Raw genomic sequence first — 72,089 nt, forward strand, 5'->3', positions numbered from 1 at the left:
AAACATTTATTATTATTATTATGCTAAAAAACAGCTGAGTAGACTTTTTCAGGTTTCTTTATTGAATGGAAAGTTCAGAAGAACAGCGTTTATCTGAAATAGAAATCTTTTGTAACATTATAAATGTCTTAATCATCACTTTTGATCAATTTAAAACATCCTTGCTAAATAAAAGTATTAATTTCTAAAATAAAGCTTTTGAATATATATATTTTTAGATAAATGCTGATCTTTTAATATTTCTATTCATAAAAGAATCCAGAAAAAATGCACTCAACTGTCTTTAGAATGATTTCTGAAGGATTATGTGACACTGATGACTGAAGTATGATGCTGAAAATGTAGCTTTGTTCACAGGAATAAATTTTGTTTAAAAATATATATCCAAACAGAAAGCGGTTAGTAAAAATATTTCACAATATTACTGCTTTTGCTGTATTTTGGATCAAATAAATGCAGGCTTGGTAAGCAGAAGAGCATTATTTTAACATTAAAACATAAAAATCTTCCTGTTCAAAAACTTTTGACTAGCAGTGTATGAAGTCTTGTTTTCACAGAAGTTGAAGAAAATTAAGCAAAGCAATAAGAAAAATTGTTTGTACTGTAGTAGTGTAGTGTTTAAAAACTTGTTTTCTCTTAGAATTAGGATTGGGAGACATTTGTACATGTTTTAATCATAAATTCACTTTGATTAAAACATAAAAAAGACTTATTTTATGTAATTTTGCTTCGGAAGAAAATGTATCTTATTTAAGAATCTTTACATGTTTGCACTGGAAAACAAGACGAAAATAATGATAGATCACGTTTTTGCCATGTGATCGTAAGGTACAGTAAAAGTTATTTACACTTTAAAAAGTGATTTTGAAATATTACAAAGAATATTGGAGTATGTTTTACAAGAAAAACATATTCCAATCTTTGGACTTCAAAATTTCACAGATTAGTGTGTTACTTGCCATTTCTTTGTAATTAATTGTTAAATTCACAAGTGATTTCTGAGTGAATTTTTTTTAATTATTATTTCTTTTTTATTTATTTATTAATTAATTTATTTATTTATTTATTGCAAAATTAATTAAAACGTAATGGAGATCCATTGGAAAATGTATTTTCAAACCTTAAAGTTGTTAATACAAAAAATTAATCTTAAAAATTTTACATTTACTTTCATATACTCTTCATAAACTCTGAAACTATTATAGGGCTGTTTAATAATAACAATAATAATAAAAAAATAATAATAATAACAACAATATTTTATATATATATATATATATATATATATATATATATATATATATATATATATATATATATTACACTATATATTATATATATTTTTTATTATTATTATTAACAGCCCTATTATAGTATCATTTTACCTTTATATACTATTATAGGGCTGTTAATAATAATAATAAATAAATAAATATTATATATATATATATATATATATATATATATATATATATATAATTTATATATTTTTTTTTTTTTTTTTCAAAATTCTCCAAAATATTGTTTTTTATTACATTAATATCATGAAAAATCTACATTTTTCTTTATAATTTTTTATCAGTGTGTCTTGAATTTTGACACCTACCTAATTTGGCAAGTTTCAATCGATTGGTAGTTGAATTTGCATCTAATTACATTTTATTTTCCCTTTTTATCAAAGTTTATTAGCCTTTTTATTGTGCCTATCTAACCATGCATGATTACATAGTTACATTTTGTTAGCATTGATTATTCCCCTGCTGTCTGTGACCCTATCACACCCTTTGAAATCATATCCAGGTCACGATCAACCAGTCTAGAACTGCAATTTATCATATAGTGATAGTAAAAGGGGCGGTCCTAGGTTTTGGACAAACGATGATGAAGATACTATATTTGTATTACCTGCGCAGTTAAAAAGATAAACAAGAAATCATCAGTCTTATTTTGGCCTGCTATACAGCAGCTCATTCCCCTCTGCATTGAATGACAAGCCTTTTTTCTGTCCTTATTCATATTCATGCAACCCGCAGCAAGTTTGATGCATTAATTGCACCATATTGAGCTATTTATGCATGGCATATTGCCAAATGAAACCATGTCAAACGAAGCCACCATAGGATGTGCTATAAGATGATATTGATGGCACTATTGGAGAGTAAATGTTGCTAAGCTGTGAGTTTGGGCTATTCGTATTCAGATCTGAGCCCTGGCGGCTTTGTGCAGTGCATTCTTAATGCACCACCGTTATTGACCGACAAGTATTTAGATTAGCAATTTCATTTTGGCATCTATTTGCTATGCGCAGAGCAGCCAATAGGGCCTAAATGTAGGTGGCTATAACATCTCTAGATGGCAGTATTACACCATGTTTTAAAAGCTGTGAGTGGAAAATTCAGGCTCTTTTAAAGAAACTATAAAGTACTTAAATTGTTTAAACTTCATTTACATTTGTTGATTTTTATTTATAGCTTTTAAAGGCACATTTTAAATAGCCTAACTGTATGTTTACTGTACCTCGCTGTATTTGATTTATTTTTAATTGCACATTCTTTGTGTATTGATTATTATTTTATCCTCTTCTTCTCTTTATTCAGATCCTCACTGGACATACACCTGCATTTACTAAGTAAGACTGACAACTTGCAATTTAACCACTTATATCAGAACTTCTGGTTCTTAGCTCAACATTACCCAACACATGATAATTAGTAATAATGTGCGTTCCTCACTCACCAACTGATCCTTCCATTGACATCAAACTGTGGTAAATATACCGTTGATTAGTCATTGCATTCAATTTGTGTGCAGTGGTGTAGAAAGGTCAGAAACAGCAGCTTTCCCTGTAGACCGATAGTGCTGCATGTGAAGATGCACTTGAATGTTGAACCTACAGGAAGTGGTTAGCACACGGAAATAGTACGTTTCTGCACTGCCTTCTGCAAATGCCCTCTTTTTAAATATGAGAAATTACATTGAATTAAATACTAACTAAACAAATAAAAAAAAACTTTGAATTTTCTTATTTATGGATTTTATCATTTTAAATAAAAATTCAAAAGTCAAAAGTGTGCAGAATTTATCCAAAATAAAAGGGATCATACAAAATGCATGCTATTTTGTATTTAGTACTGACCTGAAAAAAAGATATTTCACACAAAATACATTTACATATTGTCAACAAGAGCAAATAATATTTGAATTTATAAAAATGACCCCATTCAAAAGTTTACATACGCTTGATTTTTAATACTTTGTTGTTACCTGAATGATCCACAGCTGTATTATTTTGTTTAGTGATAGTTGTTCATGAGTCCCTTGTTTGTCCCGAACAATTAAACTGTACAATGTTCTTCAGAAAAATCCCTCTGGTCCCACAAATTCTTTGTTTTGTTTTTTTTTCATCATTTTTGTGTATTTGAACCCTTATCAGCAATGACTGTATGAATTGAGATCCATTTTTTCACACTGAGGAAAACTGAGGGACTCATATATATATGCTCACTGATGCTTCAGAAAGAAAAATGTTGGGGTTAAAACTTTTTGAATTTGAAGATCCGGTTAAATTTAACTTATTTTGTCAAAATCGTATCTTCTGTAGCTTCTGAAGGGCAGTACTAAATGAAAAAAAGAAGATATTTAGGGGGGGAAAAGAAAAATGTACACAATTTCATTTTGTTCAAAAGTTTTCACCCCCATGAGTCTTTTTTCTTTCTGAAGCATCAGTGACTGTTTGAACCTTCTGTAATAGTTGCATATGTGTCCCTCAGTTGTCCTCCGTGTGAAAAGATTGTTGTAAAAGTCATACAATCATTGTTTTAAAGGGTTCAAATACACAGAAATGCTAAAAAAAAACAAAGGATTTGTGGGACCTAAAGGATTTTTCTGAGGAACAAATATAGAATAAATATGAATAAAAATAAAAATATAATAATTAATAAGACATTCAAAATACTTAGTTCTGCCATGAAATGCTAGATGACGCAGACTGACGAGTTGTTAACGTAACTAATGATATCACGGAGTGATATACGACTTGGCACAAGCTGATTGGTTCATGTTGCATACGCAACCAATGAGCTTTCAGCTTGCAGCTATTTAAATGGCTGGTAGCATTCACTCGGGCATTTCACAGCGCGCTTTCAGAGTTCCTCTGAAACCCTTCACCTTCCCCAGCTCCACCTGTATAGATCTGCTATGGGTTATTTTATGCTATTTGTGCAGCAGCAGTATGTCTTAAATACTCACAGCACCATATCGCCATATGCTTTGGCAGTAGCAAGTTCTATATTTGCTTGCAGCAGCAATCTACAACTACAGCAATAACCAAAAGCAGTAGCAGCATAGCAGATCTATTCCACCAAGACCAAGTACATTAACATTGTCATATCCATTACCATGCTAAACTTTTAGTTTTGACATGACAGAAATACAATTAATAATGCATAATCTTAGATATGAACATGCAAATTCTTGTTAATTCCATAAAGTGGACACATCATTAATAAAAATGGTTCTTTTTATTTTTTTAATACAAAGCTCTGCTGTATTTCCTGTCAGAAGATCAGAGATCCTTCAAATATAGAGGTAAAATTGCAATAAAATTTCTCAATTTTGCTGTTTTACTGCATTTTCAATCAAATAAAATACAGCCTTTGTGAGCATGAAAGACTTTTCAAAAACATTTTAACTAATAAAGCTTACAATGTTGATGCCCGTCTGTTTTGTTTTTTAATTTTCTTCCAGAGAATAATAGGTTGCTGCTACTTGTCTCCAAAATGTTTGATGCGTTTTAGCCGATTCTTGAAGATGTCTAAGGACTCAACTGCTCGAATTGAATTAGGTAGGTTATTCCACAAAGAGGGAACATTTAAGGTAAAAGTCAGTGGAAGTGATTTTGTGCCACTTTGGGATGGCACAATAATGCACCGTTCAATTGCAAAATGTAAGCTTCTAGAGGGCACATAAGTCTGAAGTAATGAATTTAGGTAAAAGGGTGCAGAGCCAGCGGTGGCTTTGTAAGCAAACATTAATCCCTTGAATTTTATGCGAGCAGCTATTGGTAGCCAGTGCAAACTGATGAAGAGAGGTGTGTCGTGCGTTGTTATCAGCTTGTTGAAAATTAATCTTGCAGCTGCATTCTTGATCAATTGTAAAGGTTTGATAGAATTGGCTGGAAGACCTGCCAAAAGAGCATTGCAATAGTCCAGCCTGGAATAATAATCATGATTTATTTTTTATCAGATCTGTTTGAAGGAAGGTGTAGTAACTCTGACGGCCACATGGAAAAAAAGCCACCTGCTTGTTGCATGGCTAGCAATCTCATTACCTCACCTTTGACTGCAAGACCTCTGCAGAAAAAGAAGCAGAGTGAGTTAAAAATGTTGCACGCTGCAATACAAGCAAGTGCATGCTTGGAGGACACCTTATCGTTAAATCTGTACATTCTGAATTGGTTTTAGTGATGTGTGCTGCTGTCCTCTTGAGCTCTGCATTATGCTTCATTCACCACGTGCTTCGCCGTGCTTGATCTGCAAATGGGGGTGAGATGTACAGTAATGTTCAGTCCATTGTTCCTCTGGCCTCATGGGAGTACGTTGTCAATGAACAGAAACCACAGTGAACTAATATGTTAACTGTCTGTTTCCCCTCCTTCAGTCTGTATTCATTGTGAGCTTTTTTGTTAATCTCTCTGTCTCTTATCGTAAATCTCTGCCGTGACAGCTCTGGGAATATCTTTTCACACGGGATCTAACTGGGCAGGAAGTTTCATGGTTACAATATTGACGTAGCCGCTTGTCTGCTCTGATAATAGCATTTGTAAGGTTTGAGGCCTTTCTGCTGCTCAAAACCCAGGTGGGTTGTCTTTTTCCCAGACTTTATGACAGGGTGTAGGAACCTGTTGCATATGGCTAGACTAACTTTTTAGTCTTGTTTTGGGGAAAACAAATTAGATTGCTAATTTAACTTTTTTGCACTGTGCATGGTTTAAATAAAAAGCTAAAATTTAGAAAATTAAATTTTATGCTTGTTTTATCAGATCAATTATAATTTTGCAATACTATCTTTTTTATTAAAGTGTTTTTTTTTGTTGTTTTTTTTTTGTTTTTTGTGACCCAGGACCACAAAACTAGTCAGCCAACAAACATTGTGTGGGTCAAAGTTAGATATTTTTATGCCAAAAATCATTGGGATATTTAGATGTTCCATTTTTTCAATTTCCTATTGTAAATATATCACAACTTAATTTTTGATATGCTTTGCTTAAAACTTCATTTGAACAACTTTAAAGGCGATTTTCTCAATATTTTAATTTTTGCACCATCAGATTTCAGATTTTCAAATAGTTGTATCCCAGCCAAATATTGGCTATCCTACCAAACCACAAATCAATGGAAATCTCATTAATTGAGCTTGCAGATGATGTATAAATCACAATTTAAAAAAAAATGATCCTTATGACTGGTTTTGTGGTTCGGGGACTAGTGTTTCGTTTGCATGGTTTGAAAAGCATTCTCAGGTTTTGTATTTTTGCTTATTTGCACAATTGCAGTAATTGTTGGATGAGTGTTGCAACACATATTATTTTGATAATTTTTAATAATTTGTTGTGTGATCAGAAATCAAGCAGATTTAAATGTTTTGTGAAGATTGCACGTTCGCGGAAGTGATATTGCTATTTAATACTATTCATTCATGCCTTGAGGGAGAAAATGGATCCTTTTATGTATAAAAATAGGCCACGTCCCCAGTTCCAGGATTCAAACTTGGCAGTGCTCTGATTGGTTTTTAAGATTGGTATAGGTATTTAAAAGGCTCCATAAGATAATCTGTATAATTCTTGATTCTCATGAAGGTAAGCAGCATTAAATAGTTTTTCAAAGGACCCATGTGAATATGTATGCAAATATTGATATTACATAAACGATATCATAAATATAAATATATAATTTAGTGGATAATGCTATTTCTGTATGCTGCATTTAAAAAAATGAATGCATGTTGAAATTTGCTGGTGTTTTATCAGTTTGACTAACATTCGTTTGCAGCTAATCATGGGAGCAAAACTTTTACCGGTTTGTTTTGTGATATTTCTGTTTTGGGGTAAGGCTCTTTATTTTTTGGTCATTATTTTATGAAATTCACATTTTTAATATAAAACTAGATTTATGTAAACTAATTTCTTGAGGTAAAATTATATTTTTTTAAATATTTAATTATTATTTTACAAGTTAAATTCTGAGGATTTGATGCATTGCCATTTAATGGTAAATTTTGTTGCATCAGTTCTCTCAATCTTTCTCTCTTGACCTCTTAAAGATGGCGGTCAGGCTCGATCTGCAGGACAAGAGTTTGCCACCGCGTTCATGCAAAACTATGTATCCCCTTTTGACCTGCCGATCTTTCAGCTTTATATCACCTCTCTGAATTCTGAATGCCTGGTGAATGTCAGCGTTCCCAGTCTCAGTTTTACCCAGGTTGTTCATCTGGCTGCGGGTCAGAACTTCACCGTGACATTCCCGAAAACAATTGAGCTCTCTGGGACCAGAAGATCCCGCAAAACTGTCTTCATTCAGGCATCCAACGACATAACGGTTTCCTCACTAAACTCCAAGCAGTTTACAGGGGATACATCTCTGGTCTACCCCATGAGCGAATGGGGTACAGAATATTTTGTGTTCACTCCTACCAACTCCCCTCCATCCATGCTAAAGGAGTTTGTGCTTGTCAATGGTAAAGAGCAGAACACGGTGGAGGTGTTTCTTCGAGCGGCGGTGCGGTTTGAAGGACGCTTGTACGGTGTTGGCAGTAAACTAGTTGCAGTGATGGGTCCTTTCGAAAACTTGCAAATTCAAAGTCAAGGAGACCTCACAGGAACCCGCATATCTTCACAACTTCCCATCGCCGTGTACTCAGGCCACATGTGCACGTGGCGCTTTTCAAAGTGCAATCACGTTTATGAGCAACTCCTGCCATCGCGAAACTGGGGAACTCACTTCCTGGTGGCTCCGTTGAGCATCCAGAGTCAGTTCGACAGCATCTATATTCAAGCATCACAGTCAACGAATATAACTGTTCAATTTGGCCAAACTACACTAACTAGTGTTCTTCAGCGTGGACTTATCGTAGAGTACAAAATCCAGTTTCCGAATGGACTCAATATCATTGCTGACAATGGAATCCAGGTGTTTTTTCTGTTTAACGGTGTGCGAACATCCCGTGGTGTCATATATGATCCATTTCTTATAAATCTTCTATCTAACGACCGGTTTGGTTCTTCGTACGCACTCGATGGGATAGCTGGTTTTAACAACCAAGCTCTTCTGATCGTTCCTACCAATGAACTAGCAGGGATTCGTTTTGATAGCTTACCTTTGCCTGGAAACCTTCAGTGGAGGGTCATTAAAAACAGCGAGTACTCCTGGACTGAGTTGGTTTACCAATCTGGGGCAGGTGGGCACAAATTAACCCATCCAAATGCTTCTTATGGGGTCTATAGTGTGGGACTACAGCAAGGGAATGGATACGGAGCCCCAGCTGCATGCATTGATGCAGGTATGTCATTTAAACATATTCTTCTTTCAGTTTACAAACATTTGTGTTGTTATAGCATATATATAGCAATAGTATGGGACAAAATGATTAATTCTTCTTTTATTCCAAATATCATTAGGATATTAAGGAAATATCATGTTCCATGAAGATATTTTGTAAATTTCCTACCATAAATATATCAAAATGTAATTTTTGATTAGTAATATGCATTGCTAAGAACTTCATTTGGACAACTTTAAAGGCGATTTTCTCAATATTCAGATTTTTTGGCATCCTCAGATAACAGATTTTCAAACAGATTTTTCATATATATATATATATATATATATATGTGTGTGTGTGTGTGTGTGTGTGTGTGTGTGTGTGTGTCAGTGGTGTGTTTATTTGAATACATTTTTTTTTTTTTCAAATAAAAATTTCTTTCCCATTTTTTGGTTAAATAAATATTATGTGTGTGTGTGTGTGTGTGTGTGTGTGTGTGTGTGTGTGTCAGTGGTGTGTTTATTTGAATACATTTTTTTTTTTTCAAATAAAAATTTCTTTCCCATTTTTTGGTTAAATAAATATTACTTATACTATCACAGTCATCAATATTATATTTATTAAAGCCAAGTATAAATCTCATCAAATTGGTGTTTTTAGGTATTTTACATTTTCTCCAGAATAATAACTCAAAATATATTGTTTAATTTGTTACTGCTTTATTTGTGAATTTATGTTCAGCTATTCACTTTAATAGTTAACTTTTAACTATTTTTGAATTTTTGGATCATCAGTCATCAAAGCTCTGTAAATATTGTTCACAGAAACAAAAATTTACTTTAAATTTGACCAAGCTGATAACTCACTAAAAACTCCACAGATCAGTTTTCTTGTCATTTAAGTCTTATTTTGTCATAACACATTGATTATATCTAAGTGTGTGAGTTGTTTACTTACTTTTTGTACTTTTTGTAATTAATCTTCCCATTAACACTATTATATTGTTCATTCATACTGATTTGCGAATGCAGAACATGCATGAACACAAGAGATGGGATTTATCACATGAACCAATCACAGCTGATCAAAACCAGTCATATCCAATCATATTACGATAGAGATATTGCCTCTTCTGACATGACTTCCCCCCATTCATTCTCAATTACCCCCCACCAAACCCACACTTTAGGGTTGTCTGTTAAAACCATAGACTGTAAAAAAAGATGGACGACGCGTCTCTGCTTCATTCCACTATAGAAAAGCCAAAACATCTCAATATGGCCACTGCCATCTTGGGGGAAATTACATCATTTGGAGACAGAGTTTGTGTTAGGCGGAGCCGTGGTATCAAAGTCCCGCCCAAACTCCCACAGACCCAATCGCAAGATCACAATCATGATACCACACCCCGTTTTTATAGCATCAAATAACTACCTAAAAACGAACTTATTAGACAAATGAACACCTGAACATGAATCAGCATTATAAGAACTACCTCACACGATGGAAACCAATATCAAGAATGTTTGAAGTGTTTATTTAGTTTGGCTCACAGCCCATTAGATTACATGAAGAGGGCGGGAGGGGGGGGGGGGGTGGATTCACTTTTCAGGACTTATAAGGCACACTTAAAACTCAATGGGCTCAGGGGAGGTGAGAAAGACGGAGACTCTTGCTGTTTGGACAGTGTTTTTTTAGAAAAACAAGTGGTTTATACACTTATATTTTGTAATATTGCCATTGTTTTATTTTTGTACTAAACATTTTTTTTATCATCCAATATTTTGAGGAGGCGCTGCCTCCCTTGCCTCCATGGAGGAAACACCCCTGATGTATATATAAAGTTATAAAGTTTTAAGCTATGTTAATGCATTTTCGTTAAGTAAGACCGTGGTCTTAATTACAGTGCAAGAATTAAATGTTCAGGTTTTTGCAATTTCTTATTAACTGACTAATAATGTTCATGCTGCTTAAATGTCATGTATATTGTCTTCATTTGTAGCAGATTTGCCAACACCTCGGTCCTGCTTCAGCATCATCTGTAGTGAGGATGAGGAGTGCCAGATGATGGGTTCCTTCCCCACCTGTGTGAAGAAACCACTTGGAATCTGTTGGGCACTGGGCGACCCTCACTACGGCACATTTGACCGCCGTTATTTTGACTTCATGGGCACTTGCACCTATGTTGTAACCAGGACCTGCCGGCAAAATGACAGTCTTCCTGCTTTTGAGGTCCTGGCTAAAAATGAAAACCGGGGCGATGTTAGTGTGTCCTATGTGTCACGCGTAACTGTGAATATTGGGGATATCACCATCAGCGCTGAAAGTTCAGAGCCCGGGAAAGTCATGGTAAACCTTTTCATTGCTGTCTTATAAAAATGAAAAGTAATTGCATTGATTTAGTAAATAATTTTAATTCTAAATTGATAATGTCAGAATATTTCTACAATATAATAGAGGGTTTGCACTTCCACTCACTTGGATGCGTGGCCATATCGGCGATACTTGGATGTACACAGCAGCATGATTGCACGGTTAATGTTGTACTGAATACACTGTTCTGCTAATTTATGCTGTCTAACCGTGGAAAAAATGTGTGGAAGCTGCTAAATCATATAGAGAAGGACTTTGTAAGCAGGAAAGGGTGCAATATTTTGACAGACTAAAGTTAATGGGTAGTAAAGTTATATACAATACAAGCCGTATTAATTAAGATATTAGCCTAATATTTCACCTACCTATCAGAAACAAGAACGAACATGAATGTTGTCAGGTTTGCCTTGGAAATCCTGGTTCAGTTCGGCCAACCACAAATGCATTTTGTTCCTCAGATAGTTTTTGCACTCTTCTCCTTGATTTATAACTTTTGGTAGTATATAGTATTACAAATGTTTTTGCCAGTCTGACTGATAAGTACAGCCCAAAACATGACAAAATATGCAGGTTCTTTTGGTTCAGTGGCATTGTTTGCATTCAGTGCCACCAATATGGCAAATTGATGTTGCGTCATGAAAACACTCTATATAAAAGACAAAAGCTTTATATTAAGCCATTCGTTATAAGAAATATCAGTATTTCATCTTTATTTTTTCAGCTAAATTCTAAATATCTATATAATGATCAATTAACGCAAGAATGCTCTAAAATGCATAATGGATCAATATTTGTTTTTTAGAAACTTATATCTTAAAGTTTATTTCTTACCCTTAGGAAATAGCATAGATCAGCATAAATAAATAAAAAAGTGAGGTTTATGCTTAAAACAAGAAAAAGAAATGTATCATTACTGTAAAATATATAGTAATGTTATAATAAAGTATTATCTTTTAAATAAACCTAATTTATACATATAATCTAAATGATTAGAAAAGCATTAAATCTTTTTTCTTTGTGATTCGAAGACGAAAAAAGGGTTTAAGCATAAAAACAATTTATTAATACTGTTTATTAATCCTTAATAGTATGCTTAATTCTTAATACTGGTTTAATACAAATTTAATATTGCTTTAAATTGTTATTTTCCCCAAAAAATATAAAACAAGTTTTCTGTTTAATTTGATTCCATTTTTGTTTTTCTGAGCAAAAAAAATAAATATCATACATTTTTTCCTTAATTTACAGAAGACACCCACAAAAATGTCATTCAGTGTTACAGTCTTGCCGGGCATGTTTACAGCAGAAATTATTCTATGACATTTGTCAGTAATATTTTTTGCTATTTTTTTTAAAAACACAATTACGTTTAATATGCTCCCTCATTCTTTTATACATTTTAACATGTGCAAGTCAGAATAAGCATGCTGTTTGAATTTTTACATAAATATTGTGTTACATTGAATGACAATGTAGCATTATTTCAACCAAATGTTGACATTTTATTCTCCAAAAACATATTTGAAACCTTAAAAGTAGACACTTTAGTTACATTTAATGTGCTTTATATTGACATAAAATCACTTTTATAAATTTCTTTTGACGTGGACATGTTAACATCTTAGACTTATATCCAAGTAAATGATAATTTGAAAAAAAAAAAAAAATCTCTTCTGAAAAAAAAAAAAAGATAAAAATAGGCTTGGATTAAAGGAACACTCCACTTTTTATGCTTTTTATGGAAATATGCTCATTCTCCAACTCCCCCCGAGTTAATAAGTTGAGTTTTATCGTTTTGAAATCCATTCAACCGTTCTACTGTTCTGGCGATATCACTTTTAGCATAGCTTAGCATAGATCACTGAATCCATATTAGACCGATAGCATTGCAATTAAAAATGACTAACGAGTTTCGATATTTGTCCTATTTAAAACTTGACTCTTCTGTAGTTATATCGTGTACTAATACCAGCGGAAAATGTAAAGCTGCTATTTTCTAGGCCGATAAGATTAGGAACTAGACTCCCATTCCGGCGTAATAGTCAAGGAAGTTTGCTGCCGTAATATGGACGCAGCAGACGCAGTAATATCACGCAGCACATGTGCAAATGCTGACCAAGCTGGGAACTCATTTCAGGCGCTGTGTGATAATACTCCGCCTGCTTTGGCCATATTACGGCAGCAAACTTTCTTGACTATTACGCCGGAATGAGAGTCTAGTTCCTAATCTTATCAGCTTAGAAAATCACAGCTTTACATTTTCCGCCGGTATTAGTACATGGCATAACTACAGAAGAGTCAAGTTAAATAGGAAAAATATCGAAACTTGTTGGCATTTTTGAGCGCAGTACTATTGGTCTAATAGGATTCAATGATCTATGCTAACCTATGCTAAAAGAGATATCGCCAGAACAGGAAAACGGCTGAATGGATTTAATGGAAACTTATTAACTCGGGGGGACTTGGAGAATGAGCCTATTTCCAAAAAAAGTGGAGTGTTCCTTTAATATTCCATGATGACTTGAAAAAAAACATATTTTCAAACTTATTTTGAAATTAAGAGAAAAATATTGAGTAAGAAGCTGTTTAATATGCATTATTATGTTTTGATTTTTGCAGATCAACCAGATTTTATGGAGCCTTCCTGTGGTTCTTGATGATGTTGGAGTGTCCATGTTCCAGTCTGGCAGCTTCATCACCATCCTTTTTAATTTTGGACTTAATGTGCAATATGACTGGAACCACTATCTCATGGTCTCCCTTCCCATTGCCTTCATGAACAAAGTCTGTGGTCTCTGTGGCAACTTCAATGGTGATCCCAGTGATGATTTCACCATGCCTTCAAGCACCCAAGCTCCCAGTGTGACAACATTTGGTCAGAGCTGGAGAGTTCACAACTTAACTTTGGATGAGGGCTGTAGAGATGATGTTGTGGGCTATAGATGTGATGCTCAAGCACAGCGACAATGGCTGGGTGAAAAATACTGTGGGCTCCTAATGATGGAACCATTCAGTCAGTGTCATTCTGCTATTGACCCAAGTATTTACATTCAGAATTGCATGTATGATGTCTGTATGACAGATGGCCACAGATACTACGCATGTAAGATCTTTGAAGCCTATGCAATTGCATGTCAGCGCGTTGGGATACAGCTAAGGACCTGGAGAGCAGCAGCCAATTGTTGTGAGTAATAGTTTTAAAAAGCATTTGCAAAGCATACTTGGATATTCTTCTGCAATATGTCTTTCTATGTCTTCAGCTTACAGATGCCCAGAGAACAGCCATTATGAATTTTGTGGTAGCGCTTGCCCTTTGACCTGCATGGGCCTTGGGTCTCCTGTGAACTGCACTTTACCCTGTGTCGAAACATGCGCTTGTGACAATGGTTTTGTTCTGAGTGGATCCAAATGTGTTCCTACAGCCCAATGTGGCTGTTCCTACAATGGACATTACATTCCTGCTGGGGAAGCTTTCTGGGCAGATGATGCTTGTCAGCGACTTTGTAGTTGCTCCATGGAGGGTGGACATCTAGAGTGCCAAGTTGGAGGCTGTGGGAAAGGAGAGCACTGCCAGGTGGAGAACGGCATTAGGGGCTGTTATCCTGTTTCCCAACGCACCTGTGTGGCACAGACTGACCCGCACTACTACACCTTTGACGGGAATCATTTCAACTTCCAGGTACTAGACGCAAAGGAACATTGTGCATTTTTTTCTGCATTACATGTTTCATTACATGCTGTATGTAACAATCAAAACTGAAGGGGAAAAAGAAAAAAAAATGGGATTCTACAGGGATGAAATGGTAAAAAATGTTAGAAGTAGGCTATTTCTATGCCTTTCTTTTTATGGATTCCAAACTGTAGGTATTCAGACATTCTTTTCTGCTTCATGAGTATTTAATGCAAAATCAAAGTGTGCTGGAAATATAAAACAACAACCTTAGCATGTAGTGTTTATTTAGGAAATTTGGGGATTTAAATAGGAAAAATCAAGAAAAAAATAGAAATAGCTATTTTTGCTATTTTAAAGCTATTAAAATTAACTGAAGCTAAAATATACATTTTAGAACAAAAACTTAAACTCAAAAATGAAAACTACCCCATGATTATGTGGATATGACTTTCTTCTTTACGACAAATATAATCGGTTATATTAAAAAATGTCTTGGCTCTTCCAAGCTTTAAAATAACATTAAATGGGTGTTGATATTGAGTAGTCCAATTAAGTGCATCCTTTATCTCTGAGGGGTTGATAAAGGCCTTCTGAAGCAAATCAATGTGTTTTTGTAAGAAAAATATCCATATATAAAATTTGATAAATTGTAATATCTAGCTTCCGCTAGCTGTCGTACACATGTTCACGTAAGAGTGGCATTTAAGTGAATGGCATGGGATGTTGGCATAGCGTAAGCTCAGATGAGAGTATGATAGTCTCTAGGAAACCAATTTTTGTGTACAGCAAAGGAAAACCCTCTTGGAAATCTCCTCTTGGCTTATATTGAAATCCTTCATCATTTTTGTTTACAAATTCTACATCATCCGCTGGAATGCCACTCTCTTGAACACACGTACAACAGTTAGCGGAAGCTAGAGATTACGGTTTCTAAAGTTTTAAATATGGATTGATTATGCATCGATTCACTTCAGAAGTCTTTATTAACCCCCTGTTGCTGTGTGGAGTACTTTTTTGATGGATGGATGCACTTTTTTGGGCTTCAAAATCTCAACAGCCATTCACTGCCATAATAAAGCTTAGAAGAGCCAGGACATTTTTTAATAAAACTCTGATCATATTCTTCTGAAAGAAGAAAGACAATTACACCTAGGATGGCCTGAAGGTGACTAAATCATGGGGTAATTTTCATTTTTAGGTGAACTATGCTTTTAAATGAGATATGTAACTTAATAAATAGGTTGAAGTGTTAAGATTTCTAAAAAAGAACTGAAATGCAATTTAACGACCAATTTAAAACTAAAATAAAACTAATGAAAATGACAAACGCATAAAACAAAGTTATTAAAGCAAAATCTATTTAAACTAAAAATATACAAATAAATCCTAATAGTATCTTACCTTTTTCCTCAACGTGGAAGTAAGCCTACAGTATGTGTGAGACTTATGGTTCATTATCCGCTATAGGGAAATAATAAGAAGAATAACAACGTGCAGTAAACGGTAAAAATGTGTGTACTACATACCATTTTGCTCATAATTATGATAATACATTAAAATAATATGGTAAGACACACCAATTTACAATATCAAGCAGCAAAACAAGCTGTAAATAGCTGGACACGGATGAGACTGGAAGTCATGGCCATGCCCGCTTTTATGGGAAGAAAAAGCTGGATATATATTCAGAATATTACTACATACTATACTAACACTGATATGAAATAATGTTTTTATTATATAAAAAAATTTGAGCTTTTGTAGTCTGAGCATAAAAGTCTTTTGATAAATATTTTTTTATGTTTTTGGTTAAGTAGGTATTGTGGAATGTTATAGCATATATAATAACATTATTACTAGGGCTGGCACCTAATAGTCGACTAACCGATTCTCGGCCGACCAAAATTGTATTAGTCACAGAAAAAAAAATCCGCTGGAAGTAGCGAAGTCACGCAGTCATTGGTGATGGACAGATCGTTAACGGCTGATCCGTGTTGAAATATAGTACATTGGGCAGGACTTCCAAAGCTCACCTATCACTCATCGACCTCAATTATGGCATATGAGAGATGTATGTATTAGCAGATTTACATGGCAGCTCATTCTAATGTTAACCTAGAAAAAAGGTGCACTATTGAAGCGTCTATGTGGAGTGTGGAAAATGAATAGTAGTGTGCTTACTGCATAACAAATGGAGGCAACGGTTTTCTTACTTGCTCTTAATATACTCCATCATTTTGGTCATACAGATAAAAGTAATACATCTTTTAAATCCATAAAAACTCTACATTTATTTGTGTGCACTCACAATAACAACAAAACATTGGACTTTTGTAAAATTATGAATGCAAACAGGATGCGCTTTCTGCTGTCTCTGTCTTTGTGAACTTGAGCACAAAACTCCGAAAATCTGTGTATACTTGCCTTACAGACATGAAAAATATATCTATAGAGAGTGAAATGTCTACTTTTAAATGAACCAATTCAACCTGAAAACAAATATTCTCCGATTATGTCACCGACAAAAACAAAGAAAGGAAAGGAAGGAAAGGAGGTGACGTGAGGCCAAGTATGGTGACCCAAATGCTCTGCATCAAACCCATCCAAGTGCACACACACAGTAGTGAACACCCACACACCGTGAACACACACCCGGAGCAGTGGGCAGCCATATTGCTATTGCTGCTGCACCCGGGGAGCAGTTGGGGGTTTGGTGCCTTGCTCAAGGGACTCACCTCAGTCTTGGTATTGAGGATGAAGTGAGTGCTGTACATTCACTCCCCCCACCGACAATCCCTGCTGGACCTGAGACTCAAACCTGCAAAATCTTTAGTCGAGGACAGCCCTAATTATTACTTATGTTCTCCCTCCAGGGCAACTGCGTGTATCAGTTGGTCGGGGTATGCGTCTCAGATCCTGGACTGGTCCCCTTTGATGTGCTGGTGCAAAACGAGTTTCGGGGAAGCAGAGTGGTGACGTTCACTAAATTACTGGAGATCAGAGTGTATAATATCACCATTATTATTGATAGAGAATACAGTGGGTTTGTTACCGTAAGTTGCATTCTTTAAACCTTTGTCAGACAGTTTTATCTTTCCAAATAGATTGGCGATGTTACAGTAAGTCATTCAGTGAGAAATTGAAGTTGGCTTTCTTTTTTAGGTCAATGGTGAGCTGTTAAATCTTCCTCTCCATCTTATTGAAGGTCGGGTTTCAGTTTTCAGAAGTGGTTGGTATGCTGTCGTTCAAACCTCTTTTGGCCTTAGAGTCACGTTTGATTGGATCAGCTTTGCAACCGTCACCGTCCCCAGTACCTACATGGGTGCCGTCTGTGGCCTCTGTGGGAACTACAATGGAAATCCAGATGATGATCTGACCATCAGAGGAACCACCTTACTTGCTTCAGGCCCGACGGAGTTCGGTGGCAGCTGGAGTGTAGCCGAGATTCCTGACTGCATCCATGGCTGCACAAACAGTTGTCAAAATTGCGATCTGACCCGAAGGAGTCTCTATGAGACATCTGATTTCTGTGGATTCCTGCGTGACCCACAAGGGCCTTTCTGGGATTGTCAAGCTGTGCTAAACCCTGCTTCATTTTTTGAGGATTGTGTTTACGACGTCTGTTTGTACAACGGAAGGAGAGATATACTATGCCAGGCCATCACGGCATATGTATCTGCCTGTCAGGCGATGGGAAGGACCATCGGCCCCTGGAGAACCACTGAATTCTGTGGTGAGAGAAACCTGGGGCAATTGTATGTCGACCTTTATGAGAAACCGTATACATGGTAATATTGTGTTCGTACACAAGAGTTTTTGTAGGTATAGCGATAGACTTTCTAGCAAAGCCACTGAAGTTCCAGTTCCATTCATGTCAACAAAAGCCTTGAGAAATGTAAAGCAGAGCACCAAAACAAAGATGCTAAGGGTAGATGGGTGTGTTAGTACATTGAGCGTAAGGGTATTGAGTTCAAAATCAAACCTGACATGTAATCTAGCCCAGTTGTTTTTGAATTTTTTGATGCTAGGACCCCCAATTATGAGGATCTTCTTGCAAGTCTCCTATTTCCATTAATATAAAGGCAGCTACATACTGTATGAAGAGTTGAGATGCAAAAACCTCTAATTCCATCTAGATTTTTCTTTTAAATGAGCATTTTTAATCAGGCTTCTATGAAAATTTTTTTAATAAGGTATTTAATAACAAATAACATTTTCTTTGCTATTTAAGCTAATTACTGAATAGGAGCCTGATGAAAACACTCATTAAAAAAAAAAAATCTTAGTTTTTTGCATCTGAAGTCTTCATATTTTTCTATAAGTGCAGTTTATGTGAAAATATATGAAATATTTAGGTATCTTTATGATTTTTTATGTGCATGGTTTTATTATTGTTTTTTTGTTTGTTTGTTTGTTTGTTTTTATAATTTTTAAGCATGTGTTATTTTATTTCCTTTTTAAACAGTTTTCTTAATTTTTGACAGTGAGAATATACCTTTTTTAATTCAAATATTACTTTGGACAGTGAAGTTATAAAACTTTTTTGATATTGTTACATATTTGTTAGATTTTTATTATAATATTATGTTTTGTACTATTATACTACTTTTATTATACTACTTTTACTTCATATACTGCTTTGCTACATATTTGGTAGATTTATAAATGTTTCCTCCCTAACACTATTTTCTTAATTTTTTAATTACTTTATTTTTTAAATACTTTTAATAAATATACTATTTTGGACAATTTTAGTATACAACTGTTTTGATATTGTTACATATTTGTGAAATAATTTCCTTTTGTAACACTTTTTTCCTAATTTTTTAATAGTGAAAATATACGTTTTAATTCATATACTATTTTGGACAGTGAAAGTATATAACGGTTTTGATATTGTTACATATTTGTTAATTTTTTCCCCTTTTTAACACTATTTTCCTAATTTTTGACAGTGAAAATATACGTGTTTTAATCCATATACTACTTTGGACAGAGAAGTGTACAACGGTTTTGATATTGTTACATATTTGTTAATTTTTTCCCCTTTTTAACTCTATTTTCCTAATTTTTGACAGTGAAAATATACAAGTGTTTTGATATTGTTATGTATTTGTTAGATTTTTATTTTGTTATTATTTTAACATTATTTTCTTAATTTTTGACAGTGATAATATACTACATTCTAAATTCATATACTATTTTGGACAGTGAAATTATACAACAGTTTTGATATTGTTACATATTTGTTAATTTTTCCCTTTTTTAACATTATTTTCCTAATTTTTGACAGTGAAAATATACATGTTTTAATTCATTTTCTGCTTTAGACAGTGAAAGTATATACAATGGTTTTGATATTGTAACATATTTGTTAGATGGAAAAAAATCTGTTTTAACACTAATTTCTTATCTTTTGACTGAGAATATACTGCTTTTAATTCATATACTATTTTGGACAGTGAAAGTAAATACAGCGGTTTTGATGTTAAATATTCATTAGAGTTTTTTTTTTTTTTTTACTTTTTAACACTATTTTATACATTTTTGACAGTGAGAATATACTACTTCTAATTCATATACTACTTTGGACATCAACTGTTTTAATATTGTTACATATTTGTTAGATCTTCTTTTTTTCCATTTATTATAAAATACTAGTTATTATTAAACAAATTAAATGATATTTTAAATCAGATCTTAACCAATCACATGTCTTTGTTTTGTCAGGTGTTCAGTGTCCTGTCCACAGCCACTATGAGCTCTGCGGTTCTAGTTGTGAAGTCACCTGTCATAGTTTGGCTCCTCCAGCTGGCTGTGGTGGCGGCTGTATGGAGGGCTGTGTGTGTGACCCGGGCTACATCAGGAGTGGGGAACACTGCGTCCCCCTCTCTCAGTGTGGGTGTCTCTACGAGAACCGCTACTACTTGCTTTACCAAAAGTTCCATCCTGGCAATAACTGTGACGAAGTGTGCACATGTTTACCGGATGGCCAGGTATGAGGAGTACTGTTTTGACTATTATTAGATTACTTTCTTACTATGTTATCTTATTATCTAACATCTTAAAGGTGCTGTATGTAATTGTTTGACTGTACTAAAGCATAAAAACACTATAAAACCTTTACAGATATTTAGGAAACATCATGCAAAATTTCCTTAAAACATTCTATTTTTAAATGTGTATTCCATGTCGGAATGTCTGTTTATGTTTTAGTCTGTATGATTCTGCCCAGTGCCAGTTTACCCAATAGTATTTTGATCCCCCGGGTTGCCATTTGTTTGAAAACAAAGCGAATTGCAATCTAAAAAGTTTTATGACCGCAGTCTAAAAAGTTCTATGACCACACTGTAAAGAGTTTTCACCAGATTCAACTTAAAAACCGAAGTTCAGCAGCCTTAAGTTTTTAAGCTAAATCAGCTTAAAACTACAAGTCATTTTAACTTATTACAGTAAAAATTTGTTGATTTAAAAAGTTGATTTAACTTAAAATCTTAAGGCAGCTGCTAAACTTAAGTGTTTAAGTTGAAACTGGTGAAAACCTTTTACAGTGCAGAGGCATAGTAAAACATGGATAAATTAAAAGGTCTTGCCTTCCGTTGTCAGTTATGGTCGCTCGTGTTGCATGTCCTCAATCTGGCAACCTGTGTGAGTGTCAGTTTGAGGAGAAGCAGGTGGCAGAAACAATATTTTGAATTTGGACTACAGTACCCATTTCAACCACTTGCTGTCAGTATTAAATACTGTACCTTTAAGGAAAGGTTTACACAAGTCATATATAGAAAACAATTTTTTTATAGATTTTTTTGAAATAATAAGACTTTAGTCTCCCTCTCTAGTTTATAAACCAATACTAAGTTAAATAATACAAGCAATTTGGACCAATAACTTGCTGTATGTTTTTTTCTTTAATAGCTTAATTCTTCTGTGAATATTGTCCAGTAGTGTAAATATAATCTATTTAATGGTTAATTTCATTTTGACAATTTTTTATTATTTTTATATATATATCATACATGATATTCACTCTTTATTTCAATTCTTTTGATTAGCCTACTTTAAAAGTATAAAACAACAAATCCTATGCATACAAGATAATTTTTGTTTCACCAGTCCTTAATAAGACATTTAATATGGCACTTTTTTATAAAAGAAGAAACGCATACACGAAACATCAATACAATGCTTTTTCTTTCCACAGGTGGTCTGTAATAGGTCATCTTGTGGCCCCTATGAAAAGTGTGAGTTGGTGGATGGCGTTCGCAGATGCCAGCCGATCGGGCAGGCCATTTGTGAAGCTTCTGGAGACCCACACTATGTGTCCTTGGACGGGCTGCGCTTTGATTTCCAGGGAACCTGTACCTACATTCTCTCCCAATCCTGTGGCCTGGAACAAACCAACCTGACTCCTTTCTCCATCCAGGTGGAGAATGAGAGATGGTGGCCCAATACATATCACAAATTCTCTGTTACCAAGCAAGTGGCCTTAACGGTCTACGGCAGCACCATCATCTTAAGACAAAATGAGCCCCAGATTTTGGTAAGTGCTGGTTTTGGTCTGAAGCTTCTCAGTGAAGGAACTTGAGTTCCTTTACCATATTAAACTAGTGTTTAATAACTATCAGTGGGATATGACTCTAATATGACACCTTCCCACAGGTCAATGGGGTTCTGACTAACCTCCCATACAGTTCAAACAGTTTGGTTCAGGCCTATAAGGACGGTAGTGATTACATCATCAAGACCGCCTTTGGCCTCCGTGTAACCTATGACCTGTCTTACTATGTCACTGTAACCATCCCTGGCAACTACCGCAACAAGACCTGTGGACTCTGTGGCAACTTTGACGGAGTCCCTTCAAATGATTTCAGCCTTCCAAATGGCAGTGTTACACGGGATGTGAATGTATTCGGGAGAGCATGGAAAGTGGACATCCCTGGAGCCGTGTGTGAGGACGGATGTGAAGGCAGCACATGTTTGGACTGTGATCCTCGACTGAAAGCCATCTTTGAGAAGCCTCCCTACTGTGGAGTCCTGGTTGACCCCAACGGGCCATTCGCTGCCTGTCACGCTGTGCTGAATCCTACAGCTTATCTGAACGACTGTGTCTTTGATACCTGTGCATCTGACGGCAACAACAGCGTGGTTTGCGATAGCGTGAAACGATATGCTTTTAATTGTCGTGCAGCCGGGGTTGTCATCCAAAGATGGAGGAATGACTCTTTCTGTCGTAAGTTTGCCATTCTGTAATTTTTATGATTCCTTATTTTATATTAAATTATAAAAAACTAACAAATTATGTCCCATTCAGCTAAAAAAAAAAGGGCTGATTATGTTTGAAAGAATGCAAATGACTGAAATGCACTATTGTTCAAAAAATTGGAGTTGGATTAAGTTTGAATTATACTGATCAAAAAGTGATAGTAAAGACATTTATATTTTTACAGTATAAGAAACATGTTAAATTATAAGAAATTGTATTTATAAATGCTGTTTTTAACCTATTCATCAAACAATCCTGAAAAATCTTAGCTTCGACAAAAATATTAAGCAGCACAACTGTTTTCTACATTGAAAATGATAAGAAATGCTTCTTGAGCAGCAAATCATCATATTAGAATGATTTCTGATAGATGTGACACTGAAGACTGAAGTAATGATGCTGAAAATTCAGCTTTGCCATCAGAGGAATAAACTGTATTTTAAAAATGCATAAAAATAAAATATATTAGTTATTAGATGGATATTTTAAATTATTTTTTTTACAGTATTAAATTTGTTCTGTACTTTTGGTCAAATAAATAGTAGATGGAAAAGACTACTTGACTTGAAAAAGATTTAATTATCTCAGGCTAGACAAACCGTCAAGACATTCTTGCTGAAATGCATTTTAACACATACTTTTGGCAATATTTTTGTATTTTTATTTTCAATATGTACAAAAAATGGCTAAAATATTGACAGAAATATTTATTCACAATATAAAAATAAAATATTAAATGACAATTTATAATTCTTTGTTTTTATTTGCTTTTTAATAAGTATTTATTATCAGCTAATTTATTGGCTTATATATTAGAACTGTTTTCAGTTGCAAAATTAAGCAAAACAAATACTGATAATTTAGAATTTAAACTTGTTTATTGAGGGTTTGCTATAGTCTGGAAATATGCTTTTAGTTGTTGCACATCTGGAGTTGGAGCCTCCATGGAGGATTTTTTTTCTTAACTTTTATACTTTCTTATTTTATATTAAACGAATATCACAACAAAAGCAAAGAGATAATGTAGTATACAAAAAAAATCATAAGATATAAATGTACACACATATATAGATGTGTATATATATGTGTATAATGTGTATATATATATATAGAGAGAGGGAGAGAGAGAGAGACTGTTTTATCATTTGTTTTCTCATCCAATCATTGTACTTTTTGTCTTTATCATTGTGTTCCAGCAATGTCGTGTCCAACTCATAGTCATTATGAGCCGTGCGCAGACGTCTGCTCTGCTGCTTGTCCTGGCCTGACTACAATAGTCCAGTGTCCTAGAACCTGTATGGAAGGCTGCGCTTGTGACAATGGTTATCTGTTTGATGGCCAGCAGTGTGTTGAACACCAGCAATGTGGCTGCTATCAGCAGGGACGCACATATAAGGTGAAGCAATGGCTTTGAGCTTATTGTGGTAATGTTAAATGTGTGTGCATATTAACTATCAGTATGAGTTTTTAGCTTTCTTCTTTCTTTCTTAGCTTTCTTGTCCTACATGTGACTGAGTTTGTGTTTTCAGGCTGGGGAGGTGGTTTACCTGGACCAGTGTCAGCAGAAGTGTCGGTGTGATCCAGGAAAGGGTCTCGCTTGTGAAAAAGCCAACTGTCCTAATGGCACAGAGTGTTTACTTACAGCGGGAATGTGGGGCTGCTTTTACGCAGGTTAAGATATACAAATAACAGGAATAATGCAAGTAATTAAAACATATGTAATATATTAATAAATGGCAGATTTTTGTTGTTTTTTTTCCCGCTGCTTCTGTCTACAGATCCATGTCGATACCACCATTGTTCAGATGGAGAGACATGCCGCTCTGAGCATGGCAATGCCGTGTGTGTGCCGCTATACAACAGTTCATGCTGGGCGTGGGGTGATCCGCACTACCACACCTTTGATGGCTACGACTATAACTTCCAGGGCACCTGTAGATATGTCTTGTCTAAGACCTGTGGGAATCTGAACAGTCTGGAGCCCTTCTCTGTAACTCAGAGCAATGAAAACCGTGGCAGCCTTGATGTGTCTTATGTGCGGGAGGTGGAAGTTACTGTATATGGCAGCACTTTTACCATGGTGAACCACCATACGGGACAGATCATGGTAATGATGTTTTTACCAATATTTTGAAGATACCAGGGTTGGGGTCAATCCTGGAATGAGCTCAACAATTCCAATTCAAAGAAGGAAATGGAATTGGAATTGGAATTCAACAACAATTACAGGAAACAGAGTTGGAATTGAATTGGAATTACAGGAAGTGGAATTCAATTCAGGGAAATTCCACTGAATTCCGTTTATTGCTGTTTCTGAGCATTTCTTTGGGATTACATTTAGAGACATAAATTTGCACTTTATTTATGATGCTTTACAAATACCAAGTATGAAATAGAGTTGATCAAATGCAAATATGAGAACTGTTCATTACGAATTAATAATTGAATGACAGTGGTGATAAGTTTCTGGATGTACTATACATTCAATATATGATAAGCACATAATATATGTCTCAACTCACAAAAAAAAGTCATGTTCATTCATGCATTTCATTCACTTTTTATTGCATCGAATTATCATCGTTTCCTGAAATTTGGCATGTGAAATGATCACGCTTAACATACTAAACATACAGTACTTTGTATTTCGTTTTTATGTTTGTTGTTTATGTGATTTACAATATTTAATGTACTATAAACTATTAAGCAAATCAAGTCAAATAATTTTATTTAGCAACTCAAGTGGAATTTAGTGGAATTTATTTGAATTCAATTCTGTTTCCTGGCATTCCAATTCAATTCCAATTCCATTTCCTGTCAGCTGCATGCAATTCCAATTCCAATTCCATTCCAGGAAGTGAATTGGAATTTACCATTCATTCTCAATTCAATTCATGAATGGCCCCAACCCTGGAAGATACATACTCACTCAGGGTCAACTACACTATCCCAGTATGATTTTTGTCTGATTATGTCTTTACAACAGTGCCTTTGTAAACAAATATATCATTTTCCTCTGTCAGGTGGATGGTTTGTGGTTTTATCTTCCTCATGATCATCATAATGGCCGTGTGAGGGTGAGACAGAGTGGCAATGTTGCTCTGTTGGAAACCAACTTTGGTCTGCGTGTCTCTTACATGTGGGGCTGGAGGGTTGACGTGCATCTGCCTAGTAGCTACTATGGAGTAGTGTGTGGCCTGTGTGGAAATTTTAACGGTAATGGTGGAGATGAGCTGAGAGACCCTGCTGGAAACCCTCTGCCAAGTGTGTACCAGTGGGCAAAGAGCTGGAGAGCAGAAGACAACAACTACCACTCCACATCTGCATGTCACGATGGTTGTGAGACCGACTGCCCTGTTTGCCCTCCTGAACTACGTGCGCTCTACGAAACAGACGCTTTCTGTGGTGTCCTGACATCTACGGGCCAGAATGTCTTTAGTGAATGTCACGCTAAAGTAAACCCACAGGCCTTCCAGCAAAGCTGTGCATATGATCTGTGCTTCAATAACGGAGACCGAAGACTTCTCTGTCAGGCTCTGGAGACTTACGTCTACCAGTGTCGTCAAGAAGGTGTCATTATTGCGGATTGGAGAGGGAGACTGAACTGCTGTAAGTTTGATTAAACTCTCATAGAACACATGTTTGTTTGCTTTGACTTAAAAGGGTTACTTAACCGAAAAATGCCAATTCTGTCAGTAATTATTCACCTTCATGTATTTCAAAATCCGTGAGAACTTTGCTTGTTTTCAGAACTGAAATTAAGATATTTTTGATGAAATACGAGCTTTTTGACCCTGTATAGACAGCTACGCAACTGACACGTTCAAGACCCAGAAAGTTAGTAAGGACATCGTTAAAATAGTCCATGTGACATCAGTGGTTCAACCGTAATATTATGAAGCTATGAGAATACTTTTTGTGTGCAAAGAAAACTTGATTCATCTCTTTGGAATGTTTCAGTTGCATTGCTGTCTATGCAGGGTCAGAAAGTTCTCGGATTTCATCACAAATTCTTAATTTGTGTTTTGAAGATGAACAAAGGTCTTACGGGTTTGGAATGGCATGAGTGGCATCCCTTTAACCATGAACCTCTTCTTATTCTTGAACAGCTATGAGCTGCCATCCCAACAGTCATTATGAGGCCTGTGCATCTCCGTGTCCAGCTACATGTCCGTACCCGAATCAGCAGCCAAACTGCACTGATACCTGCGTGGAAGCCTGTGTGTGTAACAGCGGATTTGTCCTCAGCGCTGGTACTTGTGTGCCCACCAATCAATGTGGCTGCTTCTACAAAGGCGCCTACTACCAACAAGGCCAAACTTTCTGGGCTGATGATCAGTGTCATCAGCTTTGCACGTGTGACCGTAACTTAAGCACCGTGGTGTGTCGTAATTCTTCCTGTGCTGTCGGTGAGAGCTGCTCGGTTGTTAATGGAAGCCGGAGCTGTCAGCCAGTGAGAAACCCTGCCATATGCAGAGGCTCAGCAGACCCACATTACCGCACATTTGATGGACTCCATTTTGACTTCCAAGGCACGTGCGTGTATCAGTTGGCAGCCCTGTGCATTGATAATACAAGTCTTGTACCTTTTAACGTGACTGTTAAAAATGATAATCGTTGGAGCAACACAGTGAGCTTCACTCACACTGTTAATGTGTCTGTGGGTGGATACACAATCACATTGACCAGAGAATATCCGTATCAAATACAGGTGAGTATAGTCACATGATATACAATAATAGGGTTGAGAACCATTCTTGTTCAGAATTAGTTCTATTTGAAAACACTAGTTTAGTTCAAATCCCCAAACAAATAAATCTGAGTTAGTTATTTTAGTGAATCAAATCTGTACTGAATGACCAGTGTAGTCCGATTTCCAAAAAATGACTGAGTTGGTTCTTTTTAGTCAATCAAATTATAATAACCAATGTAGTGTGATTTCCAAACCACTGTCTTTGAGTTGTTCTTTTTAGTAAATCAAATTCAAATGGAAAAAACAGTGTGATTCCCAAATAAATTACTCTGCATTTGTCCTTTTTAGTGATTTAAATCTATATTGAATGACCTATGTAGTCCAATTCCCAAATCAATGACTTTGAGTTGGTCTTTTTTTGTAAATCCAATCCGGGCGGAAAGTCTGATTTTTTTTTTTTTTTTTTTTTTTTTTTTAAAAAGGCTGAGTTTGTCCATTTTAGTGAATAAAATCCATACAGAATGAAGTCCAATTACCACAGAAATTACTGAGTTGGTTCTTTTTAGTGAATCAAATTATTATAGAATAGCCAGTGTAGTCCAATTCCCAAACCAATGACTCTGAGTTGGTTCTTTTAGTAAATCCAATCCAAACGGAAAGACCAGTATAGTCTGATTCCCAAATAAATGACTCTGAGTATGTCCTTTTTAGTGAATCAAATCTATATTGAATTATCTATGTAGTTCATATCCTAAACAAATGACTCTGATCTGATTATTTTTAGTGATTCAGATCCATACAACACACACAATATGATTCGATTCCTAAAAACAGAGGCTTTCATGAGTCTATTCTGTTCAGTGAATCAAAATCATGGATTGTGTGACCAATGCAGACCATATGATTCCCAAATGAGTAATTCCCAAATGAGCAACTCTAATGATTGATTGTTTCTTCTGAGTCTGCTTTTTTTAGTACAACTTTGCATCAAGTTGCACAGAGGACTACTATTAAATGAGCACTTTTGTAATAGTAACCAACTGTTTTTTTATTTTCTCTTTAGTTCGATGGCCAGCTAGCAGAACTTCCCTTTTGGCTTCAAGATGTATTTATAGTTTTCCGCAGCGGTAACATTGCTGTGGTGAAGACAAACTTTGGTCTCCAGGTGACTTTTGACTGGTCCAATGTGGTGACGGTCACTTTGCCTAGCAATTACAGCAGTGCAGTATGTGGACTTTGTGGAAACTACAACGGTGTTATTCATGACGACTTTACAATGCACAATGGTATGATGGCACCCAGTGCCAGTAGTCTGGGACAGAGCTGGCAGGTTGCTGCAACATCTGGCTGTTCCTCAGCTGGCTGTCTTGGTACTGGATGCTCAACCTGCACTGCAACCCAGAGGGAGAACGCCCAGCGCTATTGTGAGATCATAGCAAACCGGACTGGACCTTTCAGAGAATGTCACGCCCAGATTGATCCCAGATCTTACCTAGAGGATTGCATATTCGACACTTGCCAGTTCCAAGGACATCAGGTTGTGTTGTGCGACGCAGTAGCAGCCTACGCATCCGCATGTCAGAGTCAAAATGTCAGAGTTTACCCTTGGAGAAATGCCACTTTCTGCCGTAAGTAACTAACTGTTTTTTTTTTTTTGTTGTTTTGTTTTTTTATGAATCTTAATATTAGGGGTGGGCGATATGGCTAAAATATCTTTGTCTTGTTGGTTTTACTTTTTTGCAAGTTGTCTGAGCAGTATAGCCAAACTTAATTTCCCCATTTTAAAGCCTTACGAGGTAACAAAATATGAAGTAAAAAAGAAAGATTTTTAGGCCAAAGTGGGTGAAGATAAATATCTTTGTTATTATTTTATCTTTTTGTCATTAAAAAAGCAGCAGGTATATTTAGCAGTAGCAATCAAGAAATTGAATGAACAAATATATAAACAAAACACTATACTTCACTGTATAAAATATACATCGATTCTTATTAAAGCAACTGTATTTAAATTTTTTGGCAAAGACGATATTACAATATTTATTCAAAAGCAGATTGTGGAGACATATTAATCATTCACGATCGTAATTGTGATACAGCACACCTCTACTTCATATGTGTACATGTGTACCTGATGAAAGTAAAATAAAAAATGAAACCGTTTAATAACTCAACTTGAATCACTTTTACTCTTGTTAGACAAAATTACTGCCAAACATTTTTGTTAAAAAAAAATGTTGTCGACTAACAAAAGAAATTATAGAAGTTAATACTTTAATTTACCAAGGATGCTTTAAATTGATCAAAAGGGATGATAAAGACATTTATAATATTACAAAAGATTTCTATTTCAGATAAATGCTGTTCTTCTTCTGAACATTCTATTCATCAAAGAAACCTGAAATAAAAATGTACTCAGCTGTTTTCAACATAATATTAATAATAAATGTTTTTGAGCAGCAAATCAGAATATTAGAATAGTTTCTGAAGGATCATGTGACTGGAGTAATGATGCTTTGAAATCACAGGAATGAATTACATTATAAAATAAATTTAAATAGAAAACGGTTAATTTAAATATTACAAATATTTCAAACATGTACTGTTTTGCTGTACTTTGGATCAAATAAATGCAGGCTTAGCAGAAGAGACTTCTTTAAAAAATAAAAAATAAAAACCTTACTGTTCAACAACACTGTTAAAAAGACAAAAACTGACTGAAATGAAAATGAACACTCTCCGATCTGTCTTTTACAGCGCAGTCCTGCCCACCAAACAGCCACTACAACCCCTGTGCTCCAGGCTGTACGGAGACCTGCGTCAATACCACTGTGTTCAACTGCAGTAGACCCTGCGCTGAGGCTTGCCAGTGTGATCAGGGTTACATCTTGAGTGGCCAAACCTGTGTGCCACAAGCAGAATGTGGCTGCTTCTATCATGGGCGCTATTACAAGAAACACCAGATGTTTTACATCCACAACCAGTGCTTAGAGCGCTGCGTGTGTGGAGACAATGGAGCGGTTTCCTGTCAGGCTTCAAGATGTGGTCCAGGGGAAGCTTGCAGGGTGGAGAAAGGAGTATTAGGATGCCACCCTGTCAGTTACGGAAGATGCATGGCCACTGGTGACCCTCACTATTTGTCTTTCGATGGCCGGTGGTTTGATTTTCAAGGCGCATGTGTTTATACGCTCGCTAAGGTATGTGATCGGGCCGAAGGACAGCTGATGAATTTTTCTGTGGACACACAGAATGAGCCGATTGGAGGCGGAAGGGTTTCTATCATCAAGAACTTGACTGTGACTGTCTACAACCTGACAATTGGCATGAGACGAGGTGAACGCGGGAGAGTAATCGTAAGTCTTCATCTAGTTTGGCCTCAAAAATATTTATACAGCAGGGATGCATTGAAATGGTAAAAATTGACTAAGTGTGATGTTCTTATAAAAGGTTTAAATTTCAGATAAATTCTGTTCCTGGAAAAAGAATTACCGTTTCCACAGAAATATTAAGCAGTACTGTTTTCAACATTGCTAATATAAGAAATGGTTTTGACAGCAAGGGAAAAAAAATTATATTTTAAAACATATATAAAATAGAAAACCTGTTTTAATTTGTAAAAAACTGCAACATTGATTATATATAAAATGCATTTTTAGTAGCAAATCAGCATATTATAAAAAAAGGAAAAATGTACATTTTAAAATATATTAAAATAGAAAAACTATTTAAATTTTGTAAAAAATTGTGTGCGACACTAATAATATAAGAAATGCCTCTTTAGTAGCAAATCAGCATATTAAAAAGGTAAAATGTGCATTTTAAAATATATTAAAATAGAAAAACTATTTTAATTTTGTACAAAATTGTGTGCAACACTAATAATATAAGAAATGCCTCTTTAGTAGCAAATCAGCATATTAAAAAGGTAAAATGTGCATTTTAAAATATATTAAAATAGAAAAACTATTTTAATTTTGTCCAAAACAGTTTGCAACACTGATAATATAAGAAATGCTTCTTTAGCAGCAATTTAGCATATTATAAAAAGAAAAAAATTTACATTTTGAAATATACTCAAAATAAACAATTATTTCAAATAGTAAAAAAGTAGCAAATTGGCATTTTATAAAAAAGGAAAAATGTACATTTTAAAATATATTAAGATAGAAAAACTATTTTAATAAAAAAAAATGTTTGCAACACTGATAAAATAAGAAATGCTTCTTTAGTAGCTAATTAGCATATTATAAAAAAGGTGTTTTGTAATATTTATATTTAAAATATACTCAAGTAGAAAATAATTTCAAACTGTAAAAAAAAAGTAGCAAATCAGCATTTTATAAAAAAGGAAAAACTTACATTTTAAAATTTATTCAAATAGAAAAAATATTTAAAATTGTAAAAGGATTTCACAGTATTACGGTTTTTACTGTGTTTTTGATCAAATGCAGCCTTGGTGAGCATAAAAATGCTTTTTCTTTTCAAAAACATTTAAAAAATTAAATACAGACACAATCAAATGTTTACTGACCCCAGACTTCTGAATAGCAGTTGTTACATATTTTTAAAATAACACTTATATATAAAAATGAAACAAAAAAAACAGCCATGAGGGTCAATTTTTTGAATTTCTGAATAAATAAGCTTTACACTGATGTATGGTTTGTTAGCACAATATTTGTTTTTTAAACATTTTTAAAACATCTGGAAACTGAAGGTGCAAAAAAATCTAAATATTAAGAAAATTGTCTTTTAAGTTGTGCAAATGAAGTTCTAAGCAATGCATATTACTAATCAAAAATTAAGATTTCATACATTTATGGTAGGAAATTTTCGAAATATCTTCATGGGACATGATCTTTATTTAATATCCTAATGAATTTTGGCATAAAAGAAAAATCTATAATTTTGACCAATACAATGTATTTTTGGCTATTGCTACAAATATACCCATGCCACTTAAGACTGGTTTTGTGTTCCAGGGTCACAAATGACCAATATGAAAGAATAGAACAATAAATAAAAGAAGGTTTTTTTAATGCAAGTAAAATATTATGTTGAAATCATATTTGCTGTTGTTTCTCCTTCACAGGTGAACAATGAATTTGTCACCCTCCCTTCATCTTTTGGCCAACAAGTCACCATTAACCAGGTTGGTTACAATGTCGAAGTACAAACCGACTTTGGCTTGAGAGTTCTGTATGACACCTTTTACCACGCAGAAGTCCATGTACCTTCCAACTATCAAGGTCGCATGTGTGGTCTGTGTGGCAACTACAATGGCAACAAAACAGATGACTTCTTGTTGCCCAATGGCACACAAAGCACCAGTGCAGATGCATTCGGACAGGCGTGGGCATTGCCAGCAACTGGTGTTCAGTGCGGAGGTCAGAGTTCCCCACAGCAGTGCGATCAGACCAAAACCGAGAGGTACCGTAGCGGTGATGCCTGTGGCCTTATGGCAGCAGCCGCTGGTCCCTTCAGTGCCTGTCATGGTGTGGTCAAACCTGACCAATATGTGATTAACTGTGTATTTGACCTGTGTGTTACGGATGGAGACAGAGCAATGCTGTGTGAAAATCTTAAGGCTTATGCCATCATCTGCCAACAAGCCGGGATACAAATCATGCCATGGAGGAACAGTTCATTCTGTCGTAAGTTTGTAAAGCTATATCTCTAAATCTTATGTGTCATCATCAATCATTTTGTTTAACATATACACTGGTGACCAGAAGATTGTAATAATTCAGATTTTTAAAGAGCAGGTTGTATGGTTTCTTTAATGTGTCTTAATATTATGTTGAAGTCATTTACAACAGGTTTAAATGCAAGTTCAGAAAACATCGTAATTTTCTCAGAATATACATTTATACATATTTGTCAATGATTTCGAATCCTACTCTGCTCTAATTGGTCAGCTTGAGCAAGTTAGCAAGCGCTACCATCTGTGTTGCCAAGTCTGTGGTTGTTTTTGATGTCCGCAGCTTGAAGCGACTGCAATAACATCATATTTAGCTCCTGGAATGCAAATTTACCAAGGGAACCCCAAAAAAAAGCATGTAATGGAATTTTTAATTAGGGACCCCCCTCAAAATGCAACTGGGCTAGTTTTGAGTAGCAATTGGGTGGGTTTTTCTGAAAACCTGGCAACCCTGAGCACCTTTACACAAAACAATAATATAGTGCTCCTATCCATTTTGCTAAAATAATGACACAAAAACATTTTGTTTAACAGTTATATATCGTAATAACGTGGTTTACCTGGAAACATAAAGCTGCACTAGGTACTACATCACATATTAGCACAAAAAAAATGGATATTTTGAGCACTCACTTGAAAATGTACACATAACGTACCAGTCGTACTTACAGGTTGTGGTTCAGAGACGCTTGTTAGTCCAATATAGAAGATTAGAAGCCAAAGAAGATAAAAGTCAAGATCAGAGAAGCAGTCCTCTGTAAAATGACCAGCACACAACAAAAGGTTTGAATTGTATTGCTGTGGTATCATGGAAAAATATATATTTTAACCACCGATTCTTCACATAATCATCTATCGGCAATGAAGACAAAACAAACTTAATACAGCATCTTTATGTATAATGCACTTTTTTGATTAACTTTGCAGACTGTTCATATTGAAGGATAGCTGACAAACTGCAAGAAAGATCTTTTTCAAAAACCCATATGACCTGCTCTTTAAATTGTTTTGTGTCTCATGTTTATCCAGACTGCATTTATTTAATCAAAAATCTAAACTGTAAACTTAAATACTGTGAAATGTTATTTTGAATATATTTTAAAAAGTAATTTATTCTGCAAAGCTGATTTTTCAGCAGCCATTACTCCAGTGTCACATCATCTTTCAGAAATCATTTTAATATGCTGATTTAATGCATTTAGCATCATATTGCTGCCTAATCATTTTGGAAACCATGATATATATATTTTTTGCATTCTTTGTTTTAAAGTATTAGTTCATTTCCAGAATTAAAATGACCTGATAATTTACTCACCCCCATGTCATCCAAGATTCAAGTCTATCTTTCTACAGCCGGAAAGAAATTAAGGTTTTTGAGGAAAACATTTCAGGATTTTTTTTCCATATATTCGACTTCAACAGGGATTAATGGTTTTGAAGGTCCAAATTGCAGTTTCAGTGCAGCTTCAAAGGGCTCTACACAATCTAGTCTTATCTAGCGAAGCGATCAGCCATTTTCTAAAAAAAAAAAAAAAAAACATATTTAATTATATATACTTTTTAATCACAAATGCTCATCTTGCTAAACTCTCTCATTTTGCATTTAACTGTCTTTGCTTGTTCGCTTTGTAAACATTGGGTCAGTACTTCTGCTATGTCACACCATGATTATAATGCGTGAGTTTGAGCTAATGCAAGATGAGCATTTGTGGTTAAAAAGTATATACATTTTCATTTTTTCTAGAAAATGACAAATCGTTTTGCTAGATAAGACCCTTATTCCTCGGCTCAAATTATGTAGAGCCTTTTGAAGCTGCATTGAAACTGCAGTTTGGACCTTCATCCCGTTGGTCACCATTGAAGTCCACTATATGAAAAAAAATCCTGGAATGTTTTCCTCAAAAACCTTAATTTCTTTTCGACTGAACAAATCATTTAACAGAAAGTTTCCTGAACAGCATTTATTTGAAATATAATTGTTTGTAACATTATAAATGTCTTTACTGTCAGTTTTGATCATTTTAATACATCTTAGCTGAATTACAGTACTAGTTTATTTTGAAATCTAAAAATGGAAAATATTTGAAATACATAAAATGTAATAAAATAGAAAAGCTATTTAAAACTTACTGCTTTTACTGTGTTTTTAATTAAATGAATGGAGATTTGAAAACAATAAAAGACCTCAAACTTTTAAATAGCTGTGTATAACCTCAGTCAAACGAAAAATTATTCAGACACCAGATATAATTTTTCATATTTTTTTACTAGTGGGTGCAGGACACTATAGTTCATTAATGTAAGTGCGGATAGCAAAATAAAATAAACTGTGACATATTATACCCAAAAATTCTTCATACTGTGGACTACTAGTAAAATTGATTAAAAAAAATTGGGACATTTGACCTGACCATGTTTTGTTGCATAGCTTTCTGTCAAAGTTATCTGACATTATCAAGATGAATTTGATCTTACACAGTTTAACTCTTGAGTTCTTGTCATATTTTATTACCATTATCTAAACAATAGCAAATAAACTGATAATGTAAGAAATGTTTAAGGTGTCCGAATACATTTTGGTTTGACTATATACATGTTATTTTAAATGGTTTTTTTTGTATTCCCTTTTTTTAAGCGATGAACTGTCCAGCTAACAGTCACTATGCACAGTGCTCTAATAACTGTGCCAACACCTGTGCCAGTCTTAGCGGCTCCGTTAACAACTGCCCAGATATTTGCATGGAAGGCTGTCAGTGTGACAAAGGTTGGCTCTCAGATGGTGTCACATGTGTCCCTGTGGGAGACTGCGGATGTATCTATAATGGCAAATACCTAAAGGTGAGATTTAAAGGGATAGTTCATCCAAAATCCAAAAACAATGTCATTACCACCTTTCTGGGCCTTGCTGTCTATGCAGGGTCAGAAAGCCCTAAGATTTCATCAAAAATATCTTAATTTGTGTTCCAAAGATGAACGAAAGTCTTACAGGTTTGGGACAACATGAGAGAATTTTTCATTTTCAGCTTTTGATACATAAAGTGATTGTTACTGTTACTGATAATAGCTTCTAATGTACTTTTCAGAGCTGCTTGTCCTTAGATTTATGGATAAGCAATTATGATTTCAGTCATTAGAAACTCTACTCTTTCCACTTAGGTTGGCGAAGTCTTAATGACGGACACCTGTGACAGGAAGTGTGTGTGTCGTACCGCTGGGCTGCTGGAGTGTGCAAACCAAACCTGTGCCAGAGGAGAGATATGTGAGGTTCAGAATGGCCAACGAGGTTGTTACGTTAAGCAAGGCCACTGCGTATTTGATGCCAGTGACAAGTTGTGGTCCTTTGATGGTGTGATGGGGACAGTGAGGCGGCCGGCCGCTTTTCAAATGGCTTTCTTATGTGACCAACAGTCCCGTGACTGGTTCCGTGTGGTGTTGCATATACACGCATGTGCCAGGAATAATTCTGGTAATGTGACAATGGTCCACGTCTTCTTCCAGGACATGATCATTACCGTCAGCAATCGGTGGCACAGCTGGGTCAGTGAAAAAAAAAAAATGTGTTTGTTTGTTTTCTACACATCAACTATGGTTTTAGAATTTGAGAACGGATTTTGTTTCTCATTCTCTTAACAGGTGAATGGAAAGAAGGTCTCATATCCCTTTATGCGAGGGGATGTGTCAGTCTCATACACAAATGAGGCTGTGGTCATTGAGAAGGTGTCTACTATGAGACTGACCTACTCTGTCACTGGAGAGGTCGTGTTATCCGTAAGCACAGTCCTGAAAAACCAAGTCTGTGGTGCCTGTGGCAACTTTAATGGAGTCACTGCAGATGATCTGACAACTTCTGATGGGAGGAACTCCACTATGATGTCTCTAGTTGCTTCATCCTGGCAGGCTGAAGACTTCTTTACATGGTAAGTTATTTTATACAGATTATACAGGATACACTGTAATGCCTTCATTATACGGATATTGAAAGATAAATCACATTTGTGCATTCTGCAGTGTTAACCTATATCCTATATGCTTTTATTCCAGTGATGTGTAACAAAACTGGGAGGAAGATTTTGCTACTACAGAGATTTCTATCTAGGAATTGTAAATTGTATTTAATTGCACTTTGGGGTTTAGAATGACGCTTTGGTATAAAACGAATGATTTCATGCATACATACGTATGCTTTTAGTCTGATCTTATTACTGCACTTTTATGATTTGAGATTATGCACATTAAAATACACATCTGAAATCTACCTGCAAATGGTCAACTGTTGTTTTTCATTCTTTTTTGGTTTACAATTAATTAGACATGTACACAACTCCCCAGTAGATGGCAGCAAACACAAATTCCTTATTTGAACGTCCTTGTTTTCAAAATGCCTCTCTCCTTGCAATCTGCGTCAGACGTAGTGTATTTAAAATGATTAAAACCTGTCTTTCAGCCTATTAATAACTTATTTAACAACTTATTTAATAGTCATGAGGAAATGTCTGCGCCATAATTTCGGCGTTTACTCTAATGATGTTGCTATGTTTTTACGCGTCAATGCGGAACTAGTTTATGAAATCTGACATAGCCTATTACATAAATACATTTAAATGCGCAGAGAATCAGAGTCAGACTCAGTGAATGAAAAACTTTGTTTTTGTCATGTTGTCTTCGTTTTCAAGTAAATGCTGACACACGATTTATAAATACTGGATCTAAAGTGTCTGTATTTTTTATTAAATCGACAGATAAATATCCAGTTAATGTGAGCAATATGTAGAATTTATGCTTCCCATTTATGCGTCTTCCACCTAAAACACTGTAGTAGTGCAAAAGTCAAAAAACACCCTTGCTTCGCATATACACGATATACACAGTTGGTTTTGTCTCAATCAAACGTAGAAATGAATTCAAAATTGATTAATATTTAATGTTTAATAAAATGCACAATAACTAGCTAAGATGCTACATTAAATAATAGCATTAATGTACAGGGTGTCCGCAGATCCTTAAAAAGTCTTAAATAATGTTTTCCTAATAAAAGGCCTTAAAAAGTCTTAATTTCTTAAATTCAGATTCGATTGGTCTTAAATAGTTTTGGTCACGTTTTCTAATGGACTGAAGTCCCCCCTGCGGTAGTTACTGCATCTTCAGACAGATTCGCAGTAGCAGAATACAGGTCAACTTACCTTTTTTCTATATGTAATGTTCTCAATAATAATAATAATAATAAATATAGGTCGAGCTTGCTGATCACCAGCCTTCGAGATGGTTTAAAAAATGTTTTACCTGCCCGACCGGACAAACAGCCAGATTAAAACTGAAGTGACAAAAATAACCATCGAAGCGGAAGAAAGATTCTTCCTGTTTTAATAGATTTCAAAGGTGATGCAAAAAAAAAAAAAAAAAAAAAAAAAATAATAGGCCTTGCATATTTAAGTATGTAAAAGCTGATGAAAAAATTGCTTCAGAATAAATTGTTTACACCACCAAAAATCTCTAAGTGGTACTTTTATGGGGATATTTTGTGTGCAATAGTATCTGCTGATATGAAGTTCACTGTATATCATAGTAATAAATATAATTCATGACAGCCATGACATTTTGTTTACTTTTACGTTAAAAAGAACATGTATGTAATATAATGTGTATTTCCATTACAGGTTTAGATCTTAAATGTAGGTGGTATTAAACTGATCTTAAAGTCTTAAAAAAGGTCTTAAATTTCATTTGTTCATATCTGCAGAAACCCTGAATGTATAAAATATACTGTAACATGACAATAGCTAATTACATGCTAATTAATGTACAGTCAGACGTACATAATCCAATTATTATACGGATACTTGCCAAACAAATGAATTAAACACACTACCCTTCAAAAGATTTTGAAAAAGTCTTAAAGTCTGTTCAAGGCGGCATTCATTTGCTCACAAATACAGTAAAAACAGTAATATTGTAAAATATGTTTTAGAAGTTAATTTAAAAGTATGATTTTTAAAAATGTAAAAGTTTTCAATTTTAAAATTGATTTATTCCTGTAATGCAAAGCTGTATTTTCAGCATCATTACTACGTTCTTTAGTGTAATTATCCTTCAGATATCATTCTAATATGCTGAATTTCTGAGTAAGTATAGGCTATTGTTTGAGTGTTGAGTGTGACCAGTTGTTTAAAAGCGTTGTAAAATAGCGTTGTTCAAGTAAAAATTTCTTTTTAAACGTGACTGCTCTTTTTGTCATTGTTCAAAAAAACGAGTTGGTGACTTGACCACAAACCACAAGCTTCCTTCCCATGAGATATATCTCAAGTAAACAAGTAAAATGAGTTACTGTGAGGATACCAACCTCATGTTCATCTCGTTGCAAAATAGTCTTTCGATTTTCTTCTCCACTTCCATTTATGGGCTTCAAATTCTAAGATGGACACAGCTTTTTACATTGCAAGTATTCTATGTTAAATATGAGACTCCTGGCAAAAGACTAATAATATGAGCTTGTTCGTTTCATTTTCAGACAATTTGGAATATTCAGTGACACCACATGAGATAAATGCGCCGATCACTCTAAATATGGAAAGAAATGACTCTCTTCAGGTGGTAAAGATTTCATCATTACATCATTAGCCAGTGGATTTTAATAAATGATTCAATTCATTTTATAGCCTTTCTTGGTCACATTTCATTGCTTTATAAGTAGGGTTGGTCGAGAACCGGTTCCAAATTTCCAATAACTGGGTATTCGATAAGACATGCATTTCGATTCCTCTTAATTCATGCGTTCGCATTTTAATGTGATTTTTAAACTATTTATTTGCAGGGAGGAAAATAACTTGCACACTGATTCCGTGAAGTGAGTGTAACCCTTCACACCCGGGTCCCACCGCACCCGCTCCGAGCGGGTCTCGAATCCGGGTCTCCGGCACGGGAGACGGACGCACTAACAAGGAGGCTAAAGGCTGCAACCCCTAGCGGCACTCGCCAGTGCGTCTCTTGAGATCGGGGAGTGAGGTTTACCTGCACAGCACCTACTAGCTTACATGAGCACGGAGCAGTTCCAGACCTGTATCCGTTCTCAAACAGTTGCATACTTTTCCACTACCGAAAAGGTTGTTCCGGCCGGAACTGATTTCTCTCTCACATTTATTGACCTTTATGCACAAAATACGTCAGCATATCCTCATAAACACAGCGTTTTTTTTCTTGAGTGAATGTAAACAGATGAGAAAGAAAACGCATGTGTGACAGTATTTTTAGATCTGTGTTAAAAAGACAGCCATCTAATAAACGTGCCGCCTGTCATTAATGTTAATCAAAGAACAAAAGAAAATCATTAACTGACTGAATATCTTTTATAAATTTAACAAAGATTAATCAATATTTTATTTATGAAGGAAAACTATTCAGTGTTTTGAAACTTTTAATTTCAATTTCTGTACCTGACATATGTTCGGTTTTATTTATTTGTGCTATTGCTAATTGATTTGTTTGTTCCTATTTTATTACAAACATTAGCCTACATTTTCAAACATTTTTTGGTAAAACAATAGGCAAAAGACAGAATATGTTTAACAAATGTTTGACGCAAAACTTTGTAGGCTAATGGCCTTTTTTTATCTTATTGGAATCGGAATTGGCAATCGATAAGAATCAGAACTGGAATGAGAATCGATAAAATTCAAACAATACCCAATCCTATTTATAAGTAGCCTAATAGTTCAGGTGTGTTCCAGTTTGTGTACTTGTGCACTAGTCTAAGCCATTTTGTAGTAAGAATAGTGTGAGTTGACAATTTCAACAAAAAAGTGCACTTAAGAAAAAAAAAGTGTGAACTGTGTGTGAAACTGTCATGCTTTCATTAAGTAGCTAACAGCATGGGGCAACATGACTTGAAGCCTTTTACACTACGGTTAAATTAGTGCTTTGTATAAGTGCATGTGTAAAGTGTCATTTTGGACAAATTTTGAGTCCAAAAAATAACTTTTTTTTTTTTTATTTAGTTCATCAGAACATATCAGACTCAGTAGCAGCTCCCAGTTTGACTTGTGATAGTCATTCTTTAGATATCCCACCATACTTTAAAGACAATTCTCTTCATGCTCCCAGGTAAGAACCTTGACACAACCTACAGTGACAATAATACATTGCATACTATTTTCACATTTACAAATATATACAGGGATTGAAATGAACTTTTTCACTCACCAGCCAATTTGGCTACTAAATTTTTAGTTACTGGCCATTTGTAAATTCTACTAACCAAAAAGCAAAAAATAACAAAACAGCATGAGGCTGTCTGACTGGATGTGACAAAGTAACTGTTGCAAATCATTTTGTCAATACTAGGGGTGTGTGATATTGACAAGAATAATAATATATAATATAATAACAATAATATATAATATAATAATATATATTTTTACACACACACACATATATATATATATATATATATATATATATATACACTGCTCAAATAAAGGGAACACTTAAACAACACAATGTAACTCCAAGTCAATCTCACTTCTGTGACATCAAACTGGGCACTTAGGAAGCAACACTGATTGACAATCAATTTCACATGCTGTTGTGCAAATGGAATAGACAACAGGTGGAAATTATAGCCAATTAGCAAGACACCCCCAATAAAGGAGTGGTTCTGCAGGTGGTGACCACAGTCCACAGTTCTCAGTTCCTATGCTTTCTGGCTGATGTTTTGGTCACTTTTGAATGCTGGCGGTGCTTTCACTCTAGTGGTAGCATGAGACGGAGTCTATAACCCACACAAGTGGCTCAGGTAGTGCAGCTCATCCAGGATGGCACATCAATGTGAGCTGTGGCAAGAAGGTTTGCTCTGTCTGTCAGCATAGTGTCCAGAGCATGGAGGCTCTACCAGGAGATGTGGAGGAGGCCGTAGGAGGGCAACAACCCAGCAGCAGGACCGCTACCTCCGCATTTGTGCAAGGAGGAACACTGCCAGAGCCCTGCAAAATGACCTCCAGCAGGCCACAAATGTGCATGCGTCTGCTCAAATGGTCAGAAACAGACTCCATGAGGGTGGTATGAGGGCCTGACGTCCACAGGTGGGGGTTGTGCTTACAGCCCAACAATATATATATATATATATATATATATTTTTTTTTTCACATATATTTTTTCACATTTTTTTATTCACATACATATTTACACATACACACATATTTTCACATACATACCCAACTAAGTATTGAGTACTGTACATACTCATACTTTTCATGTGCATACTTTTCAGTTGGCTAAGATTTCTTTCTTTGTATTGGTCTTAATCAATATTCTAATTCAAAATTCAAAGAAATAAACACTTGAAATATATCAGTCTGTGTGGAATGAATGTATCAGTCATTCTTGAGACATGGGACAAAACATGTCCACCAATTATAACTGCTATTAGTTTTAAAAATAAAACATATTTTCAATTGTAAATGCTATGGGGATTAATAATAGAAAGTATTTAACACAATTATCCCCTTCAATTTAATTTGCTCATTATTATGTGAAATCTATGACACTTATTGTCTTCTCACTACATCTAAAACTGTGTGTCCACAGAGAAGGGTTTATTCAGTCATATGCTATAAAATGGATTAAAAAAAAAATTTAATGATGAAAAAGACCTTGTTTTATCAAAGGCAACACTTAATAATATCTCATATTAAAGCAAGGTTGTTTTTCAGTCAGACATGTGTGTTTAATAAGGTTTCGAAGGTGTGTCCTCACTTTTTGTCAACACCGTCAGACATTACTTAAAATGTAATAAAATCAGGGAATATCAGGGGCTATCACTCTAAAAGGACCCCCTTGCCACAGTCCTCTTCTGCAGAGTACATCAATGTCACACAGGCTCTGCTAAGTTTTATAGTTTTAGAATATTTTAATTCTAATGTTAATATTTTGTGTGTCACAACTATGATATGTCAACACCAAACATCCAATTTGTGAGAAAATTATTTGAAATCTTTAAACCATTTTATTCTCCTGAAGCAGGTTCCATTAGCCTCTAGCATCAACTGAAAAAAAACAAAATGTCTACTACATGAACTCCATTTGTTTTGTGAAAGAAATGGCAAATTTGTCAACACCGTCAGATGTCACCACCGTAAGATTTTGTGTTCCAATAGTATATAAAAATACTTAAATGTGACTCTTGAATAGAAGCTTTATAAACAATAACATACTCACTGTTTGTTGTGGTTGTTTTAATACAGTAATTAATTGATTCAATGTATTTGATAGTTAAAATGACTACAAATCAGGTTTTGGTCAACACCGTCAGATGTGTCAACTCCGTCAGTTCTGTCACCTCCGTCAGATGAATATTTTGATGATATTTCATTATGATATTTAGGGCCCGAGCCCAGAATGGGCGAAGGCCCTCTTGTTTTCCTAAGGATTCTTATTTTTAGGGCCCGAGCCCAAAAGGGCGAAGGCCCTATTGTTCTTCTAAGGGTTCTTATTTTTATTTTTTATTTTATTTTTTTTAAACCTTCCGGGCACTTTTTGGACTATGGTGAGCGCCATTATTTCAGTGACATGAAATGGCTGCACTTGGTGGGCTACCCATTGGCTACCTACTAAGCAGTTTTAAATTTTAAATGATCAATGCCTTATCGCGCTGATGTGACCGAGCCCGACCCGAACCCGAGCATCCTTTCTAAATATCTGTCCGAACCCGGCCCAACCCGTCGGGTACCGTCGGGCTCAGGTCGGGTATCCAACCTCTAATATGATGCCACATTGTGCAGCTTCTGGCTGTCCTTTTTAAGTTAAAGGGCAACAAGAGGAGCGATGTAAGCGATGCAAAACCCCCATAGTCCAAAGCAAGTATAAAATGATGTGCATTTTTTTAAAAATACCAATAATCTTTAATGTTTTTTCTACTACATATTTCAGTGAAAATAGAGACATAATTTGTTATATTAAGACATACAAGTTTTAATACCCAGGGTTCCCTTTAAAACATGTTTCTTGCCGTTTCTTTGTAAATACTGGTGAAATTTTGTAGCAAAAAGTGATAATTGCTTCAAAACAACTCCTACACCTTTTTTTTTTTTTCAGTGCACACTACCGTTCAAAAGTTTTATCAGAAATGTTTTTTTATATAAATTAAACTTATCGAAAGATTGCTTTAATTACTTTTTTTTTTCTAAAATTATTTTAAATGAATGTTGCCTTTTCAACTGTCTATTTATCAAAGAATCCTGAAAAAAAAATGATCAAGGTTTCCATAAAAATATGAAGCACAATAGTTTTCAACATTGATCGACTTAAGTTTTATGGAATGTTTTTTTTTCTTCAGAAAATCAGCACATTAGAATGATTTCTGAAGGATCATGTGACACTGAAGACTGTATTAATGATGCTGAAAATTCAGCTTTGCCGCACAGGAGTAAATTAGATTTTAAAATATTAAAATAGAAAACTTGTACATTTTTTAAAAATTATACTTTTAAATTAACTTTATATATTTCACAATATTACTTTTTACTGTATTTGTGACTAAATTAAGGCAGCCTTGATGAACACTTGAGACTTTGTTCAGAATCTTTTGAAGGGTAGTGTGTGTTTTATTAATTTGATGCAAAGTATCCATATAATAATTTGGCACAAAGTTAATTTTGTAATAATGACCGCCTGCCTCTACATTATGCCTGAATTTGTACTGCACTTTAACAACTGCAAACAATAAGTTTAGGTTGCGTTTCTGTACCGTCTATGATGTCTTCTGACAGTCCTTCAGTCCTACAATCCTTCGGTATACTGTTAACTGACCTCTTTGCAGCCGACACAGTGCTTGGCCAACTCCTTTTCATTGCAGGCAGTGTATTACATATCACCCTTGGTCAGGAAGCTCTGGGTGCAGATTGGCTGCTTCCTCTCAAAGCAGATGAAATGCTCTTCATGCCAGACTTTATACTTGTACTCCACATGTTTAGACACCAGACGTCGCTGTCATCTACAACACTCTGTGTGATATATTTTGGGTCCAAAAAAGTGTTTATGTTCTGTGACACCTGTACACAAACCTGGCATAATCACTTTGTAGCAGCCCTTTCTTTATGTACTTCTTGCACTGCAGGTTGTCTCTGCAGTAGAAGCAGTCGAAACGCTCAGTCATGGTGGAGCTCAAATAACTGTGGGAGCCTGCAGAGATGAAAAAAGGCAACAACTAACAAAACATTAGTTTATAATGAGTAAAATCAAATTTAAAATGGTCAAAATAGGATGACAGAATGAATGGTTCAGCAAACATAACTAAAGGTAAGATAGGATCAGATAACTTTTAATTTGAACAGTATGAACAATTTGGTGGTTAAATGATCATTCAGCCCCACTCAGCCAAAAAAAAAAAAAAATCCATATGTGTTACTCTGGACCACAAAACGAGTATATTTGTAACAATAGGCAAAAAGTAGATTGTATGGGTTGAAATGATCGATTCTTCTTGTCACAAATCATTCAGTAAAGATCAGTGAAGATATTTAGTAAATTTCCTCCCATAAAATATCAAAACTTAATTTTTGATTAGTAATATGCATTGCTAAGAACTTCATTTGGACAACTTTAAAGGCAATTTTCTCAATATATAGATTTTTTTGCACCCTCAGATTCCAGATCTTTAAACATCTTGGCCAAATATCATCCTATCTTAATTTCAAACATTTACCCTTGTGACCCTTACATTAGGTTTTGTGGTACATGGTCACGTAAATCCATATATTTAAAATCAAGAAATTACATTCACATACATGTAGGGCTGTGCAATATATCGAACGATATTGTGAGGCGCGTTTAGTCAATGAAGCCGGTGCTTTGATTAGTAGTAAATCTCCATCACGTGCGTTCCGCTCAGGTTCCGCTGGAGCGGCAATTGATACACAGAGACGTAAATCTCTGACAAGCTACGCCATATCGAGCTTTAATATTTAGCGCGATATGGCGTAGATTGTCAGAGATTTACGTCTCTGTGTATCAATTGCCGCTCCAGCGGAACCTGAGCGGAACGCACGTGATGGAGATTTACTATCAAAGCACCGGCTTCATTATCTAAACGCGCCTCACAATATCGTTCGATATATTGCACAGCCCTACATACATCACATTTTTCATTTTTTCTACATATGTGAACACACATTTGAATGAAAAATAAAGGAACATAATTTACAATGTTACAAAATAATACACTACTGCAGTAAATAAAAAAATAAAGAAAATTATTAATTACTAAAAAGACTATTTAATCTACATTTGTATTTAGCATAAATGTTACAGGCTACCCTAAAATTTATGTTTATGCCCCTTAAATTTTATTTTTTGAAATACATTTTGCTATATGAACGATGAAATTAAATTATTTTCATTATTCAGCAAATTTTTAAATTATATTTCGGCCAGAAAAAAAGTCGGTTTGCATGTATTTCATATAAATATATTCAGATGTGTATCTAGTCATGTCTAGCGTTGGACATTGTTAGTACACAAATTAAATAAATTACTTAAAGTGAGAAGTGTGCTTTAAGAAAGTTTATTTTCTGAAGGTTCAATCTAAAACATTGTCTTGTTTGTTTTGGCTTTTTTTTTTTTTAATTGTCAAATGTATTCAATTGTAATACGATTGACATTTATTAAGTATTATACATATTTTTAATTGTTTCTTTTTTTTGCACTAATTTTATTCATTTTTTTTCTTCTTCCATCTTCTGTACCCTGACTGGTAGTCGTCGCATCGCTTAGCTGCTTATTTGCAAATATATTATTATTTTTTTGTAGTCAACAATCTCGCGAGAAGCTGTCTTTGACACCATCCGTCACCCACCGAGCGATGCCTCACTATTGATCTGTCACTGTCAGTGCAAGACAGGGCCGGAGTGGGACTCCTTTTCAGCCCTGGAGTTTCAAGCCTTAGACCGGCCCACTTTAGTTCACGACTGACTATATTAAAATGACGTCATTTCCAATTCAGTGCAAATACAGTAGCCTAAGTGTTGCTTCACAGTGAAGATTTATTTGAACAGTTAACACAATGTAATGTTTAACAGTATCAGTATCTTTTTTCTGTTAGAATTAGTGCTCATAAATATCCAAACCTTGAAATCTCACACTTATCCAGGCCATCCTACACCAAAATTTGAAACCCTTGACAACAATATTTTTCATCATCACATAAAGAAAAGTTGAAATCAACTGGGTAAAATAATTAAATGCTATCTCTTGAACTTCCAATTTGCCTTTTAATCTCTTTTAATCTCTCTGTCTCTCATGTGTGTTTACTTTTTTAACTAATTTTCTTGTATCTGTCACTTTTTTCATAAACACATCTCCACCTTTACAACCACCTATACAGTACAGATCTAAGGTTGGTCTTTTTTAAAGAAGACAATCAGCAGATTATTGCAGAAATACTGAGACCTTTTTAAAGACATGTTTTTGTCAAGATTGTAAAAAGTTGTGATTTTGTAAAATGACACTTGACATTGCTGCTAAGGGGGAGGAGACAGCCACCAGGATGGTTCTTTAGCTTCTAAGCTTTCAAAATTATATATAATTTATGATTAGTACTAAAACATTTGATAGAGAAAAGGGCAACAGAAAAAAAGAGGGCCACTACATTAGGACCATGTGTTATTGTCGTAATGTTAAAACTAAAACAACAAAAATTAGCTACATCTTGAATATATATTTTTTTAAAAATCTTAAAACTAAACATGTTTTGCATTATAATGGGTCATGTTTGGCCCTAAGGAAAATTAACCATGATATTATTGAGCCTATGGTAAACATAGTAACCATGTTTTTTTTTTTTTTTTTTTTTTTTTAGGATTGATTCCCATTAGTATAATCAGAATTTTATACCATGGTGAATCTATAGTGTAGCAAAACCATTGTATATTCTATAATTATTGTATAACTATAGTAAACATGTTTTGTAAAATCACAGTTAATTTTGTATAAGGGTAGCTCCCTAAACCTGTTTTAAAACGATATTTTTATAGATTAACATTTGTTAGCTGTTCAATACTTAAGTAAACAAAGACAAAACTACAATAGTCTGTTTACAGATGTAACTGACCTGCACTTTAGGTCCTAAACAGGACAGATTTGTCTCTCTGCTCCACCTGGGCACTTCTACTTCAGTCTCGCGTCGTTTTGGCGGACGGCGGACGCGCGGATGCGCGGAGCGCGCGCGAGACGAAACGCGTGCCAGTCAAGACTAACCGATTTATAATTTATTAGAGTTTTATTATTGAATGGCTAATTCCGAAATAACCACTTTAGTACATTAGGCCGGCAACAAAAACAATAACAACAACAATATTAAATAATAATAATAAAAATTGGAGGGTAGCGGGCCAAAAAATTCTCCCGATGGACAGTCCGCCCATGGCGACTGCTGTGAGTGCAGGCAGCTAGGGACACCGGCCCTCGCGGCCAAAAAAACGGACCGGCCCACCGGGAATTCTCCCGGTCCTCCCGATTAGCCAATCCGGGCCTGGTGCAAGAATATAAAGCAGCGTCTCGCTATGGTAAGAGTGCTTCAGGTGAACGATGGGCGAGTGAGAGCGTCACACCACCTGACGCCGTGGCTCATTCCCATAGTTATGGTGTGATGAGACAACACTCACTGCCCAACATTACCCACCCCCATCTAAGACAGCAGTCCTGCGAGAAGTTGACTACAGAGGCCAATCCATCACCCACTGAGTTGATTCATCAAGTTCTCTGATAAGAGAAACTGCAATGCGAAGACTACCAAGTGTTATTACTGGCATTTATTTCTACTGCCACTATTTTTTTCTACATTGTATAATATTATAATTATAGTAATTTTCATATATTATATTATTATTTGTTACTTTATATTATATCATTGGCATTATTTATTTGATCATCTTAACTCATTTTGTGTATTAGTTATTTTATTATATATTTAATATCAAACGGATGTACTACTGATATTATTTGACATTCATATCTTAATTTTTTTCTGTTTTATTATTGTTGCCCTGGCTGTTATTTTAAATTAATTTTCATTATGAATATTCTATTGCTTACTCTATCCTCCGGATTCACAGACAAGGCATTAAAAAATGTCTAAGCTGTTTTAACTGAAAGAATCTGTGTGAAATGTGGCAGTGCCACTATTTTCCATAATGTGTGTTTTTTTTTTTTTTTTTCTAAGGCACGTTTATAAAAGATACCTAATCCTGGTTTAGCTGAGCTGCTGAAGTTAACCTAAATTGCTGTTACCACTACTACTGTTGTTGTTGTTTGCAGTTTCTTACTCACCACACGACAGAAGTGGATGGTCTTCTTCCATCATACCAGCGAATCCAGCGAGTCTGTGAGTTGTTAGTAGCTAACGTTACTCATGGTAGGAGCCGCGTAGCCTAATCGCTGGTTTGCAGCGTTCTGGCGTCTTTCTTCTCTTCTTCATAATCATCACGCTGCACTTTTCATTCCACTGACTTCCATTTAGAAACGCAGCGTGCAAAAAGTTTGGCGTTTCTTCATCATCTTCTTCTTTGGACTTAATGGCGTTTGGCAAACCAGTTTGGCGTTTCTCTGTGCTCGGAACTTAAAGGTTGGTGAACTCTGATCTTCGCATCACGTGAATCCCGTGTGTCCAACAGCAGATCGATACGTCACAGCGTGAACTACTTCTCATCCTTTTAATTACACAAATGTCTCGTTTAAAATGTCTACAAATTAAGTAAACTGATCCGACATCAAGTAAAAACCATAGACGCTGGTTCAATAGTTCACCGCTGGGGGGGGGCGACCTCACCGAAATCACGTGACTTTGGCAGTTCGATTACATTTACATTTATTCATTTAGCAGACGCTTTTATCCAAAACGACTTACAATTGGGAAACTTGTGATTAACTTTATTTAGTGGTGGAATGAGGTAAAACTCACACAAATCTTTAAAATGTATTAAAAACAAGAATGCCCTTAAATTGACTTATTTCTTGGAGCTGTATAATTTACTTTAAAAGCCCACTTTGATGTGTTTTACTTCTGGTTTAGTTTAGTTTATTCTTATTTTCTGTACCATTTCTGGTTATGCTCAACAAAAGCTGAACAAGATTGGTTATTCTGGAATATGATTATGTAGCCTACCTTGTTTTGTTGTAAAGTCATGCAATAAAAAAGAAACGTTGATAGTGCTCTAAACCTCTGTTTTGAAACTGATTCACAAAAGTTTCAAGCTTCACGAAGCCGCTTCGAAAGCGCCCATCTGCAGTCGAAGAAAATAGCCTGATTTATGGCAGTGATTCTTGCATTTTAAATATTATCAAGAATTATTTTATTTCGATCTGCAGTCTAATAAAGAAAAATACTTATAGCCCTTTCTATAGAGTACAGGCTAATTGCATTTTTTCTTAACTTTAACCTTCTTAAAATTTGTTATAAAGAATATTAAATCAACTTTATAGGCTAGGCTACGAACGTAGGCAAACGAATATGAATTCATCCGTCATTCACGAATAAGGAAGTAGCCTAATTCAAAACAAATTTTCATAAATAAATTCATAAATCTCGAATATGACTAAATAAAATTATTCTATATATATTATAATAGTTTTGTATCAAATGGATGAGGAAATTACAGTGCCTTGAATTTATCATTCTTGAAAAGTGGGACAAAACGATGCAGAAATGAAAAAATAAAACCTTGTACTCAGACAAATGAAACTGCATGTATCTTACTAAGCTACTGAGCTATGCCTTCATACAACCTCCCAACTTTTCTCTTTTTTTTAATGTGCTTTTAACTTGGACTGTGTAACATAATTTTAGCATTCAAGATGTTTTTAACATTTCAAAACACATTCTCATTTTAGTAGAGAGATTATACTTTCACATGTGACCAACAATTAAAAAATATAAATTATACTCATAATGAAATATCATCAAAATATTCATCTGACGGAAGTGACAGAACTGACAGAGTTGAGACATCTGATGGTGTTGACCAAAACCTGAATTTGTATTCATTTTAACTATAATACATTGAATCAATCAATTACTGTATTAAGACAACCACAACAAAACAGTGAGTATGTTATTGTTTATAAAGCTTATATTCAAGAGTCACATTTAAGTATTTCGATATATCATTGGAACATAAAATCTTATGGTGGTCTGACGGTGTTGACAAATCTGCCATTCTTTCACAAAACAAATGGAGTTCATGTAGTAGTCATTTTGTTTTGTTTTTTTTCTGTTGATGCTAGAAGTTAATGGAACCTGCTTCAGGAGAATAAAATGATCTAAATATTTCAAATAATTTCCTCAGAAATTGGAAGATGGGGTTGACATATCATGGTTGTGACACAGGAAATATTAACATTAGAATATAAAATACTCATACTATAAAACTGATCAGATCCTGTTTGATACTCATATTTTCTGCAGAAGAGGACTGTGGCAAGGGGGTCCTTTAGAGTGGCAGCTGCCCATATTCACTGATTTTATGACATTTTAATTGATCTCTGACAGTGTTGACAAAAAAGTAAGGACACAACTTAAAACCTTATTAAACACGTCACTGATAAACAACCTTGCTTTGATATGAGATATTCTAAAGTTTTGCTTTTGATAGTAATCTTTTTCATCATTAAAAAAAACTTTTTTTATCAATTTTATAGCATATGAATGAATAAACCCTTCTCTGTGGACACACTGTTTTAGAGGTAGTAAGAAGACAATCAGTGTAATAGATTTCACATAATACTGATAAAACTCAGTTGAAGAGGATTATTATGTTCTATTATTAATCCCCATAACATTTACAAGTGAAAATATTTATTATTTCTTTAATAAAGGCTGCCAGCAGGGGTCACTCATAATTCATTACATAAATAATAAACATTTAATTTGGTAAAATAGAGCCAGAAATTACAGTTACGTAAATTATAAAAAGGCATTTGAAAACACATTAAATGTGTCTTCTCGCGGAATAATTTCAAAAAGAAAGAGAAGCATCGGACTTTATGCAAACCATATCAAGACACATTGCTGACATTAAGTAGAAAGGATTAGAAAGGAGAGGTTATGGCATCACATTTAAAGGTCATACTGCTCTGATTTCAGCTCTGAGCGCAAACCCTTCTCTCTGCACAGGCCAGGACATATTTTAAAATCTACTGCAGGATTTCTCCAAAATAAAGCCTTTGAAACTTCTGTGATTTAATTTATTTAATTAAATCATATTTGTTAATTATAGTGCAAAAAGGTAACTGTTTTAGAAATAGATTGCTTTTAAACTGGAACAATTTTAGTAAGTCGTTTCTTTTCTGTGGTCAGTACTTGCATGTGTTAGGATTTCATGTTTCCTAAAGCTCTCAGTACAAAACATTTTGGTATTTACATGCCACTTCCTTTGACATACCATGCATCACTTTCACCTGTGAGGGCATCTCAACTATTTAAACTAAAAATTTAAATGTGAATTGTTTGTTTCCTTCAGTTTTTATTAGATACATTTTTATTTTCAATTATTTCAGCATAATCAAAAATTAAGTTTTGATATTTACAGTAGGAAATAAATAAAATATCTTCATGGAACATGATCTTTACATAATATTCTAATGATTTTTTGGCATAATAGAAAAATCTATAATTTTGAGCCATACGTTTTTTTTTGTTTGTTTGTTTTTTGCTATTGCTATTGCTACAAATGTACCTGTTTTACTTAAGCCTAGTTTTGAGGTCAGGGTCCAGTGCTTTCAGGTATGAATCTTGAATCAGTTATTAGCAACTTTAGATGTGTGAACAAAAAAAGAATTATTTCAACTGAACTAGGGTCACACTAGTGTCAAGTTGAGCACAGAAAGGATATTTTAATGATCTCTCTATAATTTAAATTCTTCTTCTTTTACATAAAATAACTATATTATGAAGCTGTGACAGACTATTTGACAGGATGTGACAGGATTTGGCATTTTTGTGTTTGTACATGAAAACAAAGCCCCCTTTCATTTTTTAAGTTATCAGCCATTTCTTTATGTATATGTATGTATTATATGTGTGTGTGTATGTACAACACCATCTCATGGATCAGATACGTTTTACACAGTTTCAAGAAAGCTATAACCAGAAAAGCAAGATTTAAGGTATGTAGGTAGAAAGTCCCTATACTTTCATTTTAGTTTACACCGACAGATGCAGCATTAAGATCTATGACAAATGTAAGTATAATTTATATTATTATAATATATATTGACATTTGAGTAGTAAGTTATGTTGATTTAAGTATGTTTGGTCATTTAGTTGCCTAAATTTCCATAAATATTGTTAATTGATCAATCTTTGACCTGAAAAAAAAATCTTAAGTCATTAACATAGCAACTTGTAACAAATGTTGAGAGGGTAAAATAAGACCGATATATTACGTAAATTGTAATAGTTTAAAAGCAGGTCATATATAAAATGTATTCAAAGTGTTGTTCAAACCTACTCAGAGGAGGAGCTAAAGGAGCCCTTTACTGGACTTTTAATATTTGGCTACTAAAATTAAGCAAACTGTTAATTTTTTTAGAATCCATATCTCTCACACACACACGTACACAAACACACACACAACATTTTCACAATAAAATTGTATTAATTCTTGACATGATCCACAGGAGCTGTGATCATCATTTTTCTTTACCTCAGTAACACAGTGGATGAGATTTACCAGAGCCCAGGAGTGTGTTGTTGATGAGTAAACAGGCAATGGATCCGGTGTTGCAAGATGAAGGTGGAGCTTCTCCTGCCCTCAGGTAATGAACAAAGATAAAAATGAAAAAGAAACTAGTCCAACAGGATGAATTCCAACAGACTATACTGTTAACTGTTAAGATGTAAATACACTTAAACCCAAGTGACAAGTTATGTCATTGTTTGAATATGAATCGATTTTGCAATGCAATTTCATTTTATTTATACTACTTTATTAGTTTTTATTATATAATTTGCACTCTGTTTACAGGCAGAAGAGATCAGACTCACCAGAGCCCAGCTGTGTTTCCATGAGCAGTGACGCGTCAAAGGATCTGCCATTTGCTGAATTTAACAATGACAGCGATTCTCGACAAAGGTATTTATTACAGCATGCATTCAAAATATTTTACTAGAAATGCTTGAACATTGTTTCAAATAACCTTAACATTAGACCTATAGTCCTAACACTACACTTACATTAAACAGAAAAACAGTTTTCTCACTGAGGTATTTCGTTTAATTATTGAGCTATTTATTTATTTTTGTGATTCACTTAATGAAGTATAATCTATTCTCTGTTACAGGCAGAAGAGATCAGACTCACCACAGCCCAGCTGTGTGTCCATGAGCAGTGACGCGTCAAAGGATCTGCCATTTGCTGAATTTAACAATGACAGCGATTCTCGACAAAGGTATTTATTACAGCATGCATTCAAAATATTTTACTAGAAATGCTTGAACATTGTTTCAAATAACCTTAACATTAGACCTATAGTCCTAACACTACACTTACATTAAACAGAAAAACAGTTTTCTCACTGAGGTATTTCGTTTAATTATTGAGCTATTTATTTATTTTTGTGATTCACTTAATGAAGTATAATCTATTCTCTGTTACAGGCAGAAGAGATCAGACTCACCACAGCCCAGCTGTGTGTCCATGAGCAGTGACGCATCAAAGGATCTGCCATTTGCTGAATTTAAAGGTGACAGCGATTCTGAACACAGGTATACATTAATGCAAGTCATTTTAAATATTTTAATAGTAGGCTAGTGATTCAACATTGTTTGAAATAACCTAAACAACACACATTTCTATCACTACACCAATAATAAACTAAAAAATATAGAGTTTTCTCCCTGTGGTATTGTAATTCAATTAAAGAGTATCATCTATTCCCTGTTTACAGGCAGAAGAGTTCAGACTTATCAGAACCCAGTTGTGTTTCCATGAGCAGTGACATGTCAAAGGATCTGCCATTTGCAGAATTTAAAGATGACATTGATTCTCAACACAGGTATATATTACTAAATATCATTTAAAATATTTTAATAGGCCTAGTAAGCTCATGGGTACTGCTCACTGCAAAGCCAAATGGCCTCCAGCTCCCCCTCTCTGGATGTCCAGCTCCAATGCTGTGTGAACAAATGGATGGAGTTATGATTAGGAATAGTGTAAGGGCTAGGGTTGGGGTGCGGTTACGTGTCTATTTCCACCCATTACCTCCGGGGAGGGGGAGCTGGAGCTCCAGCTACTCCCATATAGCTCTGCAGCAAGCACCCTCTCCTATATTCTGACTTTATATCTAGCAGTTCTGACTTTATAACTCACAATTGTGCATTTATATCTCGCAGTCATATTCACCACTGAATTCAAAATAAAAAAAAGGATATTGTGATTATATTCTGACTTTATAACTCACAATTGTGCATTTATATCTCGCAGTCCTGAGAAAAAAAAGTCAGAATTGCGAGTTTATATGAAGCAATTCTGAGAAAATGTTGAAATCAGAATTGCGAGATGTAAACTCTCAATTGCGAGGGAAAAAGTCAGAATTTTGAGATAAAAAGTAACAATTAACTTAAAAAATGTTTTATTCAGTGGTGGAAACAGGCTTCCATACCTATCACTTCACCTACATTAAACCAAGAAGCATTAAGTTTTATTACTGATTCATTTAAAAAATGGTTAGTTCCGGTCCTTGATTCTGATTGGTTAACAAATGCGATAAAGCAGGATCGCTTCACCCAAAAGTTCTGTGTACCTTTAGCAACCACCCTTAGCAACATAATCAATATAGCATCAAAGTTATTCCATGTATTATAGTATTTAGTGACTTAAAAAAGTAACATGTCAGTACACAAATTTGTGGTTTTAATATTTGTATATAACCGTTTTATCAAAGCACCTTGTCATGCCTATGACCTTCAGCTGTGACTTATTCACAATACAGCATTGCTTTTATATTCTATTTCCTGTTACAGGCAGAAGTGTTCAGACTCATCAGAGCCTAGCTGTGTGTCCATGAGCAGTGACACATCAAAGAATCTGCCATTTGCTGAATTTAAAAATGATAGCAATTCTCAACACAGGTAAATTTACAAACAGGATGCCATTTCCATGCCACTGGATGCCAGGATTCCTTTGATGGCAATTCTTCATTCTTGCCTTTTCTCTCTCAGTGACTGCCAGTTAAAATCTATTCTTTGAATTTGTTTGCAAAGCTGTAATTTTTCGGTAACACTTTAGAATAGGGAACACATACAGTATTCACTATTAACAATTACTTTTTCTTCAATAAACTCCTAATTTGCTGCTTATTAATAGTTAGTTAGTTAGTTAGGTAGTAGTTAAATGTAGGTATAGGGTAGATTTTAAGGGATCTAAAATATGGTCATGCAGAATAACGCATGATTATTTGGTTCATAAATGTTAATAATCAACCAATATGGTAGTAATATGCATGCTAATAAGCAACTAGTTAATAATGAGAATAGGTCCTTAAAATAAAGTGTTACCAACTGAACATTAGAAATGCATAGTTCCATTCAACTAAATACTGAATTGTTGTTTTTTAAGTGGGTTTAAAAACATAACATTTGTTCTCTGTTATAGACAGAAAAGACCAGACTCACTAGAGTCCAGAGACATATCCATGGAGAGTGATACATCAAAGGATGTTCTGTGTGCTGAAATTGAAGCTGGCAGCATTTCTGATCACAGGTAGGCTATAGTTATAGATTTTATTAACTTTTTTAGTGTACTTAATGTAATAATTCATGTTTGTCATGAACAGCACAAAACTCAAAACAAACCTGAGGCATATGTGTCAACATCTGTATGAGGGAATAGCAAAGCTGGGAAACCCAACCCTCTTAAAAGAGATTTTCACAGAGCTCTTAATCACAGAAGGTGATAAAGGAGAGACTGATTCATCTTCCAAGAGAGAAGAAACAGAAGATACCCCAATACACTCCAATGATATCTTCAAACCCTTACCTGGACTTGTTCAACCCATCAGAACTGTGCTGACTAAAGGAGTCGCTGGCATTGGAAAAACAATCTCTGTGCAGAAATTTATTCTGGACTGGGCTGAAGGAAAAGCGAATCAGGGCATCCACCTCATATTTCCACTTCCTTTCAGAGAGCTCAATTTGCTGAAGGACAAAACATTCAGTCTTCAAGATCTTCTACAATTTTTCATGGGAACAAAACAACTTGAAATCTTTCCAAATGAAGATAAAATCCTTTTTATTTTTGATGGTTTGGATGAGTGTCGTCTGTCTCTGGATTTTCACAACAACGTGAGGTTGTGTGATGTGACTGAATCAGCCCCAGTGGACGTGCTTCTGACAAACCTCATTGCAGGGAATCTGCTTCCCTTTGCTCTCATCTGGATCACCTCCAGACCAGCAGCAGCTGATCTCATTCCCTCTGAATGTGTTCATCGAGTGACAGAGGTACGGGGCTTCAATGACCCACAGAAGGCACAATATTTCAGAAAGAGAATCAGAGATGAGTTTCTGGCTGAGAAAATTATCACACACCTGAAGTCATCAAGGAGCCTCTACATTATGTGTCACATCCCAGTGTTCTGCTGGATCTCAGCCATTGTTCTAGAGAAGATGTTGAGTCAAGCAGAGATTGGAGAGATTCCCAAGACTCTCACTCAAATGTACACACACTTCCTGATCATTCAGACCAACATTAAACATGAGAAGGACTATGAGATGACAGTAAATGATGAAGACATGATTCTCAAACTGGGGAAACTGGCTTTTCAGCAACTTATGAAAGGCAATATGATCTTCTATGAAGAGGATCTAAAAGAGCGTGGCACTGATGTGATAGAAGCATCAGTGTACTCAGGATTGTGCACTTGTAGAGAGGACTTGCATCAGAGGAAGGTCTACAGTTTTGTTCATCTGACCATCCAAGAACATCTAGCTTCTCTGTATGTGCATCACTCCTTCACGAAAAACAATATCAATTTTTTTGATGTTACTGAACCAACTCAAAAAGCAACAAATAAACAGGTTTCAATATTTGACCTGCATCGGAAAGTTGTCGATAAGGCTGTAAACAGTAAAACCGGACATTTAGACCTTTTTCTTCGTTTCCTCCTGGGCTTTTCTCTAAAATCTAATCAGACTCTCTTAAAATGTCTTCTGACACAGACAGAAAGCAGGTACCACGATTTAGAGAAAACAGTTAAATACATCAAGAAGAAGATAGAGAAACATCCCACTCCAGAGAAATTCATCAATCTGTTCCACTGCCTCAATGATCTGGGTGATTGCTCACTAATAGATCAAATGATGTGGTATCTTAACACTAAATCTCTCACAAAAGCCCTGTCTTCCTTACAGTGGTCAGCTATAATATTTGTTCTGCTGACTTCAGAGAACTTTGGGGTGTTTAAGTTTAAGAATTATGCTTCATTAAAAAGTTCTGCACGAATGACACAAATACTCCTCAAACTGCTGCCAGTGATTAAAGTATCTACATCTGTGCAGTAAGTAATAATGCGAGTGGTCACATTATCAAAAGTCGTTTGCAGCTGACAGATTTATTAACATTTTATTTGTGTTTTTTAGACTCAGTGGATGCAGGCTGACAAAGAAAAGCTGTGCTCATATAGCCAAAGCTCTCAGCTCAGAAGCCTCGTGTGTAATGGAGCTAAACCTGATTGAAAATAGAATGAAAAATAAAGGAGTGAAGTTTATCTCTAAAGAACTGTTGAGTCCTCACTGTAAACTAGAGATACTGAGGTAACTGTCAGTGTTGTGGTGTGTGTAATGATGTTTTCAGTTAGATCCATTTCTATTCTTTATGCATTCTTTTTTAATTGTGGAACCTATTTAATCATAGTAATCCTAGAAGTAGTTATACTCTTGTTTTGTTTTCATTGCAGGTTGAAGAATTGTGGTATCACAGATAAAAGCTGTGATCATCTGACTTCAGTCCTCAAATCAACCTCGTCACAACTGAGAGAGCTGGATCTATCTGGCAATAAACTAGGAGACTCAGGAGTGAAGCGTCTGTGCTGTGCTGTAATAGAGAACACTCACTGTAAACTGGAGAAACTGATGTATGATCTTTTTGGTTATTCTTTCAATATTTTTTATCTTTACATATGGGTCACCTTCTGACATATTATCATCAATTCAGGTTGGATGATTGTCATGTCACAGATGAAGGTTGTTCTGCTCTGGCTTTAGCTCTGACAGCAACCTCCTCACAGCTGAAAGTGCTGAATCTGTCTAGAAATAATATTGGAAATTCAGGAATAAAATCTCTCTCTGCTGGACTGGAAAATCCTCTCTGTAAATTGGAGAATCTAAGGTAAAATTATATCTCTCACATGACCTCATTCAAGTTATATTCTATAAGTTTATTAATGTTTTGAAGAAAGTGTTTCAGATAAACCCAGGCTTTATTTTGAATGTTCTTTAAAAAAAAGTGTATAGGACATGGCATTACAAATTTACCAAAGTATCTCTGCAGGTTGATAGAAGGCCGTATCACAGATGAAGGTTGTGCTGCTCTGGCTAAAGCTCTGAAATCAAATACACACCTGAAAACACTGGATCTTTCTTTAAATAAACTTGGGGACTCAGGGCTCTCCTCTATTCTTAATAATCCTCATCTCAAATTGGAAGCACTGTGGTAAGATGTTTGTGTTTCACACATCCCAATTTAAAGTAGCCTATATACTTTAATTGTAAGATTTTTGTGTTCCTATCTTGAACTCAAGGTCCATTGAGATTGGAAATGCTTGTTTTTTTATGTTTTCTAATTGATCGTTTTTTTTATTATTATTACAAATGATTTTATAAGTATACAAATTAAAAAGTATATTTTTATTTTTGATGTATTTAATATTTCATGTATTTGGTTTGCTTCCCTTTTGTTTTAATGGGTGCAGCTTTGCATTTCTTACATTTTTCAAAATCTTACAACTTGGAACTTTGCAGATTTAATTGGAAAAGCGATGATATGTTATTGTAGTGCAATTATCAGTTAAATTTAAATTTCACATCAAATATTAAAAATAAAATACCATTTATTTATTCATTGCTTTCTCTACAGGTTGAATGATTGTGGTATCACAGAGGAAGGTTGTGCTGGGTTGTCTTCTGCTTTCATATCAAACCCATCACACATGAAAGAACTGAACCTCTCATTTAATAAATTAGGAGATACAGGAGTCAAGAAGATATCTGCTGCACTGGAACTTCCTTACTGTAAACTGGAGATACTGGGGTAAGATCTGATGTCTCTGTCATACAGCCATATCCTCAGTGAGTCATATGAGCTATATGCTATATGTACATTATTTCCCAAAACAAAACATTGTGTCACTGTTTTGTACAATCAATTGCAGGTTAATTGATTGTGGTCTCACAGATAATGGTTGTGCAGATCTTGCATTAGCTCTGAGTTCAAATAACTCATGTTTGAGAGACCTGTGTTTGTCAAAAAATACACTTGGAGACAAAGGAATTAAACAGCTGTTTTCTAAAATCAAGACTTCACACTCCAAACTGGAAGCACTTTGGTAAGATAATATTCCTGAATCACTCATAGATATGATTTGATTGATATAACTTTATGTCAGATTTTCACAGAGTGGAAAATCTTCTTTAACACTGGCCAGAAAATACATCTATCAGACAACATACACAGAAACAAAAACAGCACATGAAAAAAAACATTTAAAATACAATATATTTGATCAATATAAATGAGTATATTAATGAATTAAGTTCTGTGTGAAAAAAGTGTATTTTCCCTATCTGCAGCCTGATTGATTGTGATATCACGGATGAAGGTTGTGCTTCTCTGGCTTCATTTTTGACATCAAACCTCTCACATTTGAAGAAGTTGTATCTTTGTGACAAAAAAGTAACAAACACAGGAGTGAGGTATCTCTCTGTTGTGCTGAAGAATCCTGTCTGTGAACTGGAGACACTGGGGTATGAAGAATTGTATCACATTTTGCTTAAAGGGATAGTTTTCCCAAAAATGAAAATTTGATGTTTATCTGCTTACCCCCAGGGCATCCAAGATGTAGGTGACTTTGTTTCTTCATAAAAAGATCATTAAAAAAGACATTAAAAAAATTACAATCTGATCAGTTAAGACATTAAGTGGCACAGTATTAATTGTCTCTAATTAATCATTAACTGTTAAATGCTGTTGCAAATAAAAGTTACTCTTTACTAATTACTCTCCCTTTGACAATAAAAGTCCAAAAGAGCTGAGCTGAATGTAGTGTGAAGAGTTTGTCATTGTTCTCTATGCAGGCTGTATAACTGTGATATCACACAAGGAGGTTTAGCTGCTCTGTCTTCAGCCCTCACAGACAGGCTGCCTGATGAGCTACATGATAATATGGATAGAAAAGTGAAGGAATACACGTAAGTTAAATTTTTTTTAATAAAATATGTTGATTTAATTTTGATCAAACAGCTACATAAATACTTAAGAGGTCGATTTATCTTTTTTTTGTTGTTGTTGTTGTTGTTGTTGTTGTTGAGTTAAACCAAGACATTTTCATCTAATCAAGAAGTGTAATTATGTGTTTGTTTGTTTTTTGTTTGTTTCTTTTTCCAGTTTATGCAAATTTAAAGTGAATACAGAACACGAACAGGACTCACAGCAATCCTTATTTAATTCAGACATATAAAGACATGCTTTTGAGGTATTAGATAGCTCTAAATTATTTTGTCAAATTAATTTTTACATTACATAATCTGTTATGTTAATACTAAATCACTGTAAATAATTGCAAAATATTTGTACAAGCCATATATTGCACAGTTTTCTGTTCATTTTTATTTATTTATTTTATTGGTTTTAAACATTTTCTGGTTCATTTAGACAACTTGAGATATGTTGTGTTAATATAGTGAACTCAATTTATTGTTTATTTCTTAAAGTTTGTGTTATTGTACAATTTCTTTATTTTTTTAAAGTCATAACTAAACAATTGTTAAACCGGGCTATCATTGAAACCTTTATTTCAATTTTATTTCGGATTTTATTTCGGCCTATTGGACTTGTACACAACTGCACTGCAGTCATTTTCCAAAATGTCATTTGTGTGGAAATATCACAAAGTCTGTAAACAAGATGTTAACAGAGGCCAGAGATGGGAATCACCGAAGACAGATGCAAAGAGGAGAGCAGAGACGTGCCAGAGAAAAGCTGTAGGCTAGCAGAGCAAGCTCATAGTTCACATACCTAAATTGTATTTATATGAATGTATTTCTGAAGGGAACTGATTGTCATCAGAAATGTTTCGATGGCAATTTTCCTTTCATCTTCTGCACAATGCATATAATAATTTTTTTTTTTTTTTTTTTTTATGTATTAATAGCACAGTGCTGCTTTGTGAAATACAAAAAAGGTGTGCACATCCAAACAACCCAAAATTGGGTTCAAGCGCAGGATATATTTAGTGCTTATTTAGTGACTGAGTTTTCATTTTTTGGGTGAACTATCTCTTTAAAAGATGCTGACAATGCAACAGTCCATTATTGTGACTGCAGTACAACTTACATGGGATTCAATATCAGTGGTTCTAACGATGGCTTTAGTATATTTTCCCCATATATTGCTTATTTTCAATAAATTCAATTTAAATTAATTCACATTTATTTGTATAGTGGTTTTCACAGAAAATTTAAGTTAAATATAATGCAATTCTATATTATATTTAGGCCTCTTTTTTACTGTCTGAAATCTATGAAGTAATAAAGAGAGCTAAGAAAACATACGTAAATGCAAGTGTTGTGAATTTAAGAATGATTGCAAGATAAGCATGCTTTTACATAGATGTTACAATATATGTGATGTAAATAATGTTGTTGAATGTCACTGACACATTTGTGTGCAACATTATTTGTGTAGTTTAAGCAGGTCTCATGCTTCTCATCTCACTTTTTTTGTCTTTAGATTTTTTTCAAAATCTTTTTTAATTGACACACCTAATCTTTCTTTTATTGTTGTAAACATATTGGAGGCTCAATAAAACATTATCAATAAAGGAACAAAGTTTGTTGTAAGATCTATCATTATGAAACCTGCTCTAGCATTGGCTTTTACAGCTGAAAAAGTTGAATTTGTCAAGCAATGACTTAGAGCTGTTGTCTTTTGCACTCATCTATTATCTGATGTTTTGAGAAAAATTAATGCTTTTTTAAAATGTGTTTTATCATTATAGTTTATATACAGGTATGTGCCAAAAAATTAGAATATTGAGGGAAAGTCCATTTATTTCAATAATTTGTTTCAAATAGTAAAACGTGTTATATTAGTTCACTATACACGAAGTGAAATATTTCAAGCCTTTATTTGTTTCAATTTTGATGGTTACGGATTAAAGACAAAAACAAAAAACATCCAGTATTTCTAGACTATTTCATGTGACCAATAAAAAAGGATCTTAAACACATGTTGGCCTTCTGAAAAGTGTATTAATGTACTGTATTATGTCCTCAGTACTTGTTGGGCCTCCTTTTGCTCTAATTACAGCATCAAGGCGGTGTGGCATGGAGGTGATCAGCCTTTGATACAGTTGAGGTGTTATGGAGCCCAAGTTGCTTTAATATTGGCCTTCAGCTCGTCTGCATTTTGGGGTCTCTGTTCCCTCATCTTCCTTTTGACAATACCCCATAAATTTTCAATGGGGTTTAAGTCAAGCCAGTTTGCCGACCAATCAAGTGGGTGTCAAGTACAGTTATCCCATGGCTATTAAACCAGGTACTGGTAGTTGTGGCTTTGTGGGCAAGTGCCAAATCCTGCTGGAAAATAAAATCAACATCTCCTAAAAGTTTGTCGGCAACAGGAAGCATGAAATGAAATTTCCTCGTAGACAGCTGCGTTGACTGTGGACTTGATAAAACACAATGGACCCACACCAGCAGATGACACAGCTCCCCAAACCATCGCTGGCTGTGGAAACTTCACACTGGACTTTAGCTTGACTTTTGTTCCTCTCCGGTCTTCCTCCAGACTCTGAGACCTTGATTTCCAAATGAAATGCAAAATTTGCTTTCATCTGAAAACAGGACTTGGGACCACTGGGCAACAGACCAGTACTTTTTCTCCATAGCCCAGCACAGATGCTTCTGACGTTGTTTTTGGTTCAGGAGTGGCTTGACGCATTCTAACGCAGTAGCCCATGTCTTGCAGACGTCTGTATGTGGTGGTTCTTGATGCACTGACACCAGCCTCAGTCCACTACTTATGAAGCTCTTCCAGATTTCTGAACCGCCCTTGCTTGACAATCCTCTCAAGGCTACGGTCATCCCTGTCACTTGTGCACATTTTCCAGCCACATTTTTTCCTTTCTCGTAACACTCTGTTAATATACTTTTCCTACTTATGGAGGGTGTCAATGATTGTCTTCTGCACAACCGTCAAGTCAGCAGTCTTCCCCATGATTCTGAAGCTTACTAAGCCATCTTTAATCCATAATCATAAAAACTGAAACAAATAAAGGCTTGAAATATTTCACTTTGTGTGTAGTGAACATAAATAACATACAAGTGTCACTTTTTGAAATAAATGTACTCTCCCTTGATATTCTAATTTGTTGGCACATACCTGTATATATAAACTGGCATTGTATATGTTGAATCAATGGGATTAAGTGTTGTTTGTTCAAAATATTAAAAAGTCACACAGGTTTTGAACAACAATAGTTCAGTTTTGCACTTTCACACTTTTTTATGCATTTTTCGTTTTTCACACAGTTTTTTTAGTATGCTAAAGTGTGCATGTGAATCTTTAAATAATCATTTTTTTATTAACAATTTAATTTCAAATCAGGTTTGTTGTAATTTTTGTACTGTATTCTTTCTGAATCATTACAACTAAACATTTTTTATTTTTTACGTTTTTTCATTTGTTTTAGCAGCAAATGGTGGCGCAGTGTGATTGGCTGTTCTGTTCCCCAATAAAGAGTCTACTGTCGTTACTTTCACTTCCGACACGCGCAGACACTGGTAAGATTAATACTCTATATTTTGCACTACGCATGTTACACAACAATATTAACAGTATAAAACTGCTTTTATTGATAACTGTTTATAAATCCGTTGGGAAATATGTTTTCTCATAAGCAGGGTGCGATTTGTGGAAAAAAGCAGAGGGAGGATGCTTTTGAAAACTTTATTTATCTCTCCATAGGAGGAGGTTGACCAAACTGTTGGTGTAATCTGTTAACAACGCACATTATATACCCGTCTTTTTAAGTACGTACTAGACAATGAGTGTCACGACATGAAATGTTTTTAATACGACGGAAACTGTCTAACGTGATCACAATTTAACAAAAACATTTTAAGTTGGGCCTATCAATTGTAATGATTTTATTTTAAACAACGAATAAATTATATAGAAAAAGTGAGCAAAGTATCAACGGAGCTTTTTGAAACTCCGAATCCGTAAAACTCAGAACGGAACCCCCCATCCCCCGCAGTAAATAACTGCTACTGCTGTAGAAAATTTGCAAGCTAAACATGCCAAGCGTTTACTTTCGGTTTTGATTTAAGCCTATAAACGCGATGTCTGTAAAAACAGCTACACTTCTTCAAAACCGTGTATTTTATTAAACTGCAGTATGCTTTATATTAAAGGTCTTGTTGCTGCCATAAGGGGTTAAAAAGAATTTTGGAACAGAAAAAGGAGTTGGTAGCCATGAATCTAAGCAGTTCATTTAACCCCTCGGGTGAGTATGGCAAATGTTAATTATCGACCTGTTTTAGTGATTACCTTGATAACTTGATAGCTAATTTCATTTAACCTTACTTTAGATTCCAACTTGAGATAAACAACTCAACGATCAAAAGGGGGACATATACCAATGACACTTGCTTACTGACTTTGTCTAAACCCACTGTTTAAGGACTTGAACTACTAACTAGAGAACCAGAAGTATTTTAAGAAGCTCAGAGAATTTGTTCTGACTATTCTATTAACATACAAATCTAACTATTAAAACTGATTGTTTAGATTTGTAAGAGAGATTATTTAACTTGTTGTTTACAAAACACTCACATACTACATCTCTGGTTGTCTAACAGAGCTGCGGATTGTTCTTTTGGGACAAAAAAATGCTGGGAAAAGTTCAGCAGGAAACACTATACTGGGTAAAAGGGAGTTTGACTTGAGGAAGACTGTGCATTGTGTGGAACAAAGCAGTGAAATAGCAGGCACTAAGATCACTGTGGTTGATACTCCAGGCTGGTGGGGAAATTTACCTTTTGAGGAAAACCCAAAACTGCACAAACAGGAAATTCTCCTGAGCGTGACTAAATGTCCTCCAGGACCTCATGTCTTGCTGTTGGGTCTTAAATGTGGATGCATCATTTCAACAAGATGAAAAAGACATCCTATGTGATAACATGAAATGTTTTGGTGAGGACGTATGGAGGCACACAATAGTGCTATTCACCTGTGGAGATCAACCAGGAGGAGGTATTATTGAGAATGAAAACCTCCAGTGGCTCATTAAGAAATGTGGAAACAGTTATCATGAGCTCAATACTAAAAACTGGGGTGATGCATCTCAGGTCACAGAACTGTTTAAGAAAATACAGGAGATGGTAGAAGGAAACAGAGGCGGCCATTATGAAATAAACAGAGACACTCTACAGCAGGTGGAGGAGACAAGGAGAGAACAGGAGAAGAGAGCAGACGAAAGAAGAATGAAGATTCAGCAGCTGAAAGATGAGACAAGAACAACTGGTGAGCTCCTTTTCTAACTCTGTTTATTGTTACTGTTTCACAAGAGTCCCACTGTACCATAATGGAGCATACATTTTATGTTTTCATGTGAACATCAGGAAACAAACATCATCTCTCAGAGCTGAGGATAGTTCTGCTGGGTTATAATGGCTCTGGGAAGAGTTCATCAGGAAACACCATCCTGGACAAATCTGCATTTGATTCAAAAAGATCTGTTATGTCTGTAGTAAAAGAAGGAGATGTTGCAGGAAGACATATCACTGTGGTCGACACTCCAGGCCGAAGAAGAAATTACTGTTCCAAATACACCACTAGACTCTATAAAGATGAAATTGTGTTAAGTTCATCTCTTTGTCCCCCAGAACCTCATGTTTTTCTCCTGGTCATTCGAGTGGATGTTGCTTTCACTGAAGTGTACAGAAGGGCAGTGGAGGAACATACTGCCTGTCACGGTCTCAAAATTTGGGATCACATGATTGTTCTCTTCACCTTTGGTGACTGGTTGAAAGAGACAGACATTGAGCTGTTCATTGAAAGAGAAGGAGAAGCACTTCAGTGGATAATAGACAAATGTGGGAACAGATATCATGTCTTCAACAACAAGAACAAAGGCAATGGGAATCAATTAACTGAACTGTTTGAAAAGATAGAAAAGATGGTCGCAGGAAACGAAGAATGGTTTAAGACTGATTATCAGCATTTACAGGAGGTGAAAGACAGAAGGATGAAAGCAGAGCAAAGAGCAAAACATATGCAAGATGAAATGCAAAAAAGAAATAAGATGAGACATTTGATGCCAGGTAAAAGTGAAAACATAAGGATGATTTAATGGTGTTTTACATACGTGCATTAAAATGTGTTCATGTGATCAAGTTCTGTTTTTCTTCTTTTTAAGAAATTGCCAAACTTTCTGAAATGAGGTTGGTGTTGCTTGGATCATGCTGTTGCAGCAAGAGTTTAACAGCAAACACAATTTTGGGTAGGAAGGCATTCAACAGAAGCAGATCACAAGAGAATCTAGAAGAAAAAGGAGAAGTTGCAGGAAGAAAGCTCACTGTGGTTTATACACCAGGTTTTGAGAAAGATTACCTTACTGGACAGAGACTTGAGGATGCTAAACTCAACATCTTGAGAAGTGTGACAGAAAGCTCAGTTGGAACGCATGCTTTCATTTTAGTCCAGAGTGTTGAATCTTCCTTTGCAGATGAGGAGAAAAGCGCATTAGAGAAAATCATGGAACCTCTTGGTGAAAACGTCTGGAATCACGCATTGGTTCTGTTCACTGTTGGAGAGGAACTAGGAGAAACTCCCATAGAGTTATTCATTGCAAGTGAAGGTGATGCTCTCCAGTGGCTCATTGAGAAATGTGGGAACAGGTATCATGTTCTCAACACTAAGAACTGGGGTGATGGATCTCAGGTCACAAAACTCCTGGAGAAGATTGAAAAGATGGTGGAAAAAAACAGAGGACAACCTTATGAAATAGACAGGGAGACTTTACAATGTGTGGAAGAGAAGATGAGAGCAGAGAAAAGAAGGATGAAGGATCAGCAACTGGAATATGAAATAGAAAAAGAAACTCTAGAGAGGGTTGAAAGAACAGATCCTATTGCTGCTAAAAGAGCATCTAGTATGGAAATCCCTTTAAACAGTAAGTTTCTTTTGTATCTGCACACCATAGAAAATCTGAATGTTTGTCTGATATGTGAATTTATTTCTTTGCAGTTGCTGAAGGCAGCAGTCTTTACTCGGAAAATTCAGCATATCTTTCCATGAGCATCTTATCAAAAGGAACACCTAAAAAGCACCATTTCAACAAATCTCTGTGTTCAGAAATGACCTCTGGATTGGAATCTCTTGACTCCATTCCAGACTCTGATGAAGAACACAATTTAGAATAAGATATATACCCAATTTGAAATCAACCTGATAAGTTAAGAATACTTAAAACATTTGAGGAAACTTTTCGCCTCAAAACATTTGATTAATAGAACTAATATTTTTTGTGTTTGCCATGCACTCCCCTTGTTCTGCCTCCTTGTCACCGTTACCAGGAGGGTCGCTGGAAATTCTGGGCCCTGTACACTGACTTTGTTAAGGGACTCACGTTCAGTGGGGGGTGGAATCACAATATCACGATCACAATATCAAGTTAGAGAGTTGAGTGTTTCACGTTCCTGTCAGGCCACCTCAGCCAAACTTCGGCTTTCTTTGCTGCTCTGAGGTGTCACTGGCCATTCACACAGCCTGCCTGTTTACAAGTCTCTTCCAGCCTACTGTTTGGACTGTGTTCTAGCATGGGCTAACACAGTTATCAAAAAGACTCTCATTATACACTTGTTTGTAAATAGTCAAACAACATGCAGTATTTGTAGTCTTTTTTTGTTTTTGTAGTTTTGCTGTCCGTCTTCAACCTAACCAGGTTCTACTCTTCACCACAATGGTAATACTACACTATATACCACATACAAAACATTTATTTTTCTTGTAATCTGATGCAAAGCATGCTGGTAACTAGATTTTAAATTCAGCTTAGTCCAATTAACTTTCATTATTATTTGAGTAAAATGAACACAGTTCATTTAATTCATTTTGCTGTTCAGTTTTACAGTAATATTGTTTATAAAAGAAAAATAATTAGAACATGTTGCTGTAAGACACTTTAAAAAAAATGTATCATGTTCCATGAAGATATTTAGAAAATTTCCTACCATAAATATATTAAAAGTTAATTTTGGACGATATCAGCATAGAATCATCTTTGGGCAATCCTTCAGGAGGCTTATGCTGATGATACACTGGGCAACTTTTTGAGCAATGTTGCCGGGCAACTTTGGCAAATGTTGCCGTAAACGGGCAGCCAGGTGTGAAACAGAACCCACAACAGATCTAAATTTTCCAGATAGAAATGTGTTACCCATTTTTAATGAGAAAGTGCCCAAGCAACATTGCTCAAAAAAAGTTGCCCGATAAAATTGCTCAAAAAGTTGCCCAGTGTATCATCAGCATTAGAGTAATATATCAAGTTAATGTTTGAATAAACTGACAGCTCAGATGCCCAGATAATGCAGAGCTGTAATAGCTCCTAATGGTGGATATTTTGAAGAATTGAAATTTTTTCTATGTATAAACTGTTTATGTAATAAAATATGTCTTACTAGTTTGTGTTGTTCCTTATCAGTGCAAAATTATAACAAATTAAAAAAGATTAATGCTAGTATTGTCCAAAATATTATTAATATTGTTCACTTTTCTATGGGCGTTTCCAAACTTTTGGCAGGGTGTACATCAGTGTAAAGTTTATTAATTCAGCTTTCAGATTATGTATAAAGCAATCCTTCTTAAAATCAGACAAATATACTTTTTGATTCATGTGACGCTTTACACTTAATACATTATTTACATTAAGTAATACATTAATACAAAAAGTGATATAACGTGTATATATCTACATATACACAGTTCTTTGTTCAAAATGTAATAAATCAAAAATAAATACCATTTTCACACATCTGCGTTTCATTCAGACTATTTTAGACATATTGTACAAGTGCAATGAATTTAATTTTCAGTGAACAAAAGGTTGCTAATGTTTCTAATGATTTATTGTTGGCCGTTTAAGTATTATGTTAGTACAGTTTGTTTTAAATGTGTATTTTTTCTTCTTCAACATCATTACATTTGAATTCTGCTTTCATTTCAAATGACTGACAACACCGTTTACAAATCTTTTGGAAAACCACTTGCACTAAATGCTCTGAAGAGAAAGCAAGACATTGCAGTAGTCCATTGAATGAATCCTAAGAAAGTCTTGGTATGCATAGAAAATGTATAGAAAACTTGCCTTTCTGTCACATCCAGTCCTCCCACTTTGCTCTTAAACTCTACAGAGACGGAATCCTTGTGAACAATACCTGCACCACAGACAAAAATGTTATTTAGTAATTTATTATTATGCAATCAGCAATGTTTAAAATTATGAATCACTTGTCTTCTGCTACACTCTAGATTCTAGAACGATCGAAACAACGCGTCCTTCAGGAATGAAAGTGAATAGCACAATGCCGTGATATTAGTTAACTCGTGATATAGTCTAGCTATTAACGATTATCCTGTGGACTTTTTTGTATTTCTGCACGCATGTCTTATTTATTAAGATGAAACTGAGTTACGTGGAAAAAGATGAAAATGTATGTCATCCGCTTGTAAACGAACAGGAATCGAAAACGAAACTTAAGTTCAGAGAATGGATGGAGTAGCCACGTCTATTGTTTGTTAAAGATGTAGTTACGCGACTCTTTATACGATTACGTTTTATAAATCGCTGAAGCATTTTATTTACTTTTAATTTTGTTTATTTTAAGACTACACATTACATTAAGCATTTTTCTATGTAATAATAGTAATGGTTTGCTGCGTAGGGAAAACTAGGGCTAGTTGCACTCACTGGTTCATTTAAGGTTTGTTGTTGGTTGTACGTATTTGAGTGTTTAATCAAATGTATGTGTCACTATGTTGAATAGTGGGTCGAACTGACTTCAGTGTGTTGTGGAATCAGTGATTTCTAAGATCAAAGCCGTCATAAGTGATACAAATGGATCTGACGAGTTATCTAGGATTCACAGGAGCAAATCCGCTTTCTGGTGCAATGGCGAGTCCTCGTTGTAAACTGGAAACTTTGAGGTAAATCATCAGGTTCTCTCACTCTCATTTCCTTGTGCAGTCAAATTGCCATGCAATGTAAGCTTTATCAGTTAGATTTTAGATTGGTTGTATGTACTATAGTTCCTGAGAGGTTCAGTTGTGTGTCATTTTTGTCTGTGCAGGTTAAATGATTGTGGTATCACATTTGAAGGTTGTGGTTCTCTGGCTTCTGCTCTGACATCAAAGCTCTCACATCTGAGAGAACTGAATCTGTCTGGGAATGAACTAGGAGATGTAGGAGTGATGTTGCTTTCAGCTGGACTCAGTAATAATATGTCTAAACTTGAAACACTTAAGTAAGACCACTATAAACTTTAAAATCACGATACATTGAATTATTGACGTGATTATGAGTAACATGTAATTTT

General features: G+C 35.0%; 2 protein-coding genes across 2 annotated transcripts in view; both read left to right on the forward strand.

Annotated features, from left to right (window-relative positions):
- Positions 1-5,282: 5,282 nt before the first annotated feature.
- fcgbp (Fc gamma binding protein) lies at positions 5,283-42,292 on the forward strand. Its single transcript, XM_073818359.1, has 22 exons — positions 5,283-5,370; positions 7,321-8,556; positions 10,541-10,887; positions 13,531-14,014; positions 14,172-14,590; positions 17,458-17,637; positions 17,747-18,317; positions 20,315-20,580; positions 21,786-22,124; positions 22,244-22,814; positions 24,044-24,243; positions 24,377-24,518; positions 24,626-24,954; positions 25,871-26,456; positions 26,957-27,567; positions 28,604-29,168; positions 30,295-30,890; positions 32,630-33,191; positions 35,874-36,076; positions 36,395-36,775; positions 36,872-37,155; positions 42,016-42,292. The coding sequence occupies exons 1-22, from the start codon at positions 5,283-5,285 to the stop codon at positions 42,290-42,292; spliced, it is 9,237 nt and encodes a 3,078-aa protein (XP_073674460.1).
- Positions 42,293-57,443: 15,151 nt separating this feature from the next.
- The window catches only part of LOC141285339 (uncharacterized), a 41,287-nt gene continuing 26,641 nt past the window's right edge, over positions 57,444-72,089 (forward strand). The window contains exons 1-12 of the mRNA XM_073818360.1: positions 57,444-58,771; positions 58,854-59,027; positions 60,349-60,522; positions 61,062-61,235; positions 61,566-61,679; positions 63,962-64,026; positions 66,354-66,499; positions 66,597-67,017; positions 67,116-67,817; positions 67,913-68,668; positions 69,412-69,460; positions 71,844-72,017. Coding sequence (XP_073674461.1) covers positions 57,459-58,771; positions 58,854-59,027; positions 60,349-60,522; positions 61,062-61,235; positions 61,566-61,679; positions 63,962-64,026; positions 66,354-66,499; positions 66,597-67,017; positions 67,116-67,817; positions 67,913-68,668; positions 69,412-69,460; positions 71,844-72,017 — 4,262 coding nt within the window. The 5' untranslated portion in view covers positions 57,444-57,458. The remainder of the gene's footprint in view (positions 58,772-58,853; positions 59,028-60,348; positions 60,523-61,061; positions 61,236-61,565; positions 61,680-63,961; positions 64,027-66,353; positions 66,500-66,596; positions 67,018-67,115; positions 67,818-67,912; positions 68,669-69,411; positions 69,461-71,843; positions 72,018-72,089) is intronic.

The sequence above is a fragment of the Garra rufa genome, chromosome 14 (assembly GCF_049309525.1).
Source record: "Garra rufa chromosome 14, GarRuf1.0, whole genome shotgun sequence".
In the NCBI taxonomy this organism is placed as follows: domain Eukaryota; kingdom Metazoa; phylum Chordata; class Actinopteri; order Cypriniformes; family Cyprinidae; genus Garra; species Garra rufa.

What these genes read in the sequence shown, in the direction of transcription:
- fcgbp (XM_073818359.1), top strand. Translation starts at nt 5,283, where the DNA reads ATGGAAAAAAAGCCACCTGCTTGTTGCATGGCTAGCAATCTCATTACC. An exon ending in GGAATCATTTCAACTTCCAG is followed by an intron (nt 14,591 to 17,457) that starts GTACTAGACGCA and finishes TTCTCCCTCCAG; the next exon opens with GGCAACTGCGTGTATCAGTT. An exon ending in CATGTTTACCGGATGGCCAG is followed by an intron (nt 20,581 to 21,785) that starts GTATGAGGAGTA and finishes TTCTTTCCACAG; the next exon opens with GTGGTCTGTAATAGGTCATC.